General features: G+C 41.3%; 2 protein-coding genes and 1 non-coding gene across 6 annotated transcripts in view; 2 read left to right on the plus strand and 1 right to left on the minus strand.

The window, feature by feature from the left end:
• The first annotated feature begins 6,701 nt into the window (after positions 1-6,701).
• On the plus strand, positions 6,702-35,560 carry LOC147612651 (polyadenylate-binding protein-interacting protein 8-like). Of its 4 annotated transcripts, none has more exons than XM_086783228.1 (10): positions 6,702-7,477; positions 8,176-8,283; positions 8,481-8,525; positions 8,623-8,695; positions 8,817-8,929; positions 9,025-9,084; positions 9,189-9,236; positions 9,326-9,394; positions 34,582-34,643; positions 34,915-35,560. In XM_086783228.1, the coding sequence occupies exons 1-10, from the start codon at positions 7,031-7,033 to the stop codon at positions 34,970-34,972; spliced, it is 1,083 nt and encodes a 360-aa protein (XP_086639354.1). In that variant the 5' UTR covers positions 6,702-7,030; the 3' UTR covers positions 34,973-35,560. The 4 variants fall into 4 exon arrangements, with proteins under 4 accessions (XP_086639354.1, XP_086639353.1, XP_086639355.1 ...); XM_086783227.1 differs by having other exon boundaries at positions 6,722-7,477; positions 8,173-8,283; XM_086783229.1 differs by lacking the exon at positions 9,189-9,236 and having other exon boundaries at positions 6,775-7,477; positions 8,173-8,283; positions 34,915-35,111.
• A 34,413-nt stretch (positions 35,561-69,973) lies between these two features.
• LOC147612652 (small nucleolar RNA SNORA17) lies at positions 69,974-70,092 on the minus strand. Its single transcript, XR_015263562.1, has one exon. It is a non-coding gene; the product is annotated as a small nucleolar RNA SNORA17 (small nucleolar RNA).
• Positions 70,093-70,272: 180 nt separating this feature from the next.
• The window catches only part of LOC147612653 (germin-like protein subfamily 1 member 7), a 2,335-nt gene continuing 518 nt past the window's right edge, over positions 70,273-72,089 (plus strand). The window contains exons 1-3 of the mRNA XM_086782822.1: positions 70,273-70,720; positions 70,965-71,101; positions 71,283-71,419. Of these exons, the coding sequence (XP_086638948.1) occupies positions 70,503-70,720; positions 70,965-71,101; positions 71,283-71,419 (492 nt within the window). The 5' untranslated portion in view covers positions 70,273-70,502. The remainder of the gene's footprint in view (positions 70,721-70,964; positions 71,102-71,282; positions 71,420-72,089) is intronic.

Here is a 72,089-nt window from a genome sequence, read left to right on the forward strand (position 1 = left end):
CTCCAATCTCCACCTCCATGCTGTCACAACGGAGTCGCTCGCACCACAATACAAGGCAATCTACCTCTCACTCCTCCTTTTGAAAAGTAGTAAGGAGGAGGATTAGGTGAGCTGGAGAGGAGGCAATGAAAGTAGCCGCACAACATCGACTTTCTTCTTTATTGGCTACTTGGGTCCAAGTAGGGATGGAAAGACTTCAAGTGGTTTATCCAAGAGCAATGTGATTAAAGAGGATCACATTAATGAGCTCAAGAAAAAAGTTTTATATTTCAAGTGTTGGGAGAAATAGACTAAGGATTTCTATAAATCATGTAAGGCTAAGAAGTTATCTTTGAACATGATTCTAATGAAACAAGATAATGAAGGACTTGAGGATGATGCTAAAAATTTCATGGACTACAATGAGAATGAAGATGATAATCATGATCATAAGGTTAGTGGGGAGTTTCCTTTTGATCTAAGTGGAATTCATGATGGGAATTATGGTGATAGATTACCCCCACTAGCATATATGTTATAGATTTATCAAGGCATGATGCTCCCTAGTGTTCACTCTCTTATAATGGATATGGAGGGATGCAAAGGTACAAATACCTTGAGACCTAAAGCTTTGATAAATGAAAGAGTGACACATGTATTGGTGGATAGTGGTAGCATGCCTAGTTTCGTGAAAACCAGAAGTCATTGTACAACCTCAAGCTGCATCCTATGGATTTGTGTTCTTTGTATATGGTTCAAGTAGAGAATTGGGAAAAGGAGGAGTGTACAATGGTTTGCAAAATGATGTGGATATCATGCCCTCTAATTATTACACATGAAAAGTTGATTTACTAGTGTTGGACATGGGACCAATAGACATTCTGCTAGGCTACAATTGGTTGTCCACACTTGGGACCTTCAACTTAAATTTGCAGCAAGCTTTCATAAGCTTTATGCATAAACAAGGGCGTGTTACATTGAGGAGATCTTGCTTGTCTACTCCTGAAAATGGAGTGTGTTTATGAATTACATCTTTGCAAACATGAGGTTATAAATGGTGATAAGGAAGTAAAGCATGAGGGCATATAGGATGGATTGAACTAAGTCAACCTCACCATTTTCTTCTGGTACTCTTGATGAAGAAGAAGATGGGACATTCTGTCTGTGCATTGAATATCGTGAGCTCAACAAGATCACCATTAAGAATAGATTCCCAATACATTGTATGGATGGCATTCTTGATGAAATTAAGGATACCAAGTACTTCTCTAAGATTAATTTGAGGTCAAGGTACCATTAAATTAGAATGAAGGTGATGAGTTCGAAATAGTTTTTAAAACAGAAAAAGGGCTATTTCATTCCATGGTGATGCCATTTGGGTTATGAAATGTGTCGACTACTTTCCAAGCATTGATGAACAAAGTATTATAGCCCTTCCTCTTCAAAATTGTATTGGTGTTCTTTGATCATATTCTCATCTATAGTAGCAAGAGTGGGGGTAAGCATTTGATGCAAGTTAGAGAAGTGCTTGAGGTGTTGAGGAACAACCACTTATATGCAAAAGAGAGCAAATGTACTTTTATGGCTCAAGAAGTGGAGTATCTTGGTCACATTGTGAGCTAAGAAGGAATCAATGTGGATCCCAAGAAGGTTGAATGTGTGAAGAACCCACTAATGTGACTCAGCTAAGGGAATTTTTGGGTTTATCTTCTTTCTACAGAAGGTTCATTGAGGGTATGTAGAAATTACAGCCCCTCTTACTAACAAGCTTAAGAAGGGTGCCTTCTTTTGGGATGCAGTAGCAACAAAATCTTCGAGGAGCTTAAAAGGATGCTCATTAGCTTGGTTTACCTGGACTTCTCTAAGCCCTTCACTATGTGTATGTGGGAAAAGAATTGGGGCAATTTTATACCAAGATCATGGTGTGTGATTGTGAGAGCCATAAGCTGAATGAGCAGGAAATGCAAATACATGTGTATGATCAAGATATGGTTGCTATCTTACATACTATCAAGAAGTGGCATCATTACCTTTATAGGAGTCACTTTTAAGTGACCATAGGGTGTTGCAATATTTTAATTCTGAACCAAATTTATCTCCTAAGCAAAGGCGGTGGTTGGAAACCTTACAAAATTATGATTTTGAGATCACCTACACAAAGGGCCATGATAGATAATGTGGTGGGCCAATACTCTATCACGAATGTGGGCATGTTCTCTCTACCAGCTATCTTTGAAGTACACAAATATGGCCCATGGACATTCAAGAGGAATATCTAGTGGATCACAAATGGTGCAAAAGTTTAAGCTGCATGGTTTTCATGAAGAGTTGCCCCATTTCACACTAAAAAATGGTCTCATTTACTACAAAGATAGAGTTTGCCTACATCAAACTATAAGCAAAGGGTGATGGGAGAAATGCATTGTTTACCAATGGTGGGGTACTTGACATTTGACAAGATAAGGAAGAGTTTTTATTAGAATGGAAATCGATGTGGAAGGACATACATGATATTGCCACAAGATGTATGCCTTGTCAACTTAATAAGGACCCAACACCCACTGCAAGGTTGTCATGGCTTATGAGGAGGAAGGTGGGGGGCTAGCCCTTAGGTCTCTCACCTTCGCTTCTCGAAAGTGCCAGTCCCAGCCCCACTCCTGGTTTGAGCCAGAGATGGGAGATTTGTAGCAGCATTGCTGCATGGCATATCTAGAGAGCTCGATGTAGCAAAGCCATCGAAGGCACCTACACTTTACTTGCGTAGTCCATCGAGAGAATCTGGTTCGACATCATTCATACCCTACGGAGAGTGGGGGAAGCTTCAGGGTGGAAAGCGTCAGGAAACCTTCATGAGGCTCTGGCAATGACCTCGTCCTTTTATCACAAACAGTGGTGTGGTGAGCCTTGGGGGTTCACTATAAGTAAACCCTCTATATCACGTGCGTTCAATGCCTATTTTAAAAATCCCTTATCTGTGAATTTTTCATGAATAAAACATACCCTTTTTCTATTCAATTTGTGAATACCTCCTTTAAATGGTACCCTTTTGTATGTAAAAAATGTATAAAAAAGGGACTTCTGTTGAATCCACGTGCTATGCTTAGATATTTATGAGTGACCCCCCCCCCACCCGAGTGGTGAGCCCACTTGGCACTACAGATCACGTGTGTGGTTATTCCCTCCTCCACCCCTTATATAAAATAGCCTTCTCCTCATAGAGCGGCTAGCTAGAGGAGAAGTACATCCTCCCCCCTTTTTTTTCTTTGATTCTCACTCCGTACATGGAGGCAAGTCTATATCTAGCCTTTAGAGGCTATTTTTGTTAACTAATAGAGGATCTTGTTTTCGAAAAACCAAGGGACCCAACGCATAAGCTCGATGGGTTACTTCAACCTTTGCCTATTCCCAAGTGGAAGTGGACTCTATATTTCTATGGATTTCATTATAAGTCTTTCACACACAAAGAAAGGATGGGACATCTTACATGTGGTTGCAATGAGAAAGAGATTTAATGTGTTCTTTAAAAACTTTGAGAGTTATAACACTTGATCTATTAAAACCATTAATTTGAGAGTTATAACACGATCTATGGAAACCATCAATTTTTTGGTTTTTGAGCGATCTAATTTAGGTCAAGTACGCTTGAGCATAGTGAGAACACCAGAGTGAAGGTTTGCAACTACACATTGAATATAAAGAATTGAACAACATTACCTAAATTACCATCTAAAAGTGGGTTAATCTCAACTTTTTGGACATTTATAGTGAGGGGTCGTTTCTGGCCTATGATGATGTTTCTAGAGGCTATATCAACGGATCTTCATGTAGATTTTATGTGGTGGTGGTGTTCATGTGAAGGACACAAGAGTATATTGATGCATGATTCTTCTTTTTTCATATTGTATTATATAGCATGTATCTCATAGGATTTCATCATTGGCATATCCCTCACATACTCGTGGGTTCGAGTCTTGGATTAGAAAATGTGACCCACCACGCATGTTGCTGCCCATTTGTGTGCGCCCAACTTATGGCCACTCTACATGTGAATACACCTTTATATTGCACCCCTTTACATCCCGCCTCTCCATCTTCTTATGCATGAAGCACAAAGATATGACTACTTCTCATGTAATCAGAGAATCAAGCAATGGAAATTTGAGTAATTATGCTCTCTCTCTCTCTCTCTCTCTCTCTCATGTTGGTGGATTAACCATAACTCGTGTCGCACGACCACCTCATGAACGACCATCACACGATCTTCTCCTCTCCATCTCCATGTGAACTCCCGTCTAGTCACCTATTGATCATGGCTACAAGAACTCTTAAATACAAGTCTTAACTTCATCACTCAAAATGTTGAAAAAACTTTTAAGATGTTGGATGCCAAAATCAAAACTTAAGAGGCATGTCATTGATTGTGAGGGGGAGAGAAGTCCATAAATTTGTTCTCACATGTTTGCAAGATATGATTCTACCCAAAAGACATTTTAGGAAATATGATGGATGAAAAAGTATGGGAGATGAGATTTCATGAGCCATGCTATTGATGGTGAGGGAGAGCAAATCGAAGTGGTCCACGTACATGGAATGTGTGGAAGATTCTTATCATAGGCATCTATATGCAAAGCTAAATAAGATGGTCTTAGACAATGCCTCACACTCAAAAAAGTAATGTGACTCATCCGTCATTCTCTTTTTCACCCTCACACTTCAAAAGTTATCTCACACTGCATGGTGCAGGTCATCAATTTGGTTTGTCACTTTAGGCATGTGGAAAACTTACCTTGATTACTACTCTAACCTTCCATTATCACAATGTTGATTATTAATTTAGAGAAGAAATTGAAACCTTCTAATCGATTGCCCCATTGAGAAGTAATGAAATATACTGAAGAGAATTAAGGATTTACACTCCTTAACATTGTACAAGATATTGAAACCTTGTAATTGTTCGCCCCATTAAGATGTAATGAAAGATATTGGAGATTATTAAGGATTTGTGAGTAGCTCACAAATTTTCTTTCCCCATCTAAAGTTGAAAACCAAAAGCATGCTAAGCATTAATAATCTATGTTCCTTAACATTGTGAGTAGCTCATAAGTTTTCTTTCCCCATCTAAAGTTGTAAACCAAAAGCATGCTAAAAAAGATTGGGAACTTACAAAATCATGGCCTTTGCCATGGTCACGTGTATAGTAAAAATAAATTGTTTTGTTAGTATATAATTTTTTCTTACCGCTCATGGTTCATCTTTTTTAATTTTTATTGCAACTCATGGTTCATCTCTTTTAATTTTACTCACAAAGTCTTTTATATCTCTAGATTTCAAGCTTTTGAATTGGCCACAATAAAAGAACCTAACTTGCCCCGCAAAAGAAAGAACCTCTTTGCATAATGTTAAAAGTTTTAGCAATACTAGTTTGAGCATTTACACACTTATGCAGTTTTGTGCACTTGACAAATAAAACACATAAACATTGTGCGAGAATGGAGGCTAGAAAATCCATTTGGAAAGTCCTCAGTGTATGAATGAGGAGTTTTAGACCTACTTAGACTGTTTAGCTTGTGTAAGCTCAAGGAAGTGTTTTAGATTCCAAATGCATCCTTTATTAATGTTCAACCTTTATGAATGCCCCCATGATGTTTGAAACTACCCCACAAATTTGTGCCTCAATGGCTTGCGAGATGCATTAGGTGGCTTTGGTAATGAGAGGTTGATGTTAATTGAGAGCAAGATGGAGGCTTGTGCCTCCAAACCAATGAGACATTGATGTTACTTGGGAGCAAGATGGAGGTTTGCCAAACCATTGCCGCTAACCACAACTAAGCAAGTGGAGTAGTGAAATTCCAAACACACTCCATTGGGTGCATACTATTTGTGTTTTTATGAGTTATGTACATGTATATTTAGTTATAGTGCACACTATTGGCAGAGGTTGGGGAGGGTTTCAAACTCTAGTCCTTGTTTTGGGAGCCCCATCCATCACCACCAAGCAATGTCTCCCAAAGCTATGTTTTGGGAGCCCCATCCATCCCCCATCCATCACCACCGGTCTAGTAAATCAATGTCGTCCCTTGGTTTTTGAAAAGCTATGATTGATTGAAATTGCAATATATTTGGCTGTCCCTTGGTTTTTGAAAAGCTATGATTGATTGAAATTGCAATATATTTGGCTGTCCATATGTGGGAGAAGCTAGAGACGTGCCATTTGAGTAGTCATAGAAAACACCCACCTACCCATTGATGTTACCATGTGTGATGCTATGGTTCAAGGGGCCATGATGTGCCTCCACTCTTTTTAAATATACACTCATTAAGAATTTGTTAGAAATCCAACAATGTGTGGGGGCTAATTGGCTTGTATGTGCAATCGTGCTAGCCCACCATTAAGAGTTTAGCTCGTTGAAATCCATCTCTGGAAACAACAAGTTATAGGGCTTGTTCTGGTAACCTCGGCCCCATCGTTCGGTGGCAAGCATGGACACTGATGCCTATAATGTGATTCGCACGTGCTGTAAGAGCATTTTGATGTAAGCAGTGAGCATGGACACTCGTGTGAGGTGTCTATAGTGTGATTCATGCTGGTGCAACTAAGCATCAGGATTTAGCATTGTACTTGTATGATGAAGTCACACGTGCGTGATCCATTCTCCATTTTTAAATGTTTTTGGGGAAAAAAGAAATTGCCGTCTTCCACCCCTTTTTCAGCACTTTTTTTCATGGCTCTCTCTCCTCTCTCCTCTCTCCTCTCTCTAGATTCTTCTCTCCCGTCTTCCTCCTTGCCATTTCGCCATATTAGCTCAGAGAAGAAGCCCCATCGCCATAGCCGACCTCCTCTGTTTTCTTCGTATCACAATTTCTCTCCCCGTGCCTTCCTTTTCTCTGCTTCTCTCGCCATAGCCAGGTCTACAAGCTCACATCGCCATAGCCACCTCCTCTCTGTCTGTTTCTTACCTTCTGCTACTGGCATTTTCATCTGCTCCCTTCTCTTACTCGTTTTTTCCGCCATAGTTATATCCTCCTCTGATCAGAGAAGAGCTGCTTCGCCATGGCCGTCCTCGAGTCTACTTCCTCCATAGCCAACGGGGTCTTTCCTGCCCGCGATCTAGAGCACGATCAGCACCGATCACACTTGCTGCAGCAGATGTTGACTTCGCCGTCTGCTAGGGTTCCGTCTTCTCCGCCTCTACTGCAGCAGCAGAAGGTCGATCGGAACCCTAATTTCGAGAATGGGAACCCTAGTTTGGAGGATGGAAACCCCGATTGCGAGAATGGGAACGGGAACCCTAATTTTGCGAGCGGGAGCTCTACGGCTGGGTCTACTTCTTCGAATGGGGGGCAGGAGAACGGGTTTCATCGCGACAGCATGCGGGAGCTTGATGATTTCTTCTCGAAGCTCAACCCTTACGCCAGGGAGTTTGTGCCTCCTTCCCACAGCGATGGCGCCTCCGACATCTCCTCTGTAAACGGCACCAAAGCCAACGGCAATCGCAAGGTTAGTCCCCTCCTCCCCCCAAACCAATGCCCTCTCTTTCGCCACATGAGAACTAATCTTCTTTTTTTGATTAATTGATAATCCTCATCTATCTGTGATGATTTGCCTTAGTAAAAAATGGTTTTGATTATCAGTCCGCATTCCTTTCTTGGAAAGATCATGATTTCCCTTAATCAAAATGGTCTCAATCATGTTTTGCACCAAACCTGCATCCCATGTATGCAAAAGATTTGCCTTTTTAAATGACAAAATTTTCACAGATTTTTGGATCACTTTTTCCCCAATTTGTTCCCCAATTTTTCTCATTAATCTGAAGTATATCGTGGTTTGCCTTTTCAAAACGATTTAACCCCAAAAATCATCGTTTTACCACAATTATTCTTCAATTGCAATAATTCTGATGGTCAAAACTTGCATCTAGGCAAAAAGCTCGATAATTTGCATTGATCAAGGTCTAGAACTGCAAAAAAGTACATGCAGGTCCATGTTGTCCCAAACAGTGCTTCAAGTTGAAGGCTGTGAAAAGGCATCATTATAGCCCATGCCCATGCTTGCATTGTGCTATCAGTAGATATCAAAATCAGTGTTGCGTTAATCTAAGCATTTCCTTTTTCTTCTATTTATTTTTCATTCATTTTTAATTATTATGGTGCATTACCGTTTAACGTAAGCAATTCTTGGTGCTTCTGATATAGAAGAAAAACGGCTATCCTAACAGCAAGCGACGCACTAACAGCAGATTACTCAGAGCACAGTGGGATGACAGTATTCGAAGGACAGTTTATGTTTCCGATATTGATCAACAGGTGAGAGGTAGTTGTAAAGACACTTAAATGACTCCAAAAAAAACCCTGCAAAATTGCCATTGATGGGCTTGAATTACAAAGGGCATCTTGGCAAATAGTGGCCTTTTCTTATAAGCAATTCTGGGGTTTCAACTAATTTTTTAAAATAATTACAACATATTTTCGAGGAATTGATCTCGGGCTCTTCGAGCTTGCAGGTCACAGAAGAGCAGCTTGCAGCTCTCTTTCTCACCTGTGGGCAGGTAATCTTGCCAGTTATCCCTTTGCCCCACTTTAATAGTTATGGAAATGTAATTGGACCTTTTTGAAGCTAATACAACTTAATTCCGTGTGTTACAGGTCGTGGATTGCCGTGTTTGTGGAGACCCCAATTCTGTTCTTCGATTTGCATTTGTGGAGTTTACAGATGAGGGTAAGCATTGCTTGTTATTTTGCGTCTTTGGGTGTGGGTTGACTAAAAGCAGCTGAAATCACATTCAGCTTGTGCAATCAAATGCATGCAAGCTTGCTAAATTGGTGGTAGTTTTTTTCAGAGGGGGCTCGTAGAGCACTCAGTCTTGCTGGGACGATGTTGGGGTTTTACCCTGTGAGAGTGTTACCCTCTAAAACAGCAATAGTACCAGTGAATCCAACTTTTTTACCCCAGGTATGTATTGAGCACTAGCCAATCACAAGCCTCACATCTATGTCTATCTCATGGTTTTTGTGACTGGCCCTGAAGTTGGCATGCTTTTAATGCAGTCTGAGGATGAGCGTGAGATGTGTGCACGAACAATTTATTGTACAAATATTGATAAGAAGGTGAAAATATACTTGCGAAGTCCATACATCCCATAGCTACTTTGAATTTAGTCATGGATTCATATGTTCTTGATTTTTAGACCCAAAGAAACTTCTTGTTACAGGTATCTCAGGCAGAAGTTAAGCTATTCTTTGAATCTTTATGTGGCGAGGTACCTGCCTCGACTTTAATTAATGCTCATAACTGAGGGGAGGTTATCATTACGCACCTGCTTCTATAATGCTTTCACTTTTGATTTAGGTTGCACGACTGAGGCTGCTCGGAGAGTACCGCCATTCAACGCGCATCGCTTTTGTTGAATTTATCATGGTAATTATCCAAGACACTAGTTCATCTAACAAGGACAAGGTGGCTTGATGTGTTTTATACAAGGCTATCCATAGCAGGCATACTAAATGTAAGTTGAAGGCTGGAACCAGAGCTGAAACGGGACCCATTCCACCACAAACCACACACTAGCAACTGTTCTTGGACAAGGCCTCACAAAGTGCTTGGTATCTGGCCTTAGGTTTGCACCTTTACAATCATGTCCATGTGGCATCCAAGCGTGGGATGCATGTGACATGTCTTGCTACTGTTGTTCCTGCATGGCTTGGAGGCAGGCCTCCAAGGATTGAGACGGGTCTCTTTGGCCCATTGGGTCATACTGACAATTGGCTTAGAGGTGAGCCAACAAGGTTTCCACCTCCATGTTTTGCTTCTTCACGGGTTTGAATAGTGTGTTGCATTAGAATTTGCACTATAGCCATGAGAGGATCCATGATAGGAAAATTGGGTGAGGCTTGACGTGAGATTCTTGAGCTAGAAACTTGGGGGTTGTGGGATTCCTCTTCCGTAGGGGGCTCTTCCGAGCTACGCATAGTGGGAGGCTCATATATTCTACCGGAGCACATTAAGCTCAATAAAACATTTTTTCAGCACTGCCTTTGGTCAAAGCCTAAGCTATGATACCAATTTTACACGAGTGGTAGCAAAAACACTGTAATGACGGTTAAGACATGTTTAATTACTGATTTGGAAGAGAGACAAGAGGTATAGAGTTTTGCACGGTACAGAGTATGGGGTTCCAATTACAGTTAAAAGGTCCCTGCCGTCGCCAATGTATTTGGTTGTATTACTGCAAGAGAATGAAGTACAAAGATGGGCTGAATTTTCCCTAACCAGAAGCTGACCTGAATTGGTGTGATTTCCCACGGAGAAACACCCCTCTTGAGTTGGAAACAGCTGTGACGCAGAAGTGTAGAGAGAGAGAGAAGCTGTATAAACTCTGCTATATACACTAGATCCGGTACAATGAATGGTGTGGGGGCAAGGGTGGTATTTATACCACCCTGGGCTGTTGGTCGGCCAGCCTAAGACAGGCCGACAGCAGCAACATTGCCCACGACTGGAAAAAGGTCCAGTCAGCCAGCAAAGACAAAAGTTGGCTAGCACAAAAATGGGGCACACCTGGGGGTGTTTATGATGAGTGAGTCTTGTAAATGAATACTCTCATGGTTGGGTGGGTTGAAGGATAGGTGAAAGGGGGTTGCAATCTCCTCCATCCTTAAAAGAAAAGATGGTGCAACACTAGGACTTCTCTAGAGGTCACCCATCTGAGTATTGTTTTGGCCCAAACACACTTAACTGTAGAGTTCTAATGGGATCAGTGTATTAGCATTGGTGTGACCACACCACACTCACAAGGCATGATCATACCTATACATGGCACAATCATAAGGCATTGCCACATCCCATGTGACCACCAGCTCAATCCTAACACGAGGAAATCCCACATCCTAAGTCCCTCATTCATGGTAAACCACACTGGTTAACATTAATTTTAAGCATGGTTATGCTTCTTGTGTAACTCATTATTATGTAACTGCGCTAAGAGATTCACACAAATAATGAATGGGATGACCGAGCTTATGACATGTGCAATGCCAGCCATAAGAGTAAGCCTAGGTGTACATAGAGAGCTAGGGCCAGCACTACTACAGCCGACAGCAGAAAGAGAACACACCCCACAGCCATAAAAAACAGGGAGAAATGGACGTTGAGGAAAAATGGGGAGAACACCTATCCGGGCGGGCACACCTACAACGGAGGCGCTCACTCCCTACGGTCCAGACAGGAGATGACTGCTAACACCCCCTCTCGGCTCCTGGATGTGGAACCAACCCCAGTGAGCTGCAGTGTTGACGGAGCATCCTCTAAGGTAGAGGCTTTGTGAAGAGGTCCGCCGCATTGTCCTCCGTCGAACAATAGATAAGCAAGATGTCACCAGCCAAAATGTTCTCACGAATAAAGTGATATTGTATCTCTATATGCTTGGTCCGGGCATGGAAGACTGGGCTCCGAGCAAGTAGCTATACAGCTTTGGTTATCGCACTGGATGACCGTGGGTTCCTTTTGTAGAAACCCAAAATCGCCAAGTAACCTCTGCAGCCACACAACCTCGCAAGCAGCACCACAAGCAGTCCGGTACTCTGCCTCTGTAGAAGACGAGGCAATAGTTGGCTGCCTCTTGCTGCTCTAAGAAATAGCTTCTGAGCCAAGGGTAAATTCGTAGCTTGATGTAGATCTCCTCCCCAATTTGAGTCACTCCAACCTCGGAGTGTGACTCGGTCCTTCATTTCCCCTCTAGTGTCATAGAAGAGTGCACGATCCTTTGTACCCTGCAGATACCACAAGATCTGCAATCCTGCGTCCCAATGAGTCTTCAAAGGCGTCTGCATGAATGAGCTCAACATCCCCACTGGAAAACTCAAGTCCAATCTCATGTTGAGCAACCAAATCAATGAACCAATGAGCTTCCAATACAAGGAGGCATCAACTTGCTCACAAGGATCATGTACTGTCAGTTTGGTATTCGGGTCCATCGGTGAAGAAATAAGGTTGTAGTTCTCCATCCCAAAGGCCTCCAGCAACTCATGAGCATATCGTTGCTGAGAAACAAAGAACCCTCTCTGGGTTTGCCAAATCTCCAATCCCAAAAAGAAATGGAGTAAGCCTAAATCCGTCATCTCAAATTTCTTTGACAAGGCAGCCTTCGTCACAGTTATGTGTTCCACGTATACTTGGTCTTGTAGACCCACTTGACACCAATGACTGATCGTTTTGACGGCCTTGGAACCAACTCCCAAGTGTTATTCTTCTCTATGGCTTCAAGTTCCACTTGCATGGCTTTCCTCCAAGTCTCCTGGGAAAGAGCTTCCTTACCAGAAGTGGGCTCTTTGTCCCGAATGATACAAGACATCAAAGCATAGTTCACTTGTAAGAGCTCCTCTGATTGACTTTTATCACGAAATTTGTGTAATCTTCGAGGTCCATCCTCATTGGTCCACTCGGAGGGATACTCCGTAACACCCGACTCCCGAGTGGTGTCCAACAACCACTTTGGTACTCAAACAGAACGCAAAGCCTCCTGCTATTGCTGGGGCTCATCTCCAACCTCGGGCTCAACCTCTACAACTGACTGAGACTGGCTAGCTGGAACAATAGCTTGGGAATCATCCTTATACTCATCTGGTTCTCCAAGAAGTGGTGGCTCCTGAACAGCGGAAGCTGGAACATGCTCATCAAAGACATCATCTCTACTGACAACCACCTCGTTCCGCTCTAGGTCATATAACCTGTAGCCTTTGCAAGGTTGTTAGAGGCGTCAGAGGTGTTTGTTACGAGGCGGGTATGGTACGTGCCTCAAAAGACTCGTATTTTTTAGAGACGTTAGAGGCGTGTTAGAGGCGTCTGTTTATATATATATATATATATATATATATATATATATATATATATATATATATATATATATATATATATATATATATAGTGATAGATAGATATAATATATATAGTGAAAGTTGAGAGAGAGAGAGAGAGAGACTAGAGTGTGTATGTATGAGCCTTGAGGGAGGGAGAGAGAGTGTATGAGAGGGAGAGAGAGTGTGTGTGTGAAAGAAAGAAAGCTGTATTAAATGTCTGCAAAAGGCCAAAATGACCTATGAGACCAAAATAGTCCATCATCATCATCTGGATACATCATCAAGATTCAAGGGTACAAAGTAAAATGAAATGAACTGAAATGAACCGGTAGAGTATAGAGAGAGCTCCAAAAGTGGGTATAAAGAACATCATCATCCTAGTGTGTTTGAAGTTTGAACTTTGAACTTTGGGTCTTGAGAAAGGCTTAAGGGAGGGAGGGAGAGAATGAGGGAGAGAGAGAGTGTGTTTGTGAGGGGCTGCTTTGGGCCCTTAAAGCCCCCGTCTAAAGACTCAAACCAACATTTCTTTTTTGTTTTTTGTTTTTTTTGTTGTGTGTACGCCTCGATCAGGCAGTCGTACGCCTCGAACACTAGGCGCGTCTCGTAACAACTATGAGCCTTTGGAAAGAGAGTTATATCCCACAAAGACAAGCTTCTGGGATTTCGAGTTAAGCTTCCCCCTTTGCTTCTTTGGAATGTGCACATAGGCATCGCTCCCAAAAACATGGAAATGGAGATGTCTGGTTTCCTTTCAAAATAAGCCTCATTTGGAGTCATCTTTGGTACTGAAGTCGTCGGAGATTCACAGCCTCTGCCCAATGTGGACGAGGAAGATCACGATGCTCTAGCATCGTCCTCCCCATCTCCACCAAGGTGGTAAGGTACGTTGTGTACGGTACGCTATCAGTACGTACGGAACGTACTTCTGTACGGAATAAATTTTAAGGTACGTAAACAGTACGTACCATTTGTAAACAGTCCTAGAAACCTGAATATTTTGTAGACATAGCAACCAAAATACTTAAAATAAAGAGACTGAACCTCATTACTTAAAGTTTAAATCAATTATCAGTTACCAAGCCCATTACACAATACCTCATGTTAACAGTCATAGTGATATAAGCAAGAACCATGAAAGTCATAGATAATAAAAGAGAGTACAAATATCATGTCTACAGCTGCCAGCACATGTCCTGGTCCACAAGTGCAAAAAGCAAAACAATGAAACACTACACAGTTGTCTAGGCTCTAGAGTCTAGACGCAAGAGTCTCAAATCTCATCATCAGATGAAGATGATGAGTCTTCTGAAGAGAGCATGCCTCCATCATTGATACCATTGCCCTCTTCATCGAACTCTGGCTCAGCAGCAACAAGCTCCAGTGCATCCTCATCATGTGCCTCGGGAATCTGAGTGTGAATGAGTTCGACAGCCTCATTTGCACGCCTCTGCTGGGTGCGACGAACTGGAAGCTTTCCCCTGCGAATGCTCTCTCGTCTCGCAGAGCCTGGATTTGGAGCTGCCGGGCGTAGAGGAATGCTGAGAGATCGTGCACGTGAGCGGGTCACACAACGATCCACGCTCTCAAGCTCTCTATGTAAAGCTCTCAAAATCTCCTCTTGCTTATCTCTAATCTGCCGATCCACAAGCTCCGGGCTGGGTTCATCTACCATTTTGAGTAGTGTCCTCCCCAACCTCAAGGATAGCCTGTCGAATGTGGCCATAAATGAACTCCCCTGTGATCCTGTCGCCTGCTCTCCCTGCATCCACGGCACGCAAGAAATAGGTGCCCAAGCAAGATGACACAAGGATATTGATTATGTGCCTCTTGCGAATGTCTGCCCACCCATCTGAAATAATAGTGCATCCAAACTCCTGCCAACCTGCTTTCACAGGTGTGAGCGCCTTGTCTATCAAGGCCTTCTGCTCATCCAACATGGATGTACGCATCTTCGTATACTGAAGACCTGTCCATGTCTCAGTAGGCCCTACCTGCGCAATTGCTTTCACCATTCTTTTCCATTGGTCTGTCCTTAACACATTGAAGGATATATTACACTCAATAAGAGTGCGACAAATCTCCATTTCTGCCACCCTTTGCCGCTCCTTTACCCAAGCTTGTGATGAGATACAAGAACGCAGAGTGGATTGCTTTGATGCCTCCCCTGTACCTCTCGCATCTTGTGGCAGGAGGTCCTCATCATCAGCAATACGTGCCCTCTTCCTGCCTGTGGTGGATTGGGCTGAAGCCGAAAGACTTTCACCCTCATCTACTGTACCTGAACCTGTAACATCTCCAATAAAAGCATCATGGAGAGCATCTTGCGTACTTTCACCACCTCTAACACTGCTTGCACCACCCATTGCAGGACAATTCTCCGCAATCAATTGGTCCCTCACAGCTTGTGGTATTTTATCACATGGACCACATTGATTGGTGCACCCGATACCTGTCATGTGCTTGATGGCGCGAGTTATGGTGCTAGTGTACTGCTCCCCGCAATACTTGCATGCCCATAGCCGAGTACCTGACCCTTGCTGAGAAGGGGTGTTAACAACCCTCAGGACATTGGTGTGGATTGCCCAGTTCGAGTTAGTCTTGCGCGGCATGATGAAGCCTGGGTGTGCGAGAGAGCGAAGAAGAGCGAAGAAGTTACTCTGCAGAGTTTTGCAGGTACACACGATTGTGCAAGTATTCACAAATGCCCAAAATTTGGTCGCTTAATGCCCAAAATCTGGTCGCTTATCCGCAAGCGCATGGTCGCCACACACGTTTCGCCACGCCACGCCATTTATTAAATTTTTTTAAAAAATTCGTACGGATCCGTACAGTACGGTACTGTACCGTACCGTACGGCTGTACCGTACTGTACGGATCCGTACGTACGTATGGAATCAACCTTGATCTCCACCACAGTCTGGTTCTTACGTTCAACTACATTCTCTGAAGGCGATCCTGTATTGGCAACCTCTCGCTTGATGCCGTGTTCCGCACAAAAATGCACAAAAGCATTAGAAGAAAAATCCCCTCCTTTGTTAGCCCAAAGAGTCTTCACTTGCACTCCAGACTCCTTTTTCACCATAACATGCCACTCCTGGAACCGAGCAAAAGCTTGGTCCTAGGAAAGCCCATGTAAACGTGCTATAATCATCCACAAGCAGCATAAAGTACAAGGAACCTCCCAAAGATGGGGTCTGCATAGGTCCACACAAGTCAGTGTGTACCAACTCCAAAGGTTTCGAAGCCCGCCTAGTAGCCTGCTTCGGAAAAGACTCCCTGTGCTGCTTACCATGAATGAAAGAACTACGGTGTCCCTGCTTGCTGCCAACATCTGGCAAGCCATCCACCATCTGGTCTTGGAAAGTCTGCCGCAGCACATCCACATTCAAGTGGCCAAAACGGAAATGCCACAAATCACCGAGCTGATTACTTGTCAGAGAAGAGAGTGTTGAGAGTTTGTAGATCCCATTCTCCACTCCGCCTTCGTAAACAACCTGGCTCATTCCTTTGTCTCGGAGAGCAACAAAATGCTCATCAAACTCCACCCGTATGCTAGTATTGCAAACCTCGTGCATTGACGAAAGATGAAAACCAAGAGATGGGACATAAAGAACCCGGAAGGAATGCTTCTCCCCTTTGCGATTGGGAACAATCTCCAACCTGCCCTCACTGTGAATCGGGATAGTGGACTTGTCACCAATGAAGATGTGACCTTTCTGTCGTCGAAGATCCTGTAATAACTCTCGGGAAGGAGTCATGTGCCTGGAAACACCATTGTCGAGAATCCACTCTCGAGTATCCCTGGCGGTGAGACCAACTACCTTCTTGCTCGAAGAAGATGAAGCATCTGTGTCCATAATCTCCAAGTGCATAAAAGCTGGAGTCTTTGTAGCTGCAGTTCAGGAATTAGCACTTTTCTCGGTATTCCGCTGAGGACACTTTCTCCAATAGTGACCTTTCTGGCCACAATGGTTACATGTCCGCTCGGCCTTGAAAGCATCACGCTTTGAGTCGGGCTTCTTCTCAGAAGACTTCATCGTCGAAGACTTCCCTTTGCCCTTGTTGTTGTTGTTGTGGCCTTTCGATTGCTGGCCAATCAGAGTCTCAGAACCTCCGCCTTGTGGAGGGTTCGTAAACCGTTGTTCCTAATCAAAAACCATCGGCACAAGCTCCTTCCATGTGATGGCGTTGAGCCTCCCACTGGTGATCAAAGAAGAATAGAAAGCTGAATACTGAGGGGTGAGATGAGACACCAAAGTGATGGCCATATCCTTTGAAGATACCGCCTGCTGAAGAGCCTGGAGTTTGTTGATGTGCTGTCGCATTGTTGAAGACTTTGCAGGAATCATCACTCGCATCTACATTTCCAAGGCAATCCGCTTCATGGGTGATACCTTGTTATACAAAGAAGCCAAGTGCTACCAAATCCCTCGGGCCAGCGTCATGTGTTTGATGTGATTGATCACTTGGGGTGTGCAATTAAGGAAGGTGAAAGAACGCACATGGACATTGGCACGATCCCACAAGTGCACCTAAGCCTCTCGCTCTTTCCTAGTAGAAGGTAAACGCTCAACCTCCTCTAACTCTGGCCATGGAACTCCAACCACAATGAAATCAGCCAAATCATAAGACTCTAGGACAGACTCCATCATTACCTTCCAAATGCCATAATTGGTCCCATCCAGATGCCGGTCCACTGAGAATGTTGGGAGTGTTGACCATCTGGCCCTACGGGAAGTTCTAGTGTGAATAGACCTACTCATGGGCATTTTTTTCCCTATGATTGGACATAGGTTTTTTTCCCGTATGAACACACTTATGTGTGTTGGGCACTTAGCCCTATTGCACATCTCATTATTTATTATCAAGTACACACTTTCGAGCACCTCTCTCTCTCTCTCTCTCTCTCTCTCTCTCTCTCTCTCTCCTGTGTTTCTATCGTACTCACAAGGGACGGAAGGGACGGCAGCTTGGGACGTTGGGCCGCTGTCCCGAGACACGTCAGAAACGGGGACGGAAGGGGATGGTCGGACGCCTCCCCTGGAGGCGTCCCTCACAAGGGACGGGGGACGGGAACGGACCTGTGGGGGGACGGCAGAGAGCCATTGCACCCTGCAACGGTCGTTTTTTGCCTTGTTTTTTGGCCGTTTGGGGATGCCTTCCCCTCTCTCTTGCCCTGGCCTTTGAGGCTTGGCCCTTGCCTCTCTCTTGCCTATCTATATAAGAACAAGGCTACAAGGTTACAAGCACACAGACACACCTTCAAGCAAACTCTCTCTCTCTACTATCTAGTCTCTTGAGTCTTGAGTCTTTGGCACTTTGCTTATTGCTCAAGCTTCAAGCGGCAAGCCACACTCTGAGTGTATCTACTCTCTGTAGTCTCGCTCCCTCATGCTTCTTCCAACTTCCAAGTTCCAAACCTCTCACACAAGGCTCTACTCTCTAGACTCTCTCTCTCTTTCTCTCACCTCTCCCTCAAGCCTCTTGAGTCTTCCAACTTCCAAGCCTCTAGGCTCTCACACAAGCACTAGTCTCATAGGTCATTTTGGCCTTTTGAAGACGTTAATATATCATTTCATTTCATTTCTCCCTCAAGCCTCTCTCTCTCTCTCTCTCTCTCTCTCTCTCTCTCTCTCTCGGCAAATTCACTTACTTGTGGATAGCAGATAGAGGATCAATACCCGAGATATTTGTCTGTGTGCAGCTATTAGTGGAGGATACCAAGGATGTAGCCGCCTGACTGTAAGAATTCACACACAGTCGCCTGGCTGTAGATGAACATCTTGGCTACAAATAGAAGATGGAGGCGGTGTAGTCACTTGCAGCCTGCTGGACAGAAGGAGCAGCCACTTACAGTCGCCTGCTGCTGGAGATGGCGTAGAGGAGCAGCTGACTGTGGAAGAACAGAGGCGTGGTCTATTTGTAGAAGTCGTCTGCAGCCTGTGTTGCTTGTAATGCAGAAAATTCAGCCACTTATATAGACCCCAGCCTGGTTGTGTGCAGTCATAAACAGCCGCCTGAGATAACTGGCGCAGAGAGGGCAGCCTGCTGGGTGTGCAGTTCAGCTACGCCTGGCTGCAACCTGCGCAGCCCACCTGTAGGAGAGGAGATGGGGTAGGCGCCTGAGAGCATTAGCACAGCCTGTTATGAAGGGGAAACACACGCACAGCTGCCTGCAAGAGGAGGCAGCGCAGCCTGTTATGAAGGGACAGACACGCCTGGCTGCAGCCACCTGAGAAGAGGGAAGCATGCGCAGCCGTTCAATCGGAGATGGCAGCCGTCTGTCAGCAAGCAAAACGCAGAGATGGTCGCCGGTTCTTGATCTTCGCGAAGATGGTGGAAGCGGGTGATGGAGGCGCACAAAAATAATCGTGTCTTTCAAAGGTGGTCGCCGGCTTCTTTTATTATGGTTGGAAGAGGAGTAAACAAACTGTTTTGGCTGGCCCCCCCACGCTTGCATGTGGGTGGCCAGTTCCAAAGAGGTGTGGTAGGTGACCATGCCCACTCCCACACTCACTTAAGTGGGGCTCCCCACCTTGGCCCCTAAGTGGGTGCCCAAAGGGGGTGCCCACTTTTAAATGAATGTGAACATTTATTCTTATAAAACAAAAGGTTAGAAATGAAGTATTAAAACAACATGTGCGATATACTTACCACCTGTTCACATGCACCAAAACTCGTCAGAAGACAGAGCAGACTTCATGACTCACTGGCAGGCGTCCTCGCTCAGTAAGTAACACGTCAAGCAGGCAAACACAAAAATACATGTCATGCGAAAACAGTTTCAAACATGCAAATCATGTGTGCATGTGCAAATAGTATCATGGACATATCTCCCGTTCATGGAACAAGTACAAAATATCTGTTGACACAAAAACTGGCACGACGTAAAACATAAAAACCTGGTCTTCCTATGGAGTGACAGTCCCATAGGTAAGACAGTTCCAGGCACGAGCCTCCCTATGGTGTGACAGACTCATAGGCAAAACACGTCACGAATACTGGCTCTTCCATGGCGTGACAATCCCATGGGTTGAACACAGTCCAGGTCATACACGGGTGGCACCAGTCTGGCTCCCGTCCATACGACACCATCTTGCTAACACACGGGTGGCACTAGCTTGGCTCCCGTCCATGTCAGCAAAATACTGGCCTCTTCACATGAGACACCGGCCTCGCCTCAAGTGAACGAGACGCAAGAACTGGAGATGGACCAAATGGTCGGCCAATTGGTGACATCAACTCACACTATTGATGATTGACTCGTTGAAAGGTCGTGGACGTAAGTCGAATTAGTCTATCACTTGGAATAACGATTTGGATACGGCCTTCAGACTTTTGAAAGATAAAGTCAAGGAAGCACCTACCTTAGCACTACCCGCTCTTAGTCGGTCTTATGTTCTTGAGATCGACGCGAGTGACTATGCGATCGGGGCTGCTCTATTCCAAGATGGTAGACCTGTTGCTTTTGAGAGTCGAAAGCTGGATGACACTCAATCTCGTTGGTCAACTCTTGAGAAGGAGCTTTATGTTGTCATTTACGCTCTCAAGGTTGGGGCATTATTTATATGGCTCCAAGTTTGTGGTCTTGACTGATCATCAATCAATCAAGTATGTGTGTGATGCGGATGATTTGAGAGGACGAAAGGCTAGATGGGCATAGTTAATGTAAGATTTTGATTTTGAGATACGCTATCGCAAGGGGTCCGTGAACAGTGTAGCGGATGCGCATAGTCGGATCAGAGAGGTGAATACTATGTCGTTCACCTAGATTTCCACCGGCTTATTTTAGTCATTGAGAGGGCTTTGCAGGACTAATAGTTATTTTGGTCCATGTTGGCAGAGGATCTAAGATGGGAGCTCATTGATTGACCAAGGCTCGGTGACTAAGCAACCTACGGTTCAGGCTACGGGAGGTCAGTGTATGATTCGGAATGGTTTACTGTTCCGTAATGACAAAATTTGTGTACCGTAGGTCCCGGACATTAGGTCTAAGATTCTTAAGAAGTCTCACGACGCCCATTTTGCTGGACACCCCCGGGGTACACAGGACATTAGCTTTAGTGAGACACTTTTTATTGGTCAAAGATGAAAGGGTATGTAGAAGATTATGTCCTCAAGTGTCAGATTTGTCAAGCGAATAAAGCTGAACGCTTTAGACAGGCTGGGATGTTGCATCCCTTCCAAATCTTAGGTAATAAGGGGGAAAGTATTTCCATGGATTCAAGAACACGTGAAGGCCATGATTCTATAAGGGTTGTGGTGACTGCTTCACAAAGGTGGCTAGATTTTTACCTACATGAAAGATTGTTTCAGCTACGCAATTAGCAAGGTAGTTTATCGAGCAATTGTTTATACTGTACGGTTTACCGCAAGACATAGTCAGTGATAGGGACTCTAAGTTTACAAGTGACTTTTGGAGGCTTGTTTTTGAGAAGTTGGAAACAACTTTGAATCTGAGTTCCTTAGATCATCCTGAATCTAATGGCCAGAGTGAAAGGGTGAATGATGAATCAGACTTTGGAGGACATGCTTTGTGCATATGTCTCCAAACGACAGGGTTCATGGGAGGATTATCTTCCTATGTTAGAATTTACATACAACAATACTAAGCATATGAGAACCGGTTTTTGTCCTTTTATGCTTATGTACGGGTTTCAACCGAGATCACGTGTTACCGTGGGATTTTCAGGACTTCAGCATGATGCAGCACGTACCTTTTTGCAAGACATGCAAGAAATGTTACAAGTTGCGAAGGAATCTATTAGAAGCATTCAAGAAAGAGATAGATTTAGCGGTGCATTTGTCCTATTAACTACTTATTTGCTGTACTAATTCTTTCTATTTGCTACATCCCTTAGTGCTAGGCTTCATTGTGGCTGAGTTTGTCCTGCATCTCCGGAGGTTTGACAGAAACTTGGTACGAAGGGCTTTGTGTGAATATATGCTCTTATGTGTGTGTGTGTGTGTGGAGTGTGCGTGTGAGAGTATATCTTGATACAAAGTTCTACACCCACTATTGGGCACTGATGATGTCAGTGGGGATGTCGTGGTATCTAGTCCATACTATGCATAATGGAGTTGATAGTTACATAGTCTTATGGGTTGACTACCATGAGTATATAATGTGCACGTTCCTAAAAGGTGAATTTGGGCATGTTCTTGGATTCATCTAGGTATATATAGATTTGATTCTAATAGACATCGTTCATTGAGAGAGTTCTCTGAAGGAACGATGGTGTATTTGCGAGTTTCGAAAGATTCCGAGACTTTACGGACACGCCGATCTCCGAAATTAATCCCTAGATACTGCGGACTATTTCGAGTTAAATGCTGGATCGGTTCAGTTGCATATGAACTGGACTTGCCTTCTAATGTGAAAGTTCATCCTGTATTTCATGTTAGTAGACTTAAGGAAGTACCGGGTGGAGTAGACCAGTTAGTTACTACTCAAGAAATCATAGATGTCAAGGATATGACATTTGTGCCACACGAACCGGAAAAGATTCTTGGATTTCATGAAAGATGATTGCGGCATACAAAATCAAGTGGAAGGATTGTGTTGCGGAGGACGCTACATGGGAGACATTGACTACCCTTCAGAGGGATTACCCCGAGTTTTTACTGAGCTCAAGAGTGAGCTCTTAGAGCAAGGGTAGTATGTCATGTGCACAGAGTGTATCTACCGTGTGTAGCATACACACAAGACTAGCTTCGAGGCTTGGGGTAGCTTGGAGCTACGTAGGCAGATTGGCGAGCTGGGCTAGGAGATGGAAAAGGGTGGCTAGGGTCAGTCAGTTAGTCAGAGTCTTGCGAGGCTAAGTCCTAAGGGCTATTTGAGCCTAGATTAGGTAATACTTACCACCTGTTCACATGCCACACAACCATGTCAGCAGACACACGCACGGTTCACGGGCGGGCGTCCCCTTACCCGGAACTACACATTGGTCAAGCAAGCATGAAAACAGCATGCAATTTCAATTGCAAGCAAGCACATAAAGATGCTATGCAATGCAGCATTGGCATGAGCAATTTTCGTTCATGAAACCATATAAGACCAGGCGTTTCCAGGCAAGTATATGCGATACCAGACCCAGTGGAAAGCCAATCCTCCAGGCATTTCCGGGCATGTACACAAAGGCACAAGTCCCAGCGGAAAGCCAAGTCCTCTAGATATTTCGGGCATGATAACGTCAAGTCCCAGCGGAATATCATTTCCAACTATAGAGCATGACACGTGTCAATCACATGCATAGGCACATTCCGTAAGCCATGGACTCCAATCCAATATGTACATAGTGTAAAAGCAAGAGTGAACCCATTCGGGTGGCCAAATGGTGACATTCCCTTCCGCTTCTAAACAGTTGTCCGCAACTGAAATGCATCCAGTATGTCTGAAGCACATGCGGGCAATCTTTGAAGAACTCTTCATCTACCCATTTAGCATCAATGGGAAGATAGTTCTTAAACTTCACAAGGTAACGCCTCACAACTTTGCCTGCAGCAAGCTTGCGTTCCTTGTGATACACAATCTGCTCTGGCTGCAAGATCTCCTCAAGCTCATCCACTTTTGGTGGATCCTCAATGACCATTTCACTGGGCTCCGGCCCTACATACTTGCGAAGGAGACTCACATGAAAAGCATTGTGTATGTGTCAATGACTAGGTAATGCCAATTTGAAAGCCACTTCATTGATCTTCTCGATCACTCGAAAAGGCCCATAGTACCTGGTTGCAAGCTTAGGATATGCACCCTCTTTGCCAGGCCTTTTTGCAAAACCACCTTACCATAAACAATCTCAAACGGGGCCTTTCCCGTAGATGCATGCACTGTGTTGTTGTATGCAAATTCCACAAGCTGTAAGTACTTCTCCCAAGAAGACTTGTGATCCGCCACATAACATTTCAAGAGATCCAACACGGCTGAATTTGCAGCCTCACTTTGTCCATCCGTTTGAGGGTGATAAGCTGATGAGAAGTCCAATTTGGTGCCCATATTATCAAATAAGGCCCGCCAAAAGAGACTTGTAGTCCTGGGATTTCTTTTACCCACAATGGACTTCGGCATTCCATGATGTTTGAACACTTGTGCAAGATATATTTTAACCATATGCTCAGCTTTGATGGTCTTTTTGATCGGCAAGAAATGAGCTTGCTTGCTAAACCTGTCCACAATTGTCCAAATTGCATCATTACCCTGTTGGTTATGTGGCGAGTGCATAATGAAATCCATTGTAATACTTTCCCATGGCTGTGTGGGAATAGGCAATGGCTGAAGCAAACCTGGTGCCTTTTGCCTATTAAATTTAACCTTTTGATAGGTGATACATGCACGTACATGTGCCTCTATGTCCTTTCGCATACCTGGCCAAAAGAAATACCGCTCAATCATGTGTGTAGTAGGCATTATGCTTCTATGACCAGCATATGGAGGAGCATGGCACTCATCCAAAACCTTTTGCCTCATGTCAGACACCACACATAGGCAATTATCTTTCATGAGATAACCCTCTTTGATCACATATGAGGCATGTGCATGACCAGCCATCAAATCAGCCCCAATAGTGGCAAAATCAGCATCCGTATGTTATAAATCATGCATGGTAGACAAGTCCCCATGAGAGGCAACCGAGATAGCTACTACATACGGCTTTCGTGACAATGCATCGGCCACTACATTCTTCTTTCCCGGGGTGTGCAAGATCTGAAAATGAAACATAGAGAGGAAATTGGCCATCCTCATATGCTTCTCTGATAACTTAGTTTGAGTGAGAAAATATCTCAAACTCTGGTGATCTGTCTTCACAGTGAAATCAGCCCCAAGAAGATAGTGTTTCCATATAGTAAGTGCATGAATTACAGCCAAGAGCTCTTTCTCATATATGCCAAGAGATAGCTCTGCATCATGCAACCTACGGCTGTCATAAGCCACGGCGTATCCCTCTTGATTAAGGACAGCTCCTAAGCAATTTCCAGATGCATCACATTTCATACAAAAAGGCTTTTGCAAATCTGGAACGATCAACACTGGACCATGAGTAGTTGCATCTTTCAATTTGAGGAATGCATCTCTCTCTACATTAGTCCATTTGAACATGGCCTTCTTCTTTGTCAAATCATGCAAAGGAGAAGCAATCCATGCAAAGTGCTGAATGAACCTGCGGTAGTAAGAGCATAATCCAAGAAAACTACGGATCTCATGCACCGAACTCAATTCTTCGGGCCAATTCCGAATTGCATCAATCTTTGCAGGATCCATCCGCACTCCATCTCTGGACACAATATGTCCAAGATAATGTATCTCTGACAAGAAGAACTCACTCTTCTTTGCATTTATGAAGAGTTTATGCTTATGGAGCTCTTCAAAAACAATAGCCAAATGAGCTTTATGCTCTTCTTCGGTCTTCGAGAAGACTAGGATGTCATCAAAGAAGACACGTGTAAATTTCCTGTACCCACGGAATATGCGATCCATCATTCTATTGAATGTAGCGGGGTCATTTGTAAGACCAAAAGGCATAACAAGATACTCATAAAGCCCAAATGCTGTCCTGAAAGCAGTTTTGTGTACATCCTCAGGCACTACACGCACTTGATGATATCCACTCTTGAGATCAATTCGGCTAAAGCATGCCGATCCATCCAACTTGTCAAGGATGTTGTCTATGCGTGGAATCGGAAACCGATTCTTGATGGTAAGCTTATTGAAAGCTCTATAATCCACACACATACGAAAGGATCCATCCTTCTTTTGAAACAAGAGGACGGGTGAACAATATGGGGAAGAGCTTGGCTGAACCAAACCCTTCTCAAGAAGCTCATTTACTTGCTTCATGATCTCCTCTTTTTGGGATGCACTTACACGATAGGCTGGCCTATTAGGTGGTGAGCTACCCGGCACAAGATCAATGCGATGATCTTCCGGTCGTACAGGTGGTAACTCATCAGCAAAACAATCATTGTGCTCTTGCAAAAATTTCAGCCTATCATTACAAAGAGTGTTTACATGTACATTATTTTCCTCAACAGGATCTCGTACAAAAATCAAGTACGCAAAAATACTCTTTTTCATTACTTTTTGTACATGAGATACAAGGAGAATGGTATCACCCTCTTCACCAGCATCAATTACATGTTCTCGGCCTTTATGCATGAAGGTGATCGTGTTAGTCTTGTAAGCCTTGCACGGATCAATACGTGTATGCCAAGGCTTTCCAAGCAATACATCACAGCCATTCAAAGGCGCCACAAGAAAATCCTCATGATCCACATAGCCTTGAATGTGTATGCGCGACTTGCCAAAAATAGGCATGACCTGCACTTCTCTACCAACAAAGGCAGCCCCTGCTTCAATTTGAGGACCCATGTCCTCCACTTCAATACCCAAAGCAGCTGCCATCTGAGTGGATATGAAATTCTCCTTTGCACAATCATCAAACATAAACAAAGCGGGCTGATTCTTGAGTTGTCCCCAAGCTTTGCATACAATCCTATCTTTGCTATCATGTGAAGTGTTGCCCTGCACATCCGGAACCATATGCACATTAGGCTTCGGTACATTAGCATTTTCAGCTTTGTTCTTCTTATTTGGGCATGCTCTTGCCATGTGCTCAGTGCTGCCACAAGTAAAGCATTTGCCTTCACGCATATATTGCTCCTCCTTCTTAGCACTAAGACCAAAGTTTGCCGGCTTATAAGGGCGCTTTTTAGCAAACTTATTTTCAGCTTTTGGACCTGATTTGGCTTGGTTTTGGTCCCTTTTAGGTGGCTGTCCATCATTTTGCAGGTTTTGGACAGCCCTCTCTTTGCCTTGAAATGAGGGTTTAGCCTTATTGGATCGACTCAATTTGAGTTCCAATTGCTCGGTGGCGGTGGCGGATGCGATTAATTGGTGTAAGGTATGACCAGGATACATTTGTAATCCCGCTTTGTACACGGGTTGCAATCCCAATTGAAACCTTCTCTTCCTTTCCGCCACGGTGACATGCATAAATTGTCACGTGCACACCATTCAGGTGTACAGTGACATGGCATCATTTTGGCATCATCTACATCATCAGGATTTATCAGGCATTATTCAGGCATTTAAATGAATGTTTTCAGCATGTACCACATGGTATGAGTTGGATTTAGCATTGTAGCATCATATTAATCATCTAGACAAGCATTGGGACATGGTGGAGGCAGCCGACAGTATGTTTACTTCAGCCGACTAGCATTATATACCATTTATGGTATTTTATGGGAGTTATGAGCATTTCAGTACTGGCCGACTGCAGCCAAGCTGGCCGACCAGCACCCCTCACCCATATATATACAGGCGCCTCTCCATTCAGCACTCCAAGTCCATTTTCAGCATTCAGCCAAGTGTCCCTCAGCGTTTCTACTCCAGAAGGGCTGAGAGCAGCAGCGCATCCATCATCATCAGCATTCAGTCCATCAACGCATCCAGTTCAGCAAATGCATCCCTCTCCTCAGCGTTTCCTTCACAGGTAACAGGAGAACATCTGCGTTTTCAGCATCACTTCAGCATTGCATCAGTCCCAAAGCCATCCCTTCAGCGTTTCCTTCCCAGGAGACAAGGGAAAGATAGTGGGACAGCAGTACATTCAGCATATCAGTACATTCAGCATATAGGCAGCATATTCAGTATCATAGATCTATTCAGATCTCATTGTAACCGCATTCATCATCTAATATTGCTGCATTGCATTGACACATATTTGTCTATCTCTTAAACATCATTAAGTGCAGTTTAGTTAGACTAAGGTTGTGATTACTACGGTCATAACCTCTCACATGTCACATTGGTATCAGAGCGTTACAGGGTAACCAGCCTTAGAGCATGTTCATTTCATCAGTCATTCAGTCAGACATCATGTTAATTGCTTCCGCACAGTTAAACCCAGTTCTCAAAATTTTGCAAGCCACCCTTAGGGATTTTCCCTTAGGTATGCATCAGTAACCCATCCATCTGCATTCTTGCACAGCATATAGGGTTGCACATGGCTTGCATAGCAGACATCTTAGCAGTCAGTCTTGCATACATGTTGCCCATGAACTCTCAGGGAAGAAGGACATCCATCATCAAAGGAGGACATAAGTTGGGCTTCAACTGGCAGCAGCAGGGGGTTTCTCTTCCACAGAAGACGGAAGTTTACTCCAACATCGCCTCAGGAGGTTCAGAGCTTCAGGTACGACGGAGATGGTAGGTGAAAGGTTTCCAGAGGCAGGTCAGGGGTGACTCAGGTATTTGCCATTTAGTTCCCGCAGTACATGGAGTCTTGGCTCAAAGGATTTCACTCCTGCAGACGGCCTTAGTCCCAGCAGAAGACAGAAGGGGGCAGTGGTTCGGAGGAGAAGGATCACAGAGGAGTCGAAGGTTGCCAGGTATACCACCCAGCAACAGTTTAGCAGCGGGGAATGTCACGTGCACACCATTCAGGTGTACAGTGACATGGCATCATTTTGGCATCATCTACATCATCAGGATTTATCAGGCATTATTCAGGCATTTAAATGAATGTTTTCAGCATGTACCACATGGTATGAGTTGGATTCAGCATTGTAGCATCATATTAATCATCTAGACAAGCATTGGGACATGGTGGAGGCAGCCGACAGCATGTTTACTTCAGCCGACTAGCATTATATACCATTTATGGTATTTTATGGGAGTTATGAGCATTTCAGTACTGGCCGACTGCAGCCAAGCTGGCCGACCAGCACCCCTCACCCATATATATACAGGCGCCTCTCCATTCAGCACTCCAAGTCCATTTTCAGCATTCAGCCAAGTGTCCCTCAGCGTTTCTACTCCAGAAGGGCTGAGAGCAGCAGCGCATCCATCATCATCAGCATTCAGTCCATCAACGCATCCAGTTCAGCAAACGCATCCCTCTCCTCAGCGTTTCCTTCACAGGTAACAGGAGAACATCTGCGTTTTCAGCATCACTTCAGCATTGCATCAGTCCCAAAGCCATCCCTTCAGCGTTTCCTTCCCAGGAGACAAGGGAAAGACAGTGGGACAGCAGTACATTCAGCATATCAGTACATTCAGCATATAGGCAGCATATTCAGTATCATAGATCTATTCAGATCTCATTGTAACCGCATTCATCATCTAATATAGCTGCATTGCATTGACACATATTTGTCTATCTCTTAAACATCATTAAGTGCAGTTTAGTTAGACTAAGGTTGTGATTACTACGGTCATAACCTCTCACATGTCACATAAATGGAGACACCTCCAAGAGCACTTTCCAAAACTTTTGTACATATGCATTTACCGATTCCCCCTCATTTTGCTTTACCCAATCCCACTTCATTGTTATCTCATTCAATGCATTGGGAGGCAAGAATTGAGCATAGAACCTCTCCTTGAACTCTTCCCATGATCTAACGGGATTCAGTGAGAGCTTCTCCGTGAGCCACCAATGGGCAGCAGTGCCTTTCATGAATATGCTTACATGCCGGATCATGGATTTCTGAGTGAAATCCTCATCACTGAAAGCAATATCAAACTGGGCAATAAAAGCAAGTGCCTTTGATGCATCATATTCCCCATGATATGTGTCAAACTTCACAGATTTGTCTCCGGCTTTGAAGTCACGAGACTTTGATGCATGTATGTATCTCAACATGTTTTTTCCCATGTTTGTCCATTGGGACAGCCCCTGTGACTGGCATCATTTTAGGACCAAAAGGTGATGCATAAGGCATAGATACATGTGCCCTGTAAGCATGAGGCATGGCTGGCCCCTCAACATGCATTGATACATTTTCAGCCATAACTTCTCCCTCACGAGCACACTCGAAGGCATGAGTGGCATGAGAGATACGCGGAATACCTGCACCAACAGAAAATTGCAGCCCATGTTGAATGTGTTGTGCATGTACATTTTCAGCCAGTAATGGCATTTGACATACATTTTGACCACTGCCATAAACATTGTATCCTTCACGGGCTACATAAGGTATTCCTGCATGGCGTGAAGTCACTGATTGTTCCTCTCCCATAGCATGGAGATTTATCCTCTTAGATATAAGTTCTTGTTCGGGCACCAGTGGGGATTCCAAGACATGTGGGATGGTTGCTTTTTCTGCATAGGAGCCAAGTATGCACGTGCTGCATCCCTCGGTTGCATGTGCAACTCTTGAGCAATCATTGCCATTGTATGATCCATATAAGATTCAGCTTTCTTGGCCTTCAAACGATCATGTACCAGTGGATCCTCGCGGCGATAGAGATTCAATTCTTCTTGTTGTGCATGGAGTAGAGCCTGCATACGAGTAAGTTCAGCCCTCAAGACTATGGACTCTTCTTCTTGCATCTTCTCTTTGCCACGGGACGGCTGTCCCACATATTCATGTTCCCTATTGTGCACCACATGAGTTTGCTCATCTTGTAAAGCATTGGAGGCATGCATTTCATTGTCCCTGCCTCTTGTATTAGCATCTCCAACATTCATTGTATGGCTGTCCATAATGTTTTAAGTGTAGAGATAGCTAGTGTTCACGGTGATCGTCTCTCACGATAGAAGTGAAAGAGAACCGTATGCTTTGATACCAATGTAACTTGGTTGAACACAATGCTAATCAATACACTTAAATACACTAAGATTTGAAGGACACTTGCTCAAATACAAGAAGTAAATTGCTGAATTGACAAGAGACACACAATGAGCCGGAACGGCCGACCCCTCCCTTGAGTAAATTGTATTACTATTGGAGAAATTCAATACATAGCTTCACGGGCATCCATTGCCAAATCCTCCATGCCAATGCATATGAAATTCAGCATTTAGAAAACAATGGTATGTCGATGTAGATCACCAAGGAGCTGCCTTGATGCCCGGCCCGACTTCAGTGCCCATATTCTCTACCATTGGCTCTATGTTCTACCAAGCAAGGTAGCAACATCTTCAAGAGCACATAAGACAAGAGAAATACTACACAGGGCGGCTAAACAAGGAGTCCTGCCCTTCTACTGAATAAGTAATGACAACACATTGTCCAATTAGCTTACCAGTCTTCATAGAAGTTGTTGCAAGCGGAAGTCTTCGCGTTGGAAGCTTTAGAAGTGTTGATATCTTCGATTTGCCGCAATCCTTTGCGACAAAAGTCTTCAAGAGGATGAAGGGAACCTTGGGAAAGCTTCCCCTATGGTTCAATTTGAGAAAGGAAGGCTGAAATTAGGGTTTTCAGCAAAAAGACTAGAAATTACAGCAAAAAAGAGAGCTGTTTTGCTGAATTTCAGTCATTGGGAGTGAGTAGGAGAGTGATTAGCACTTGGAAACACTCTTGGAAGCTTGGAAAACACCCTAGCAAGTTGGGTATCGCTATGGAGAGCTTGGAAAATGGAGAGAAATGGTGGAAAAGCAGAGTTTTTAGCCTCCAAAAATCCTCATGAAGAGAAAACACGAATTTTCTCTTAATAAGTAAGTGAATTGGGGTCCAATCAAGTGAAGGGACATGGGGAGATGCCCATTTATGAGTAAAAAGGGAGGATCAGGTCCTGGACATTGAGTCTTGTCCGCCTCGGGACTTCAGTGAGTGTGAACTTGGAAGCGGTCATAATTTATAAGTGACTTTTGGGCGCCCAAACTTTAATGAAGTGGGAACGCACTCACTTATAAATATTGGCTAAGTCCCAAGGGCTATTTGAGCCTAGATTGGGTAATACTTACCACCTGTTCACATGCCACACAACCATGTCAGCAGACAATTTCACACGCACAGTTCACGGGCGGGCGTCCCCTTACCCGGAACTACACATTGGTCAAGCAAGCATGAAAACAGCATGCAATTTCAATTGCAAGCAAGCACATAAAGATGCTATGCAATGCAGCATTGGCATGAGCAATTTTCGTTCATGAAACCATATAAGACCAGGCGTTTCCAGGCAAGTATATGCGATACCAGACCCAGTGGAAAGCCAATCCTCCAGGCGTTTCCGGGCATGTACACAAAGGCACAAGTCCTAGCGAAAAGCCAAGTCCTCCAGATATTCCGGACATGATAACGTCAAGTCCCAGCGGAATATCATTTCCAACTATAGAGCATGACACGTGTCAATCACATGCATAGGCACATTCCATAAGCCATGGACACCAATCCAATATGTACATAGTGTGAAAGCAAGAGTGAACCATTCGGGTGGCTAAATGGTGACATCAGGAGCCTGGATCTAGTGCTGTAGATGTGCACCTGCTTCATGCAGCCGAGGCTGGCAGCAGTCTCGAGGCCCGTGAAGGTAGCTCCATGGCAGTATGGGAATCATGGGGTAGAGATTGGTTGGTACGTCTAGCTAATTAGTTGAGCTCGTGGTCGGTGGGGACAACCAGGTCTTGTGGGCTTTGCCCATGGCCGTCATGGTTGGGTGGTGAGTCAGGCCTACACCCCCTTCACGGGTTATGGCTCTTTTTTGGTAGGTTTGGAGTCTTGTTGCAGGTTTGCCCTATGAGGAGACCTTGGGGTTTTGACATTTATGGACAAAAAATACCCTTTTAATAGCATCAAATGCTGTGCAGGATTCCCTTGCTGCACCTTATGCTTGGCTGACTGGCAGGTGCTGGCCGACTTCCTGCTGATGGATTGGATGATGGCCGACTGCTGCATGAAAGCTCATTGCAATGTGGAGGCTGTTAATGCTTTCCATGCTTGTTTAGTTGATGGTCCATGTGCTGAGTAGGACAGCTATGATGGCTGACCTGCTCATGTGGGTTGGCATAGGGTTCTTAGACCCTTATGCAAGGGAGTCCCCATGATGGGGTGCTGGCCCATGTGCATATGCCCTACATGCTTACTGATGCAAGACCTAAGCTATGGTTGACTACTATATGCACTTATCTGATGAATTCTTCAAGTAGGTAAGAGGACCGACACATGCAGACTCTCTATGACTGTGGATATTGACTTACATAGCTCATGCTTGACATGTCTTGGACTGGGGCTCACAATGGGGTCACGGCATATGACAAATATTCCTAAAAAGATAAATCCTATTGTATGAATGCTGCATTGATGTAGAGCCAGTTTGTCACATAGCACTCCAATGCAGGGTGCATGTGACAGAAGTTATCTATTGCAAAGTTGTGCTACCTCCCATCCTTTGCACAAAGGATGAGATATTTGTGGCAGATGATATGTACAAGACTTGGGTACTACCTATGTTCAGGTGTGCACAGACATCCAGAGGTCTTAATAGAGACATAGGAAAGCTGCGGATAAGCATACGAAACAAATGGAAGTTAAGGATTGGGTATTGCTGAATTTTGAAAATGCTCGCCTTAGAAAGAGGCCTCAGGCAAGAAGGTAAGTATCCTAAACTCTCAAACATGTACTATGGTTCCTTCAAAGGACCAAGAAGAACAATAATGTGTCATTCAGACTTGCATTGCGTGATCATTGGAAGGCTCATAATGCTTTTCATGTTGAAGCCATATGTGGGAACCCCTCCAATTGATCAAATCTTGGAAGATCCACCAGAAGCAGATGAACTTGAGGAGGTGCTCCAACTAGAACATATAGTATTTCACAAAGAGCGGAAGGCTCGTGGAGGCAGTATAACTTGCCAGTACCTTGTCAAATTCAAGAACTACCTTGCTTTGGATTCTAAATGGATGAACGAGGATTATTTCAAGGATTATCTTGATCTCTTGAAACACTACTTTGAAGCTTTTCAATTGCGGACAACTGATTAGGAGGGGGGTGGTGGTGTGTCACAAACCCGTGAACCCTTGGAATGATTTATTTAAATCTTGTGTATGATCATGGCCATGGGTGAAATGTCACTTGACATGTGTCCATGACAAGCCAGGTGTCCTGTTGACACGTGTACATATAGATCCTCACGAGCCCGATGACATGGCAGGCTATGTATTCAAGTACAATTAGACCCCTTGGGCCCGAATAATTTCATGTGTGTGTGTGTGTGTGTGACTTTATTTTAGTTGTGTGAAATTGTTTTTGGATGTCTGGACATTGCTTGGATTTAATGGCATGTGATGTCCAAAATGATGGGGATGCCCTAATGGACTTGTGTGATGCATCCTTGTTTGGGACTAACAGATGGGTTTTCTAGATGGTAAGGATCTAATGAGTCGATGGTCCCATCGTGACCACCATATCTCAATGAGGCAAGGGAGTCAACTCCTAAAATCTAGGGGAGTTGCTATTCTTGGCAAGAATCTAAATGGAAATTCCATTCGTGTCATTGCCTTCGTAAGCAAAGCAAATAGGGGTATGCCTCAAAGAACTTCGCCATAAAGTCTACGAATTAAGATCTTTTTAGAGTCGAAGGTAGGGCAAGATCAAGTAATAAGATTGAGACATGTGGTGCACAGCCAAACTTCCAGCCCGGCCCTTATGAGCCTCAGGTGTGCCTGCCTTGCCCGGAACTTACACTGTCAAGTTCCAACCTGCAGTGTGTCCTGATTTGGTCCTAGACGTGTCCACTGTGTTTGATGCCCAGTTTTTGGCTTAATAAACTATCCACATTAAAAGCAGAGATCTGTATATCCAGCCAACTGGATCTAGCATCGCCTGTGTGTACCACTGCCGTTTTGTTTTGTATTACAATGTATTGCTCTTAATCATGGTTCCCTGTAAAACTCTGAAGTTCTCCGTGCTCATTGATTTCAAATATGATATTTTAGATGCTAGCTAGATTAATATTTGAGTAAAGGCTTTCTATTCGATGCACAGATCGGAGCTACATTTCATTATGTCACTGCTTTTCTGCAGGCTGAGAGTGCAATAGCTGCTTTGAACTGCAGTGGTGCTATTTTGGGTTCCCTTCCAATCAGGTACATCTGGTACTGTAGACTCCTTCATTTTTAGTTTGTGTATGTAATCAAGAGACAGTAAGATGGAATCCATTTTCGACATTCAAAGCTGTTGAGGTTCTTTAGAGACAGATGCTCCCCCCCCGGAGAAAAGTGGAGACCTCACCGGCTCTGCCCGTTGGGCGGATGAATCTGTCTGTAAAGACCCTGATCCTACAGAAAAATTTGGTTGGTTTTAAGAAAACATTTTGATTTTGTTGGGGCATTGATGTACTGAATGCTTTTCCTACAGAGTTAGCCCATCTAAAACTCCAGTGAGACCCTGCATGACAAGACCATTTTTGATGTGACTACAAGAAAAGCAAACTGAATCATTCTGGCACCAACAAGTTAAGGCAGGTAGCCATGAAGGACATCTCTTAGGTGCCAGACTTTCACGACTCTTCTGAGTTCGTTCTGCCAAGTCATGTTGCGGACTAGCTGTACTGTAGTTGCTTTGAGATTACAGAGAGAGGCAAGACATGCAAAAGTAACCAAAAATTACACAGGACTTAGCAAGATTGCCATCTCCTTCTGTTGAGTAAAGTTATGGATTTGCCTATTCATTTTACGACCGAAGAGCTTACCTCACCCAGGGTATCGCCTCAAACGTGTTCTTTCGGAAATTTTCTTCTGCAAATTTAGTGCTTTTTGGTCTCAGCGACCGTCTTTCTAGGCAGTGTTCCGGGAGGTTTGAGAAAAGCACTAGCTGCCACAACTACGGGATTTTTATGCACATCTTGTCCTTATGAAAAGCAGAAAGAGCTCTGGTTTGTGATCATTGACAATAATGGTATGTTGCCTAAGGGCACCTTTGTTTTTTTCTCACCACTGTCGATACCAAAGTGTGGCAGGGAGTTTTGTTTATTATGGAATAATCTTTGCCCTTTGAGAGATTATGTAGAATGTGTACTCTCTCTCTCTCTCTCTCTCTCTCACACACACACACACACACACACACACACACATTCATGCATATGCACTAGCGTTTCAAATTTCTAGCATGCTGTGTTATGACCGTGTGTTTTGGGATGCAATTTTCAGAAGCTTTCCTTTTGGTCCACTTTTTGTGCTTGTACAAATCTCTGAGGTTCCACTTTTTATTGGTCATATAGGCCCTGCTCCTTGGGTACATATGTGCTGGTCATGTGTTCACTATGCATCTGATACACATTTCATTCTGTCTGGTTTCCCCTTTTTGGGACTCAAAAAAAAAAAAAGAGGGCCAATGTAAGGTGGACCTTGAATAAGATATGGAAGGCCCTACTCACTATTTTGCTATGGGCTAATAGGTTTGATTAAATCTTACAAGTGCCTCTTGAATATAAGTGATTTTTGTGCGAGAAGGTGTTTTGAGATCTCCCTTACGATAACAAGAAAAAATCTGTAAGTGGATGTGCCCTAAGGATAGAGATGTTTTTTCATGCTTTTTTTTTGTTTTTGTTTTTGTTTTGTTTTGTTTTGTTTTTTTGGGGACCTGTCTAACCATTTAAACCTACTTGAGTGGGACTTAGAGATGTGCATAAGCTATATTCCATGATAAAATCTCTTGGTTTAACTAGATCTTTGGGAAATACTTGGGAACATCTTAGAAGGCATACCTGCATCGACTGCTGAAGTTGGCTACAGTTTTGTGTTAGGTGAGGGTTTGATTGGCTGCTTAGTTTATCTAGACAGCTGTAAGTTTTTGGGCTCTCCATGACCAAACAATTGCATTAGCCGTTTTCCACACTCGTGTATCTACCTTGTTCTCTATCCAAAATTCCTTCGAACAATCAATGTTTTCAATATAGAGTTTAACATTTACAAAAAAGAGTCTAAATTGTATTACCTTAGTATGATTTTGTTTTTTGAAACAATATACTAAAAAAATCTTGAATTTTTCACGAAGATCTATAATGGCACTTTTATAAGTCTAGTGTGAAAGACGTACAAACCTAGCTCCCAAAGTAATGAAACCTCTTTTCAATATGTGTATATAGATGTAGCATGGTCATAGTAGCGAATAGATAACGACACTCCCACCTAGTCATGCTTCAATGGAACCAATCACAAGCACCACTTCCCCACCTAATTGTGCACCTAGTTGTGTGGCGAATAAAAAATGCCACGTAGAGATGAGACTTGCAAAATTAAGGAGAATTTAATAGTAAATTCAAACTAATAATTGAGCATTTAGTCACAAAAATATGGATTTGGATAGTCATAATGTTAAACCATATGGTTTTTTTAAAGAATTAATGTAAGTATTACTATATATTGAAAAACTCATTTAAAATGCTTTACTCACAAATGCTACTATTGAATTTTTGGGCATGAGTGAGCCATAACAACCTTAAAGCATTATTGCTAGAAAGTGTTAATCTAGAGGTCTACATGAGGAGGGGCATTTCTTATCTTCTCAAGAAATTTCTTATATCCTCAAGAAGTTGTATGTAAGCAAAGAAGGGATTTTAAGGGTTTGAATGAGTAAAATCTATTGAGTGATGAGATATAGAAAAATCGAGCTACTACTAGCTACAAGGGTTATTTATCCAATCACTCTTCTTTAATGGCTAAACGAAAAGATTCCCAACAATTTCCCCAATAGAAGGGTGAGGTTCATCCACTTGATACTAGAGGGAGGTTAAACAACAAAAGAAGTGTCAGCCAACTCTTGGAGTGTTGGGGATCAACCACTTACCTAAGCTACAGAAAGTGGTGGTATGGAGTGTGATAACAAGATTGCGGGTGAAAAGAAAAGTGCACGAGTCGAAAGGGGCTTGAATTAGCTAGCAAAAGTTCGTAATACAAATGATCTCAAGGTTGTGAACAATCCATATAAATTAGGTAAATAATCAATAGGAAAGTTATAGTGGCAACTCTTGTTAGCCCCAAAATGGGTTAACCTTCCCCCTTCCTAATGGTGATTGCATCCTCGTGGTTGAGTAGAAGACTTTGTTGTGAGGAAAATTGGGAAGCTTTTTCGTTGATGCTTATGATGTCGCATGAATGTCCAATGGTTATTGTTCCTTCAAAAGGAATTGGGAAGGCCAGTTAGTAAATGATGAAGTTAGTAAACAGGGTCGGGATTGATGCGAGGATTACATTTTTATCTCTTTTTTGTTTTCTCACTTTTTTTTGGCAATCATAAGTAGGTTTACATTTATTATATAAGTTAGCAGTGATTCTAAGACTTGTTAGCAATGGTGGAGAGGAGTTGGGGGGTCCGGCAAAAAGTGGCTATCCCTATGTTCTTTATATCATTTACTTTTTATCTTTTTAAGTATAAATATCTTTTGTGTAAGTTACTAGTAGATATACAATAAAGTGCATTAAAGTGGGTCAAGTAGACTCTTGATGTAGTTGCTTTGTTGAAGTCAAAATCATTGGAGAGGCATAAAAGAATTTTGTTGACTTGTAGGTTAATTGCAAAGTTCTTCACCTTCTTGAGAGAAGTGTGGGGCTTTATGGTGAAGACTTTACTGTTGAAGGTGCTTCGTTTTGATGGCAAAGTTTGAATGGGTGTAATTGAGGACAATCTATTATACATACACCTTTTAAGGGAAACCTAGGTGGGGTTGTACCATTCACCATGCCTTTTTTCACCATAGCCCCCCCATCTAGAGATGTAACTAGAATAATGTTAATGATAAGGTTATGTTGCATACAAATTTACATTTGTTTTTTCACTAGTGGGTGAATAATTATGTTCACGCATTGAGCAAGTGCTACATTAGTTAACCAATTGAAGGAGGATGGTAAGCCAATGAGCTTACCCATTGATGTGATTGCTTATTGATGACAATACATGCTTTTGTATTTTTTTCTCTCTAAAAAAATTTATCCCTCCTTTTTTGGTATAGTTAATATTGATTGTTTAGTTATATTAACAAGTGTTAATGTGCAGTAAAGTGATCTGTAGGCTTATGTAGTGATTTGGAAGGGTTCCATATGGTGCGAAAAACTTGACCTATTTTTGACATCATATCTTGAGATATCCACGTTGAACAAATGTCGTCATCTTGAGGCACAGTTATGATAGAATGGTCCACTGATGCAAAAAATGATATGATCAATGTGAAAGGTGTCATTCTTAAATTGTTTTTCTAACATCGTGAAAAACTAGAGGTAGGGATGTGGGTGTTAAAGAACATCAAAGGTACCAGTAGATATGGCATCACTTACAAATTGGACAATTCCTTGACTAGATTTTGTGACTCAGATTGGGAAAGAATTCTATTTCTTGTTACTTTTATTAGGTTTGGAATTACATAATGAATTAGAAAAAGAAGCACCCTACAATGGCACTTTATTCTACAAAGGTTAAGTATAAGGCAGCTTGCTTTGCTTCATGTGAAGCAGTTGGGTTGAGAAGAATCTTAGAAGAGATGGGTGTTGCTCAAAAGGGAGTGACAATGTTGCTATTACCAAGTGTCACGGAGCGGTGATCTCGGGTCGTGTTCTGGGCACGAGTTCCCACTCGGGACTAGAAAATCCAGTACAAAAGTGAAAACAGAGAGTACTTGCTGAATGTTTCACACTGAGACCTATAGCTCGTCTCGAAGAGGACGACGAGCCTCGTTTTGAGTACTAGAACTTCAAAATCGGACTCTGTATGAAGGAGATATGACCAAAAACGTACAAACGGCAATGGAAAACGGTGTCACCCAAATGCGGGCTTCCAACCCAAAACTTGTATTGATAAAATGCCGACACGCGACGAGATTACAATGGGATCACAAGAGTGATGAGAGAAAATGACTTGCGGGTATCCGAGGCGCGGGATCCCTTGCCCGCAAGCCGTCTTGTATCTAAACGAAGGTAGGAGAGGTCAGGCTAGGCCACATTACTCCACCTCAAGGTACTCCCATATAGATGCAAAGAATTCGGGGCGTCCATGCATACCTTGAGAGCACCATGTGAGGCCGGATAGAAATCCTAATCAAGCCATTATTCTGGATGTACATCATCCTCAACGGGCACTATGTTGTAAAACTGCAGAACCAACGAACGTGCCATTTGAATCATTTTCCCTTCTGGCACACCCATCTGCAATCTGTCATGGGGCGATGTTTCCATTTCACATAGAATTTTGGCGTTCCCCACCGGAACTGTGATTTCAATATCAGTTTTGGTTCAAAAGGCGTAACGGTGGGTGTTGCACCATCTGCAAGCATCGGTACATACGACCAAACCTGATATCGAGGAGACAAACCTCTTGAGTAGGCTTATATGAAATGCATTATGTATGTGTACTGTTGCGGGCATATCTATTTTGTAGGTGACTCTATTGTAAGATTTGAGCACTTTGTATGGGCCATAGAAGCGATGGTTGAATTTTGGTGTGAGGTTGGCAGGTAGTGCAATGTTTTGGGCACTAACCAAGGACCAAGTCTCCCTCATGAAATTCGTCATCACGTCTCTTCTTGTTGGCATGTTTGACATATCTGACTTTGCTTTGTTCTAGATTATGCTGTGCAACCGGCATTCTCTTCTGCCATTTCTGCAAAAAGTCCTCTGCATCTGCATCTTCGGCATGCACATCTCCTGTGGCAATGGCGAGAGGTGTAATGACCTCTTTACCGGTGGCCAACTCAAACGGCGTGTACCCGGTAGCACTGTGCACGGAGTTGTAATGGAATTCTAAAATTTCTAGGTAGTTCGCCCAATCCTTCTGATCAGCATGAATGTAATTGCAAATGTAGTCTTCTCTGCCTTGATTGATTCTCTCCGTTGTTTGACCATCTGTTTGTGGGTGATATGCTGAAGGCATGCGCAACTGTGTGTCCATTAACTTGAATAGTTCTCTCCACATGTTGCTCATGAATCTGCTGTCCTTGTCTGACACAATAGCCGTTGGCAGTCCATAGTATTTGAACACCTGACTAAAATAGAGCTTTGCAGTCTGATACGCCGTGAGAGGTGGTTTTGATGGAATGAAGTGTGCCTGCTTCGAAAAATAATCCACTACCACAAATATGGTGTTGTATCCATGGGACTCCGGGAGATCCACAATAAAGTCCGTATACTGATAATGTCCCACGGCCTTGTCGGGACGGCCATGGTTTGCAGTAAACCAGCCGGTTTGACTCGCTGTGCCTTCACGAGTTGACAAGTTGGGCATGTACAAACATATTCGATGACATCCTCAGTCATGTGTGGCCAAAAGAAATGACGTCGAAGCTGCTCGAGCGAGCGCTTCTCCACCATGCCCGGCTAGCTTACAGTCATGGGTTTCCCAAAGTAGCATGGCGCATAGAATATTCCATCTTTGAATTCAAATAAACCCACAGCTGAGGTACCATTGTGCAACTCTGTGGCCATGCGAATGATTGCTGCATCTAACTTCTGAGCATCTCTGATATTGTCTAACAGTGCCCCATTTGCAACACTCACTGCATTTAACTGCGGCATACGGCTTAGAGCATCTAGCATCAAGTTCTGTTTCCTCAGCTTGTGAATAATGTCTATGTCAAATTTTGCGATGAAATCCTCCATCTGCCTTGTTTTGGTGACAACTTGGGTTGCGTCTGAAAGTACTTGAGAGATATGTTATCTATAAGGACTTTCGTGTGCTTGTCTTGCACATAATGACGCCACTTCTTCCTAAGGTAATGAACCACTGCTTGCATTTCCTTTTTATGTGTGGTCCATCGGCGTTCTACATCGTTGAACTTGCGAGACTTATATGTGACAGGGTGCCCATCTTGTAATAAAACTCCTCTAGGGGCCCCGTGCGATGCGTCCGTGTGGATCTCAAACTCCTTGTTGAACTCTGGAAGCTTAAGCACCGGGGTACTGCACATTGTGACTTTCATCTTTTCAAAAGCGCTCTTTTCTATATCTGTCCACTTAAAAGGCTTGATGCCTTTAGTTATATCAGTGAGTGGGGTGGCGATTTTGCTAAAATCTTTGATAAACTTTCGACAAAATTGTGTGAAACCTACAAACTCGCGAACTTCACGCACAGTTTGGGGTGCATTCCATTTCACCACTGCCTCGATCTTCTTGGGGTCTACTTGTACCCCTTTTTGATTGACCACGAAGCCCAGAAACTCCACTTCAGTGACTGCAAATTCACATTTCTCTGGCTTGGCATACAGTGTGTGATGCCATAACATTTGGAAGACCTTTCTTAAGTGTTCTTTATGCTCACTCAAAGTCTTGCTGTATATGAGCAGATCATCTATATATATGATAAAAAACTCATCTAGAAAGATATCATTCATCATAATTTGTGCAAAAGGTGGCCGGGGCGTTGGTTAGCCCAAACGGCAACACCAGCCATTCGTAGCTTCCATACCTTGTGCGAAACGCCGTTTTCTCAACGTCGTCTTATGCGATTCGTATCTCATGATATCCGGATCGTAAGTCGATCCGACTGAAGTACTTCGCTTCCGCCAGTTGGTCCAAGAGTTCCTCCATTACTGGTACGGGGTAGCAGTTCTTGATGGTGATTTTATTGAGGGCTCTATAATCGGTGCATAACCTAGCTGACCCGTCCTTCTTTGTGACAAACAACACAAGTGCAACATACGACGACTTGCTGGAGCACACCATTCCATTTTCGGCCAGTTAGTTCAACTGTACCTTGAGCTCCTTGAGCTTTGTAGCATCCATCCTATATGGAGCTTTAGTCGGAGGACTATGCCCTGGCAAGAGTTTGATTTTGTGATCCACTAATCGTTTTGGCAGTAACCTAGTTGGCAATTCTTCGGGCAAGACATCTTGGAACTCATGTAGCACTTCGTGTATTTCTGCTTCACCAATTTTGCACTTCGTCTGATGTGCATCCTTGACCTTCATTACACATAAATGTATTTGGCAGCCCTGCTTAGCTGCCCTCTCTGCCTGCTTGGCACTCCATCGTTCCGACATCTTGCCGCATCAATTATGGGTCCCCAAGATATGATACCCAAGATATTATGCAAGGATATGACAAGGATTCTATGAAGGTAGTGAAAATGTATGGATTCTAAAGAAATCCATAAGATTCCTTCAACTTACATAAATGGAAAAAATTTCGACAACAAAGGCACGACAAACTAGTCTTGGATGAGGTAAGAAAGTAGAGATATTTTTCTACTAAAAAATATTATATTATTCCCACTCTATCTTGCCCTTGGTAATTCCTTGGTATAATATTGAGGAAATGTGTTATAGAGTAGGATTTAAGTTGTTTTGTGTGTGATTGTGTGTGTCATTGGTGTGATTAAGAGTGGATTGGTGTTACTAAAGGAGGCTTAACCTTAGCCTTTTTTGTGCGTGTTGCTTAAATTGATCTATTCTTTGTCTCATTGGAGTGGTGGAATGAAGAGAAAGCTCTTTCAGGTGCGATTAAGGTATGTTATCTCTCCTCTTGGTTGATTTCATCTCATGAATATGAGCATTAGACTTAGATTAATTAGGACATTAGTGTACAAGGGTGGTTGCTATTGAAATATACAAGTGAATAGGGTGTGTGTGGGAACAAGCTCTTGGATAGAGGCTGTAAAAGAGGAGATGTAATTGTGAAAGAACCTGTGAAAAGGTTAGAAGAATCTACTGGGAGAGAATAATGGGTAGCATGAGGGAATTTAGGAGTGTGGAGATATTCTGGGAGATATTCAGGGAAAAGAGAAGAGGTGGAGAGAATCAGGCAAAAGGTGGAGATATTCTGGGAGTGAATCATGGAGAAATTAATGGGATTTGATGCTTGATGTAAACTCTATAAATTGAGGCATAGCCCTAATGAGAATTTGCTAGTTTTTGAGTATCCATGCCTACATTAATCTATGTGCTAATTATTCACTAATTACGTCTTAATCACTTACTAATCACTTTGTTAATCATGTTGATTCTAGTGTATGATCCACCATAGCTCATCATTATGCTCAAATTTCAACATGGTATCAAAGCCATGCCTAGAATCAACCAGATTTATGAGCCCATTAGTTAATTAATGAGAATTAGTAAGATAATTAGCAAAAAATCAAATTTTTAGTGAGTTTTTCATTTCCCCCTTCACCCCCAGTCAGTGGAGGACTCCATTCTCCATGCACAGTCAACATTAGGCCTTTCCCTTCTAACACAAGCCAGTCAACATCCCTAGCTACAAGCTCATCAAACGGCGCAGCAAAACGCGAAAGCGTTGAGGAGAAATCGACGTTTTTTTCAACGCTGATTTTTCTGAGTAAATTGCAGATCTCCACTTCATCAATTCAAATTGATTCAATTCCTCCTAGCCCAAGGTGTAATCAAGCATGCTCTACAAACTGGTGAAGACAGAATTGAGTTTCATCAAGTCTACATTGAGATCCAAGCTCTTCATCAAATCTGCAGGTGACTTTGGTAAAACAGAGATTAAGCTTTCATTATTTGGTCAAATCTTGTGTTTCTTGGCTTAATACTCTACTAGACTCATTGCTATTGATGCCTTTGAAAGCATTTGAGCTCATTTGAAGTGGAAGGCACCAGATCTGGACTCCCCGCATACTCTGTTTTCTGCACACAAAACAGAGCATTAATTTGCTAATCAGTGATTAATCAGTGCTAATCACTGTATTTTGGTGCAATTGAGGGTTCAAATTAACCATTAGGTATCTGATACAGATCCCTATAACTTCAGATTTCAAATCGGAGTTGGTTTGATACTCCAACCATCCCGTACAAATTGGTTACCCTTGATTTAATGTAATTTCTGGGAAAATTGTGCTGATAAATTTGTGAAAATCATCATTTTGTATTTAACCCTTGGTTAATGCCTATAAATCTCACTCAAATTCAAGATTATTCACAGCCAGAGTTGCATTTGGAATGTGCATGAGAATGAATGCTATACGCATTATGTATTTGGCACATTGCATCAGTGTAAAAATGGGATCAGACACTGCCCTTGTCCAGATTAAGGCAAGAGGTAAGACCTCCCGCATAAATTTGGGTTTGCATTGCATAATGATACAAAATAAACATAAAAAGCCCAAAGGAACTGTCAGCAAAACATTGAAACATGTTGCTCACATGGAGCAAAATGACCTGATGGACGAGCTCATGGCTCCAGCCATGAAAGAAGAAGAATGTCTCTTTCCAAGAAGAGGATCCACACCGAGAAGAAGATCTGAAGGAAGACATGGACACGAGAAGAAAAGCTGCCACAAGAAGAGAAGCTGCCCCGAGAAGACTGAAAGAAGAGACGGACGCGTGGAGAGATGCTGCCACGAGAAGAAGACTGAAGAAAAGAGAAGATGTGAGGCTCCAAAGAGAGAGGAGCCATGTGAAAATCTCTGAGAGAGAGAGAGAGAGAGACCCCACAACCCAATGTAACCTGCCCCAATAAAGTAAAACCACCTCTGAGCCACTGATGATGTAGGTCAAGTGGTAGATGTATGTGTGAGCACTTTAGTCAAGGTCGCGGGCACTTATAGTAGCCTTGGACACATAGAGAGAGAGAGAGTGTCAAGGACTATGAAGTTTAGGGACTTGAGGCACTGGTCGCGGACTGTCAAGTAAGAAAGAAACTTGATACAGGGTCCAGGTGTGCTGAGATAACTTGAGGGGAGGAGTAGACACTGGTCGCGGACTGCCAAGTAAGGGGAGGCAAACTTGGTATAGGGTCTAGGTGTGCTAGGATTATTCACTTGAGGGGAGGTGTTGAAATATACAAGTGAATAGGGTGTGTGTGGGAACAAGCTCTTGGATAGAGGCTGTAAAAGAGGAGATGTAATTGTGAAAGAACCTGTGAAAAGGTTAGAAGAATCTACTGGGAGAGAATAATGGGTAGCATGAGGGAATTTAGGAGTGTGGAGATATTCTGGGAGATATTCAGGGAAAAGAGAAGAGGTGGAGAGAATCAGGCAAAAGGTGGAGATATTCTGGGAGTGAATCATGGAGAAATCAATGGGATTTGATGCTTGATGTAAACTCTATAAATTGAGGCATAGCCCTAATGAGAATTTGCTGGTTTTTGAGTATCCATGCCTACATTAATCTATGTGCTAATTATTCACTAATTACGTCTTAATCACTTACTAATCACTTTGTTAATCATGTTGATTCTAGTGTATGATCCACCATAGCTCATCATTATGCTCAAATTTCAACAGTTGCAAGATGAGGATGAGAAACTTTTGGTAGTTTTTCAATGTGACACCTCATCCATCGTGGTGGTTGAGGTTCCCGAACCACAAAAGAGAAACACATGTTCATCCATCAAACACATACCTCAATCAAGGTATATGTCTATACCACATTAATGCCAACCCAAACCTTGAATGAGGTCATTGGACACATCGACACAACACATAATACACCACATAGATACCTCGATCGAGTTATCTTTACACATTGATAGTTGACATCATCATATGCCATGTAGATACCTTGACCAAGGTTTTACACTAAGTCACATGTCACACAAAAATATCCATATCAAGCTTCCATGCTAGGTCACATGCCACACAAAAATATCAATATTAATTACCAAACAAAAATATTCAAAAGCTGGATGGCCAAGATGTATCAAAAACCTTGATCGTGATTGGTATTGCACCTAGACCATTAATAACTAAGGCTGAGGAAGAAATGGCCTTGATTGCATCAAGGATCTCAATAGAGGTCAATGATGCAAGTGGCCACCATCACAATAGATGGCCTAGATGGCATCTCAAACCTTGATTAAGATCGATAATGCATTGTGGCCATCATAATAGATGGCCTAGATGGCATCTCAGACATTGATCAAGGTCCATAATGCATCATGGCCATGGAGAAGAATGGTCCTAATTGCATCACGACATCGATCGTGCTTACGCATGGAATCTAGACTGTCCATTGAGGTATTTGAGATCTTGGCCAATATTTTTGTGCTTCAACGGTGGATGAGATGACCTACCTCCAAGACCTTGATAAGATATAAAAATTATTGTGTGGACTTTTAAGGGTCTCACCTTGGTGGTTTAAGGGAGTGTTCAAATGCTTGTTTGTCTTGGGTTCACAACTATTCTTTGTGAACAAAAGGTCACACCATTGCCATTGTAGTCCTCAATTATATAAAGGACATATCCCACTATGTGTGTGTGAAGTCTTTGTGATTGTGTGAGAATTATACTAACCTTTATAAAAAACCCTTCATATTATAAAGGGTTTCCCTCATTGCATGTTTCATGTGTTAGTCACAATGCCTAAAATTTTATACACTAAAACCAAAGCTCAAGTAGCATTAGTAAAAGGTTCAAAGATAAAGTTCAAGACCAAAGAAAAGCCAGATTACCTAGGGTGGTCATAGTTTCTATGCACTCATCTTCATTTTTTTGGTGAAGGGATTCTTGAGTGAAGTTCCTTGTTGTGACAACTAGCTCCACTGTAAAGTCCTAAAGCTATAAAGGACTTCCCTATTTATGCAATTGGGGGACACTGTGTGTGTGTGTGTGTGTGTAAAGGTTGAGTACCATGGCAAATATGGTGTGTGCTAAGTCAGTTAAGTTTGATGGATCCAAGTACCATGGTGCATCAAGATGCAATTGTGTCTTATAGAAAAAACATGTGGGGAGTGGTCAATGACACTGAAAAGAGGCCAAATAGAGATCCAGATCTTATTACCAAATGGACCAATCTAGACTCCAAGGCTTTGTCCCTCATCATTTGTGGACTGGATAATAGCCAAATTCATCAAGTGAGTTCAACAAAGACTTCTAATGAAGCAAAGCTTAGGTTCAAATCCATTTTTGGGCAAACCAATGTTACTACCAGGTTCTTCTTAAGGAATAAACTTTACAGGATGGAAAAGGATGCCAAAACTAGTATTTCTTCCCATGTCAATGATATTAGATGTATGATTGATTAACTAAGTGGTGTAGGCGTTATCATACCATTGATGATGAGGAGGTAATCTATGTGTTACTTTCTAGCATGTCTCCTTTGTTATGAAAAATGTGTTTCAATGATAGAAAATCAAACAAATCATACTCTTACCTCAGTGACTTCTGCCCTCATTCTAGAGGAAACCCAAATGGAGTGTTCCAAGGCTTTAATATCTTCAGCACAAGTTCCAATAGAGCATGCCTATATAGACACAGTCAAGGACAAAGAGAAGAAGACCAAGGCTCCTCGTTCTTACTACTATTGAAAAAAGAGGGACACATCATCAAGGATTACTTCAAAAGGAAAAAGGATGAAGAGGAGAAAGAGAAGGGCAAGACAAAGCGACGGTTCCCATAGAAGGAAGTGCATTGCAGATATCATCGGCAGCTATAAACGTATGTCAAGCAAGAGATATTGATGTCCACTTAGGAAGTCTCTCTCTTTATAATTAAATTATTTTCAATTAGGGTCTAAATGTATAAATTTCTTAAGTTGTATATAATTAAGACCATATTAGGGACTTTGGATTGCTTTGGGAATTTTCTTTTCAATATACTTTTTGTTGGTAATGTGGATTTAGGACCTACTCTTCAAGAGCTTTTCGACAATATGTCAGATGAGCTAGATTTTTGATATAAGCTTAAAAGGACTCATCGTGCCCCCATTTCTTTTATCTTGCAAAATGGGAATTGAGTTTTTTCCAAAATTACTAATATGGTCTTAACTAGAGAGAATAATAAAATTTTTACGTGCTTTACATAATTTCAATAGAGGCTAGGAGAGACAGAGAGTGCTAGATTTGAGGCAAAGGAGCACATGATTATGGAGAGGATTGCCTAGCATAAGGTGGAGTAGTTGACCTTGCATGTTTGAGGGTTTCACAGGTCCTTTGATGTGACAATGTCTTACCTACCTTTATTATCAACATGGGTAAGACCGAGATTTTTCAAGGCCTCTCGAGCATTGAGAGACTTGAAACATACACCCATCAGATGATGTTTGCGTACTCAATATGTCATATTTGATGAGTTGGCTACTTGGTACAAAGAAAGTGAGAATGTGGCAGTGGTTTATGACATTAATGGGGATGTGGGTGTGCAATTTCCATTAGAGCTTTTGGTGCTAGTATGTTTGGGTCACATGAGACTTCTAGTAGTGGGAATGTGATGGAAGATTGAGGCATGACATGGTGAGCACTCTAAGAGTAGCGCATTGGACAATGGAAATAGAAAGTTGAAGGTGTTGGCATTAAAAATGTAGGTTATGAGTCTTCTAGGTTATGAGTCTTCTAGTTCAGAAAGTCTTGATGTGATGAGTTGGAAATTCTCATGTTAAAGACTCCACGTGTGAAGCAAGAGAAGTATGCACCACCACATGCAAGAGTTTAAAGAGTGTGGACATCACAAAGAGTGAGATATCTGGTATATAGAGGGTGACATATAGAGGATATGGTATGCATTATGCATGTATGACATCGATGGTGAGATATGTGGAGCCTAAATTGTTTTGGTAAGGCCATTAGAAAAGAAGTTTGGGACAAAGCTAAACATTAGGAGGCATTTGAACATATTTTGGGCCTTTTGCTAATGAAAGTAATTAGGAACAGACCAATAGGAATAGAGGATTGTGCACATTTGGTCTCCTTTGAATATAGGGAGGGAGACTAGGATGTAGGGAGGGGGACTAGGCTTTCAGTACTAATAATTATACTTGTCCCTCTAAAAAAGTAGGGGGTTTAGGGTAGGTATGGTCCTACCATTTTTCGTGGCTCAAAAAATCCTTAAAATTTTGAAATTCTTGAGATTCCCACAAAACTCACTTTTCCCCCAAAAAACCCATCTCAAATTTCACTATAGTCAAAAATTTCATTTTCAAGTCCGCTTTCCCTCTTGAAAGTCGAAATTAAACTCTTCCTCCCTTTCTCTTCCATCGCTATCGCCCAACCCTAATGAAACTATCAAGCCCGAAACCCTAATCTGCATAGCATCTTCGCGTTTTCTTTCTCTATCTCATTTGCCTTACCCTAATCTTACTACTACTATAGCTTCACAATTGATATGGCTGCACCATGAAGAAGACTAAAAGATGAGATTGAGGGATCTCACTGTACAATGAGATTGAGGAGATCTCACTGTACAATAAGAGGGACGATGATGCTGCTTGGGTGAGAGGGGCATTTCGCAAGGGTGCTTGGGTTTTCCTAGAACCTACTGCTATTGGTCCGTTCGACGACGAGATGTGATGGAGCTTCATTGGAAGGGTCATTTAGAGGGATTCAAAAAATCGAGCAATGGAGACTTGGTGGCCATTGTACAACATGTGTACATGGCACGAGACATACAACTTTGTAAACAAACTCGATTCCCATGCAACTGTAAGTATCATAGGGAAGGAAGGAGGTTTGTGATATTACAATAGCTACATATTTCATGTTTAATGATCTTATTTTTGGGTTGTAGGTATTTTTCCTTCCAACTTGATAGAGGAGTAACCATTACGAAGCCTTACCAGAACATTTCAAGAACTCTATGCAGACATTGGTGAGGCATTGTTTTCTTGTAAAACTAGTGCAGACCTTAAGGAAAAGATCTTCTTTTATCTGCATTCCTATGTGGTGCCAATGCATGACGGTGGGTTTGGTAAGGTAGAGATCATCACATCTCCTCTCCTCTCTTCTGTTTAATGGCCAACTCCTGATGCTTGGATGGTTATGGTTATGAAATCAAAGATGCTTTGTGACATACAAGGATCTTTGAAATTTACAAAGCCATCTCGATCCATGGGTCTCAGTTGGGTATGTCCAATTCATCTTTTTGTTAAGATTTTCAATCAAATTACTTTATTACAAACACTTACCATGTTTGTGTTCAAGAAAGTACTAGGTGATGACATGGTTGCCTTGCTTGGAGAGTAGCGGGACATTGTAGAGAGGCATCATAAGGATGATACATTCAAGTGCAAAATAGTAGAGTCCAATGTTACATTTTGGTATGTTAAAGCTCGTGCTACCTTATACATTCGCTTTTATTACGAACGGTGGATGAAGAAAAATAGTAGTTGGGTCCCATCGCAAGAAGCAGATGTACAAGTTGTTTTTCCTCTTGACATATGTGATAGGTTGCCCAATGGTGTGGTGGAAATTGTAAGTGCAAGCAGGCATTGGAGCCTACTAAATATTAGGGAGGAGCACCTCAATATCGTGGGAAGTGAAGATATAAGTGGGGCATAGTTCAAGGTGAAGAATAGAAAGATTCGAATGCGAATGGAGTCGAAGACCTTGGTAGATGCTGATTGGGAATATGATTGTATAAGCATGACTTAATAAGAAAGCTTTGGAGTTTTTTATGAAGTCTATTTACTCTTTGGATTTTGTAAATTTACATATGTAATTCATCAATGAAAAGTTTTGTCTTGTAATTGTTGTGTCTTTGTAAAATTTTAGGTGGTTGTTTTAGAATTACAATATTCAGACCTCTTTTTATGAATCTCTTTCTAATATTTTCCTTTTAGAGATGTACTCGAGTCACGAGATGACAATTATGGCACAATATCTCAAAACCATTACTACAAACTCAAGTACAAATGTGTTTTGAGTAAAAAACATCACATGAGAAGAGAATTTACATGCAAGATTATAAAATTAGAAGAAAATTTATAACTATTTACAATGATAAATAGGGAGGAGAATGAAGCTTTCTATTTTGTCTCCATCTCCTTTGGTTTTGTCTCCATGTCCCCCTTTGTCTTCTCTAGTTTTGTAGCCTCCTTTGTCTCCATGTCCCCCTTTGTCTTCTCTGGTTTTGTGGCCTCCTTTTGTAAACTTGAACTTGAGTTTCTTCTTAGCTTTCTTGCCAACACCCTTCTTGGCACCTACTTGAGGACCACTTTTCTTTGAGGTATTTCCTGTTTTAGTACCTTTGGTTTCTTTATATGTGCCTTGTTGAGGAGCACCCTTGGTTTCTTTTTGTACAGTTTCTTGCTTAAACATAAAATGATTTATAGGTGAATGTAAAGGCATTTTCTTCTTCTTCTTAGATGGAGAGGCTTGCCTTGGGAGTGGTGGAGAATCTGGATCATTTGGGGTAATTGAATTATTCAAAACTATATTGCTCCACATCCAAAACTCGTGAGATCCAAGAGTCTGGCAAATTAAAAAAACTTTTCAGATTTAAGAACCAAGAACTATAGAAAATAAATTCAAAAATTAAGAAAAAATTGACTGCAAAAATAGTGGGTTTTTAATTTAACCTACACTGCTATCAATCTCGGTATATTTAGATAAAAGATATTTCCACACATTGGCAATAACATGCCATCCACATGAGGTAGAATCTTTTTGAAAAGCCATTGGCTGATTCAAAAACTTATGCTCTGCCTCCTTCTTATAATTTGGATATTCATCTTCAATAGCTCTCTTACATGCCCTATTAAAAACCAAATTTGAATATAAGAAAAAATAAAGAATAAAGATCAATATTCAAGATATCAAGGAGAACTACTTACAATTTGAATATAAGGAAAAATAGAGAATAAAGCTCAATATTCAAGTTATTAAGGAGAACTTATAATTTAATCTGCCCATGCATGCCAGTTAGACTGTTCATGAAAATAACAGTCCTTCTCTCAGAAGATTAATGACACAAGCACTCCAATGTGCATTGGAGAAAAGAAAAAGATATAAGAAAACGAATATCGTATGTTAAATATTTACAAAACACAAAGGAATCATTAGTCAGAGACGAACCTCTCTACATATGGCAAAACAACAAAACAAATGTTCTTATTTCTCATTGGCCTGAAATAGGATGCCAGCTTGGAAGTCTTCTTCTTCATATAAATCAATGCAAGCGACACTAAGGGATCACAAATAAATATTTCGTTGACTTGATTTGGAAGCAATTCCTTTGTAAGTGCCCTACAAGAGTTTATGAAGGAATGAACAAAATATGAGAAAATATTAACATACGAGAAAATAAACATATAAGAAAATATACATATGTGAAATGCAATACCTTATACACAAGAAAACAACACTGTCATTGATCTCCCTATCCTTCTCTACAAGCATGTAGAGGTCCCTAGGTGCAATATAGAGATAGTCTTCCTCCAATGTCCCAACATTGCAGATTAGTTGCCTTGGTACTTGGGCAAGCCTTTGAGTATTGGCCTTCTCCAACTGCACAAGGGTCTCTAAGCTATCACACACATGTGAGACCTTTTCAATCACCTCCTCCTCCTTTTCCTTCACTTCCTCTTCCTCCTCCTCCTCTCCTCAGAACTCTTATCATCTGGCTTAGATTTCTTAACCAACTTTCTTTTCTTTTTCTTCTTGGGAGGGGAAGTAACTTCTTCAACTTTAATATCATCTACCTTTGATTTCCTTTTCAATGCTGGGGAAATTGCAAGGATCTCAAAGGCTCTCCTATCCCTGATTTGGTAAGGGATGAAGAAATTTATCAAACCTATACCTCAAGTGTCATGTCTTTGTCCATCAAAGTGACACTTCTTGCATGGGCAACACATATGAAGCTATCATTCATGAAGTCTATATGAAAGTCTTCACAAGCTTCTTGGAGACATGCGAGTGCACTGCTCTACCATCTATAATGTCTTTGCCCTTTGATTTTGTCATCACTAACTGTTCTTACAGTTCTAAGGAATGGTTCCCTAGGGATGAGCAAATGTGTAGCCTCCTGTGCTTGCCTAATCTCAGCAAACAATTTCTTTTGTCTCTGGAGGAAAGTTCTTGCCTTGGATAAATTGGTTCTGCCCTTTACTTGTTTCTTCTCTAATGGTTGCTTTGAAGTGGTTGCCTCTGGCTCCTGCTCTGGCTCTTTCTTTGGCACTGAATCTTTAGGAAGAGAGGGATCTGGGTAAACCATCCTCACAGTCTGCTTTGTACGAGCCATATTGTGAGGAAGCCACAGTGCGATAGGAGAGATTAGATCATGCTGGATGTGTCCACTCGTGCCGTGGGAGGAGGGCGAGAAGGCGTTGAGGTTGAGAGGCTAGCCATCCACGGTGCAATAGAAGGTTCTGGAGCCTACCGGATGTGTCTACTCGTGCTGTGGGAGGAGGTTGATTTTTCGAGGGAGGACACGGTCCACGCTGCAAAATGCGTAATTAGAACCTACCGGGCAAAGCTATTCGCGCCGTCGCGAGGAAGGATGCTGTCCACGGTGCGAAAAGCGTGCTGAGTGCTTGACAGATGGTAGTATTTGCACTGTAGATGGAGATTACGAAATGGTACCCGATAAAACTTTCGCGCACGCTGACAAAAAAAAATAATATTTTACTAATTTTATAGAATGCGATGTCATCATTGCAAGTGTGACATAAGCTCTACAATGTGTCACTCTGTGATGATGTCATCCCTACACGTGTCACTCCAATGATGATGTCAGCCCTACATGTGGCACTCTTGTGATGATGTTAACCCTACATGTGGCACAATGGCACAATTTGTTGACGTCAGCCCTACACTTTCGTCGTACATGTATGATGTAAGCCCTAATAAGATCTATATATATTCGTGCCTTGTTTAATTTTTTTTTAAAATTTTATCCTTTGCCCCTTCCACACGCACTTTATAGTTATGTTCGCCATGCGATAAGAGGGTTTGTTTTATAGTTGTTTCTTCATCCTCGCACTGTGGATTGACTTCCCTCGTGTCTGTAGCTCATCGTGCGATAGACAATTCTGCTTCTTATTACTAGTTATTTGTCATCGTGTCGTGCTAACATGAAGTAGGTGGTTCAAGTGGTTCACTCCTATGATCCTTTGGAAGATGTAGAGGCACTTGAAGAGGTAAAAGATGAGCCTAGTGCCAATGAGAACCTATTTGATTTATTAAGGAGAGGTGGGCACAATGAGCGTCTTCCAGATGTTGAGCCTATATTTAATGTGCCCTTTAATTTAGAACAAATATTTAAGGACATGGCAAGCTCCATGTTAGAGAAAGAGAGAGGCATATAGTAAATTTGTTAGTACAGATATTATAAATGAGGGATCATCACAATATGTTCACGTGTCTAGCTTTGCCCTATCCTCATCTAAAAAGAAGAGCATGTCAGGTAGGTGGGATGCCTATTCAAAAGATAAGAGGATAAAGATATGTCTTGAACACTGCCCTCTTCACAAGAAAAAGTGCAAAGTTCTTGACTACTACTTTGGATTTGTGGCTTATCTTTTTCTTCATGTAGACAAAGAGGACTACAAAAAGGATGAACTGAGGGTCAAAAGGTCGCACAAGCTTCATTTGTCACAGAGATTGAATTTGATGATGAAGTTATGGACCTAGTTTCTGGTGATGAGGAGAAGCTTCTAAGCACAGGTTTTGATTTGGCAGATTTTAAGGCATCCACTGTTATTGATGAGGGATCATCTGTGCATGGAGAACACTTGAAATCAAACTTTATCCTCCTTGGGTTGCCCTCCTTTCTAATTAATGGGCAAGAATTTTATTCTTCTCTCCCACATACAAAAGCTTTATAATTTAAGGGAGGATTATTGCCTTGCAATTAGCAGATGGTTGTGAAGCTGCCAGGGGTTTACTGGATGTGAAAAATGAACATAAAGAGGAGTTTCTGAAATTGGACATTGAAGTGACAGAGAACTTCATTGAAGCCCCTAGAGCCATGTCATTGTGCTTTGAAAAAGCCAAGGAAACTGAATCTTCTCTTCCCACCCACAGAGCTAGAATTTCAAAATCTTCAAGAGGAGTTAGGAATTATTGAAATAGGAAGAGAGCCCTTGCCCACCCTTGATTAAGGAAATGGCTCCATCAACCTTTGGGATGTATCGAAGTTGGAAGAGAATGAGAACCAGAAGGTAATTTATCTGTTCTTGAGTGAATTTATGTTTTGGTAATTTATGTAAAAGATTATTCTTTGTTTATTGCAGATTGAGCTTGATGATGCCAATGGTTTCCTTGGATGATGTGGAGGTGCTGCCCATGCAAGAGTTGGCCAAGATACTGCTCTTGCACACTACATCCCATCTATTGACAAAGAAATATTTATTGTCTACCACAGCAAATATTCTAGTGATGCTGAAATTCCACTTCTCACACTCAAGGCACTATCAAGATATATGGGCTATTCCTTTATCCTATTCCTTTATCCCTTACAATACACATAAGGTCATGCTAATAGAGAAGTGTGCTGCTATTCATATCTTTGGATACGGTATAGGATTTTGGCCTTCCAGAACTGGATACTTCCTCTGTTATGCTAGCTATGCTCTAGGTGCTAGACTAGAAGATGTAAATGCACTGAAGGGTTATAGTCGCAAGAAGTTTTTGTGTTATAGAGGAAAAATTCCTAGTGAATAGGAAGAGCAAGTACAGAAGAGACTCAAGAGCAGTTAATTATCTTGTCATTGTAAAATTTTTGTTATATCTTTTATGTAATGAAATGATATGAATAAGTTTTAATTACAAGTCTATATTAAGCAAAAATGTTTACAACACTCCAAAATGTTATAAATTTTGTATACAAAATTTCGATACACTAAATCCAAATTCTTTCTTCTCGTCTTCTTTTGTTGATGATCTCCATGCCGCACATGACGTGTTGGTCCTGTTCTAGCTTTCCACTTCAGTGATCTCCTCATTTGGGCTTGATTTCGTGCTGCCTTTGCTAAATCACTCGTACGAGCCTTTCCAATTGATAGTTTTTGCCCAAAAGTATATCTGTAGAACCAATTGAACATTTCTTTGAGGTGATTTGTACGAGTCTTTCCTCCTCCATGTTGGGTGTTTTTGAAATATACTCCTCTAGCTCAGTAGTGAGATTTTTCCATTCCTTGGTTGGGTGCTCCACATGTCAAGAGAACCATATTCATTTATGAAGTATGCACCATGTGTATACAAAATGTGCTGCAAAAGAAAACACGACCAATTTAGAAGCTATACTTTATTCCTTATAATCATTTCAAATTGATGAGTAGAAAGAAACTTGTTTACCACGTAATGCGTAATGTTGATATCACCCCATGTATTGACCATGGCTTTTGTAAAATTTTGAAGCTCTTCTTGAAATTTTTGGCGCTCCTCTACAGCCATCCTACTTTTGCTTAGTAATTTAACCATCTTATTGAAGTCTGACAAAACTCTCATGTAGAACTACAAGGCTTGGTTTGGGGCAGTCCAATGTTACATTTACACAAATCCTTCCACAAGTCCCAGGACTTTGAGTTCTTTACTTTTTATGGCCTCTCTAGAAAATGTCTTGCCTTATAGACACCTGTTGGGCCACTTCGTGAGTGATTAATGCCAGAGGTCTTCTTGTTAACAGTACTCTCCACATTGCCGCCATGGCATCCAATTGAGTTCAGTAGTTCCTCTACTTTTTGAAGAGCTTTATGTTGTCTTTCCTTGCCTTGCATAGTAAATGCATAATCAATGTGACACTTGAGTAGGCGATCAAACACATGCATGAATGCATGTAAAGTACGAAAGTGGACATTCTTGAGTTTGAATGGAATTATAGGATTCCATTCGGGGTCTAAAATGCATGTTTGGCTCAGCCAGCATGTTAGCAGACAAGACACCACCAACCCAATTGCCACTGTGTCATTCACATCATCTTGATTCTCTAGCTTCCTCTTCCTTCCTGCCTTCTATTCTCTCACCATTCTCATGCACCATGGATAAGGATTTGGGGTGTAAGCACCTTGTGGACACCTAAGAAGGCAGATAAGTTTTAGTACTTGAAAGATTTTTTTTTAGTTTGCAAAGAATGTAAAAAATTACTTACATTATTTAGGCAGTCCATAGAATAAGATCATAGCTCTCTGAAGACGTAGATCAACAAATATGTTGTTGAACTCATTGTAGGGATACATAATCTTACCATTTGTGCTTCCTTTTTTTCCCCAAGCTCTAATGGTTAATGTATCATTGATGCAATAGTACTCTCCAATTTTGCATTTCACATCATCATTGCATGTACTCTTTGTTAATCTTATCTTTCTGGGGATAGGAAAAATATTCCTTGTGGTGCCTTGTTTGCAGAGTGTATCTTTTAGCAATTGATGGAGGGCTTGATATCCTTTTGTGCTAATGCCTATTAAGAGACTAAGGTTTTGTAAAAGGGGAGGAGAAGGGTGTGTGTGTGAATGGACTTATGGTCCACTAGCTCACCTATTTAAAGGTGGAGCTAGAAGGCATTTTTATATAGAGCAAGAAGCCTAGTTGTATTTTGAGCAACTTAATAAGCAAGATATTATCTTGTATTTTGTGAGTCTCTCTCCTCCACATCTTTGATCTAGCATGAGCACCACGAAATTCTAACATGGTATCAGAGCCTTGGTTGCTTAGGTCACTTTTGTGGTGTAGAATAGGTCAACACTATTATTTTTTTCTTTGTGGAGCTGAACCTCCTACCAGTGGAGCAGCTCCAGCAACTCGTGGAGGCAACAACTCGGGGAGCTCTCAACTAAGAACTTGAAGAGGATGTCTAGGCGCTCAGGGTCGTACTGCTCATCAGACGAATTAACCTTTCTCTGTCATGGCATTGCTGTCTGAGTAGGCCGGCACCGTTTTCTGCACTGCTGGATGTCGTACAGCAATACGCCGTGTGTAGGCAATTGCAGGAGGCTGTGTGGGCTTAGGGCTTTTGAGGCCCATAGCCTCAAGAGTCTACAGTTCAAATCTTATCCCTAATGGCTGCTCCAAGTGCTCACAATAAGAGAAAAACTAGGTTGCTCTCCTATCAAGCCATTGAAGCTTCCATTAAAGCTTCAAAATCAAGCTTCTTTTTGCTCTAATCCTCTCCTCTTTGCTCTAATCACTAAAGTGCTCTTGTAAGGGCTTGTTGCAGATCCCATTTTTGAGTTTGAAGTGGTGGGCATACACCATGAGGTATTCATGAGCCTCATTCTCATCATCAAGCTCGATTAACAACATCTTCAAGTGCACAAAGCTCTTTCAAAGTGTGCTTATAAGCACTAATAGTGTTGATTAACACTAATGAGGCTTCTAATCCAGCAAAGGGGAGTCATTCCAAAGTGTTTCTAAACACTAAGAGTGTTCTTAAACACTAATGGTGAATCTAACCACCAATGCAAGTGTCATTAGATGCTAGAAATGTGCTCTTAAGCACTAATCGTATTTTTAACACTAATGGTGATCTTAATCACCAAACAAAGTGTTCTTTGACACTAATGAAGGTAATCTCCATTAGAATTAGTGGTTGGGCACAAATCCTAAAAACCATAAAATTTACCATCTTAATCTCCTTTTTATGCAACATCCTTGGCTTGATTAAGGGTTGTTGCACTCTCATAAGCCTTTCTCTTTCTACTTAAGCCAAAATATCAAAAATTTTTGGTTTTTTCTTCTTCATAAATCAGCCCATTACTCTCTAGTAATCTCCTTCAATACCCAATGTCAAAGGACAACACCCAAATTAAGAAGTTCTCAGGCGAGGGCTTCCACACTTGGCAAGTCCTTGTCAAGTACAAGATGATGTCCAAAGGTTTTTGGCCATTCATCTCCGGCACTAAGGTTATTGATCGAACTAAGGCTGAAGATATTGAAGATGATGAGATGGCACAAGCCATCATCATGATTCATCTTGATGAGGCTCTCATTCACCATGTGGACTAGCTTTTGACCGCAAAGGAGAAATGGGATGAGCTTGATAAGCTCTATGGAGCTCGTGGTAAGAATTCCAAGATCTCACTTAAAATTGAAATTTTCAGCTTGGAACTCAAAGAGGGAGACGGCATTGGAGCCTTCATCTCTCACTTGAAGGGCCTTATGGCTCAACTTGCATCAGTGAATACGAGAATGGATGAAGATGATGCAGTGGCTGTTTTGCTAAAAGCAGTCAAGAAGGTGTACCACCCCACCTTAGTCACCACCCTGAAGAACATACCTAATCCCACCCTTGAAGGAGTCATTCAATCTTGTCTTGATGAAGAAAAAAGGCCAAAGGGAGGAGCTGAATCTTCAAATGCAACAACTTCATCGAATATCGAACAAGCTTTGTCACATCAAGTGATCAAAGTAAGATGTGTCCATTGCAAAAAGGTGGGTCATTGGGCAAATAATTGTTGGATCAAATATCCCAAAAAAATGAAATGTAACAAGTGTAAACAAACAGGACATATCACTTCTAAATGTCCTAAACAAAGAGTCAGAGGCTAACTTTGTATCAGCCTCTATCTCCACTGAGAAATTGTTTTAAATCTCAATGTAACCACACTTATATTCCTAACCTTGTACGCCTAATGTTATAAAGGCAACCTATGTCCAATACCACCTATTTTCTTTCATAGTTGGTATTGAGGGGGGGTATTAAGAGACTAAGGTTTTGTAAAAGGGGAGGAGAAGGGTGTGTGTGTGAATGGACTTATGGTCCACTAGCTTACCTATTTAAAGGTGGAGCTAGAAGGCATTTTTATATAGAGCAAGAAGCCTAGTTGTATTTTGAGCAACTTAATAGCAAGATATTTTCTTGTATTTTGTGAGTCTCTCTCTCCCCTCCACATCTTTGATCTAGCATGAGCACCACAAAATTCTAACAATGCCCACCTCATCGCATGCATTTTGAACCTCCTCAATGCTTAGAAGATTGGGAATGCCATCCATTATCTCCTTTGTGAGTACCTAACGTATCTTCTTGTGGCATGGGTCTCGAATAATGGAAAGAATGTCACGCCTCCTCACACAACTACGTAATATTTGTCCAAAATCTTGAGGACCATTATCACCACATGCTTCTTTAAAAAAGTTTCCTATCACAAACCAATAAAGATTACCAAAAAAAAACTTAATCTATTACTTATATAACAACCACAACAACCCAAAATTTCTTAATCAAAAAATAAAAAAATAAATCTTGCTGCATGGATTCTTTGCTTACGAGCACCACCACCAACTACGAGTTTTTGAATGTTATTAATTGTCCTCTTTTGCTCTCTTGCTCCCACGGGGGTGCTCTTCATGTGAGAGATTGTATCTTATAGCTTCATAATGCGAGCCTCTTTCTCTTTGTCTCTTTTCTCTAGCTCTACAATATTATTTTGTGTATCTTGTAGTGCATGTTGTGTACTACTCAAAGTGCTTTGTAAGCTTTGTGTTTGTGAGTGGAGGAATTGGACTCTCCATGTATCGCTCATGCTTAACCTTCTATAATATCCAAGCACCAATTCTCACTCTCTCCAACAAACCGAATAAATGAATCGAGATCAGTGAAGGGTGGAGGACAATGCGAAGAAGGATCATTAGGATATAAATATCCATCAATCCAAAGATCCACATTAGTCCGACCCTGTTGTCTTCTTACATGCTTCTCATGTGCATTCAGATGCTCTTTCTTGATTGGTGCATATTCATTCAATATGTGAATATGCAAGTCCACCTTCCGCACTCTTGTTGAATCGGGAATTTCTGTCATAACCAAAATGGAAGAGACTAATCTGAAGTGACTCAAGGCTGTCCTATTGTATTCACAATAGGGATATTCTATTGTGAAGAGGGAGAGAGATAAAGAGAGAGAGAGAGGGAGATAGACTCAGGGCTGTCTTATTGTATTCACAATAGAAGAAGAGAGCTTGGAAAAGAGAGAGAGAGAGAGAGAGAGAGAGAGAGAGAGAGAGAGAATCTTATTGCAGAGGTTGGTAGGAAACATGATTAATAATAGTAATGTTTGAAAGAAACGGAATATGAGGGGAATTTCAAATATGACTATTAAAATGTTTGAAAGAAACGGAATATGAGGGGAATTTCAAATATGACTATTAAAATGGAGTAAATAAGAATGAAAGCGTGGGTATCAGTGATCTTAGTAGGGGGTTTTAATAGCTAGAAAGAGAAACCTAGAGAGAATCCTAGTTCAAGATTTAGAGAGATCAGGCTTCATTATGAGCTTTGTCTCCTTAACCCTCAATAAAATTAGTCTTAATTTCTTAAAATTAGGGATCCTTACAGGGCCCTTTTTATGCTCAAATGCCCCCTAATGAGATAAAGAGGTGGATGCACTGGCACATAATGATACACTGTATTTTGGTTGAGTTACCAAATGGCAAGAATGTTATTCGCTATAAATGGGTTTATAAGATCAAATATAAGTCAAATGGTTCCGTGGAAAGACATAAAGCAAGGCTAGTTGTCATCAAGGGTTATGCACAAACTCATGATGAGAGATTTATTATAGTGGCTAAGATGACTATTGTGAGGTCTGTAATTTCATTGGCTACATCTAAAGGTTAGGAGTTATGACAAATAATGGATGTGAAGAATGAATTCTTGAGAAGAGGTGTTTATGGAGTAGCCACAAGGATATGTACATCTACAATTTTCCACACATGTATGTAGATTGAAGAAGGCATTGAATGGTTTGAAGTAAGCACCATGAGCTTTGACAAGATTAGCAACAAGTATCTCATAAGCATTGGATTTCATGAATTTAGATTCTTCATGACTCTTGAGTAGAGATCGACGATCAAGATTAAGGTCGGCGGTTGAGATTCAAGATTGTTGAATCCAAAAGTGCATTTATGATGGTAGTTGGCCTCCATTTTTATATACTTTTCAAGTACTACAGGGGTCTTTACTCAACTTTATACCCTCTTATAAAAGATTATTTGATTGGTATCTTGATAACCCCCATTATTTATGCTCAAGTGTGTGATAATGAAGATCATTTACCACATACAATCCCTTATTAATGATTTTTGAGGCTGTAGTCACAATGATATGGATGCAAATTTGACAATCTATGTTCTAGATCCTGGGTGACAATCCAAGGTTTGTAGAGAATAGAAAACATAGTTTTTTTACAACAATTTTTTGATTTTTAAATGGGTTTTTTTTAATGTTTTTCGACATGATAAGATTGATTAGTAACACTCCAATATCATGATTTTCAACTCAATTTAACATAAGCAATAACTTTAAATATTTATTAAGGTAATCAACTCAATTTAACATAAGCAATAACTTTAAATCTTTATTAGTTAATCTTGGTAAAAAATATTAAAAATAATAATGTACACTAATGTCCTAATTAATTTAAGGCAAATCCTGATAGATATGATGAAATAAACCAATAGGAGAGATAACCTACCTTAATCACGCTTGAGAGAGCTTGCTCTTTATTCCAGCACTCTCATGAGATAAAAAATAGATCTATTTAAGCAACATAAAACATAACAGAGATTAAGGCTAGAAGCAAAGCCTTCTCTAATCACACCAATCCATTCCTAATCAGAATAATAGAACACACAATCCCACAAAACAACTCGAATCCTAGTCTACAACACATTTCCTCAATATTCTACGAAGGATTTTTATCCAAGGGTAAGATAGAGTGGGAATAATAGAAGATTTTTTAGTAAAAAAATAGCTCTACTTCCTTATCTCATCTGATACTAGGTTGATCCCTGGTAGTGATGCCATTTATTGATGTTAAGAATCTTCTTACTCTCTAGCAAGAAGGAACCATAGTGCTAGTGGTTAGCACTTTGTCTTGGATCATGGAAGTCTCTATGTGAGAGGCTAAAGTGGCCAAGAGGTGTGTCAATCCCTCATATTTAGGCTCTTCTTGTGCTCTCTAATCAACTAAGTAATCTTTTCTAAAAGGTAATGGTTAAGCTAGGAAGCTTGAACCATCTTCTCTAATCACTATAGTACAATGACAATATAGCAACGTACTACAAAACTTGGAAAATGTTGGGGTCATTTTGCTGCTATATTCGCTACAATGGGAGTGCTGCTCAGTAGCACTCCCACTGCATTATTAGCAGCAACATTTTACTACTTAGCAATGAAATAACACTATTGGATAGCGTTATTTCACTGTTACAAATGCTTCTCAACAACAAAAATAAACCTGCAAAAAAGTTGGGGCAAACAAAGACGTTCTCACAAAACTCCTCAATCTGCCCTAGCTTTTAAAAAAGTCTATTTGTCCCAGTTTTACAAAATAAAGAAATAGTAGAAAGAACTGGACAAAAACATTAACAAAAACATATATTCGCTGAGTTCAAATGGTTACAAAATATTGATAAGACCCTTAGCCATATATAAATAAAGCTAAAGGGATGACCCTCGTCTGCTATAGTTACCTCATCTCATAAGAAAAAGACTTATGCATTACTTACCTCATTAGCTGTAGTTTCCAAAACGGGCTCATTCAAGGGAACACCTCATATGTATATTCATGCCCACAATTGCATTCGGGGGACTGTATATCCATAATTAGATTATTCCTTTATATACGGAGATGATTGTTATGTACACATTATATGTGCATATCTAGGAGGCTAACCCCTGCTCCACTAGAGCTTGTTCCCATGCTCCCATGCTCACAAGCCTAATGTGGGTTAGCCTCCTAGTATATGCACATATAATGTGTACATAACAATGATGTGGGGGACTTAGTAGAGCTTCTCCCAGAGCAAAAGCATACTGCTCCCCCACCGCTACTATGTCAAGGAGACCCCCCACTAGACTCCCTACATCATGGTGGTGAAGATGGATGTGAGGAAGCATGTGTCAGTTTAGCAGATTCATGCATACAGCTTCATGAGCTTTATGCATGAAGGCTTCATTCATGAAGGCATAATGCATAAGGCATAGAACCTCTGTGCATAGAGTCTCATGCAAAGAGCCTCTATTAATAGAGCTTCATGAGCTTCATGAAGATTTATGCAAAGAGGCTTCATGTGATGAAGCTACAAAATAAGTAATTTAAAAAAAACTCCCATGCACCTGGGGGTGCACCCTAAGAATGAAAAACATTAAGAGAGGTGTAAGTGTTGAGCTCTTACTTTCAAGAGGCTTGTTTGTGTTGACTTGAAGATGTAGAAGAAGAGCCTATAAAAGCAAACCAAAATCAATCAATTAGTAATTAACATTTTATTAGTTCTCTACACAAACAAAGTTATAAGTAAATTACATTCTATTATATGAGAAAGGAAGAGGAGTGGAAGAAAAGAAGAGGTAGCATCGTAATGGAAACTCCTGGTGCATGCTAGTAGCTAGGTAGCACCCGACATGCATTCGGAGATCTCGGTGCATGTCAGTAGCTCTACCGACATGCCTAGGTAGCTATTGGCATGTAGTGGGTAACACCCGACATGTTTATGAGATCTCTTGGTGCATGCTGGTAGCTACCTAGGTATGTCGGTAGCTACTGGCATGCTTAGATAGCACCCGACATGTAATGGGAGCTCCCGGTGCATGTCGGTAGCTATATCGATGCAGGTCGGTAGCTACCAGCATGCCTAGGTAGCACTCCACTAATGCATAAGCCTTATGCATAAGGCTCATGCATATTATGCATAGGCCAAGCCTTATGCAGAAGGTTCATGCATATTATGCATAGGCATCATGCATACTATGCGTAAGGCTTATGCATAGCATTCAAAGCCTGCACAAGGCTATGTGTAAGGTTATGCATTCATAGCCTGCATAAGACTATACATAAGCATCATGCATAAACCTTATGCATAATCTGCTGCATATATGTGGCTTATATATTAGCCATATGCATAAGCCTAATACATAAGCCTCATGTATGTAAGCCTCATGTATGCGGCTTATCCATAAGGTTTATGCATGAGCTTATACATAAGCCTCATGTATGCGGCTTATGCATAAGCCTCATGTATGCGGCTTATGCATAAGCCTCATGCATGAGGCTTATGCTGCATAAAGCCTCATACATAAAGCTTATACACCCGACTTATGCATTAGCCATATGCATAAGCATTATACAAGAGGCTTATACATATGGCTTTACACATGAGGTTATGCATAAGCCTTATGCATAAGCTGCATACATGACGCTTATGCATATGACTAATGTATAGGGCTCATGCATGAGGCTTATGAACTTGTCTCATGCATGAGGCTTATTCATATGGCTAATGCATAATATTTATGCCTTCATAAGCTTTAGGCATTAGACGAGTCATATAAATGTAAATACATGAGGCATATGGCCACCTCTTGAGAAATGCATAGCTCTCTAAAGGCTATGTATAGAGACTTATGGATAATGTGTAGAGGCTTATGGCTAATGCATAAGCTTTATACATGAGGCTTTAAGCACAAGTCTTATGCATGTGGCTTATTCATAATCCTCATGCATGAGGCTTATGCATATGGCTAATGCATGTCTCATGCATGAGGCTTATGCACTAGCCTTATGTATGAGGCTTATGCATATGGCTAATGCATAAGCTTTATGCAATAGCCTAATGCATGAGTCTAGGGCATATGGCCACCTCTTGAGAGAAGCATAGCTCTCAAAAGGCTATCCATAATGGGGAGAAAAAATAACAAACCCTATCTTAAAAACCCTAAAACTTACAAATCCTACAACATGTAAAAGCATAAGAGAGAGGAAACATAAAAGAGAGAGATCTCTTACCTTACGAGGCTTTTATGTATGGATCACCTACAAAATCAAACCAAATAAAGAAAAAACAGTATTAGTAACCCTAATCCTAACCCTAATAGAAAGCATATACAAATCTTGATAGAAATCTTAATGAAAGCTTTTGCATAGCATAGAAAACATATTGAATATTTTTTTTCCCTTCTCATTGAAGCTTAACCCTAACCCTAGCTTCTACATGGAAACCCCTATAGAGAGACTTAATGGAGAGCTCTCCATCAAAGCTCTTTATTAAAATTTCTATATAGAAGCTACGGTTAGGATTAAGCTTCAATGAGGATTCAATGAGAAGGGAAAAAGAAGAAAAGAAAAACATAAAAGAGAGGGAAGAGAAGGGAAATACTCACAAGAAAGCTTGTTTGCATAGGAGATGAAGGAAAAGAGAAGACATACCTTGCTCGAGTTTAGGGTAGGAGAAGTAGAAATGATAGATCAGACATAAACCTACATAAAAATCCAAGGTATCAAGGTTACAACATTTAAATAATAAAATCGATGTGATGACAAAAGAAGCGTGAGTACTTTTTTACGCTATACTACTGAGTAGGATTTTGTTTTTTTGAAAAGTAGGGTCACTGCTAGAAGCATTACTAAGCAACAAAAAAGCGATGCTCAGTAGGGTCTTTTTGCCGTTGAGTAGCTTTTCTACTAGCAAAAAAATGTTGCTAAGTAGCGTTTTTTTGCTACTCAGTAGCGTTAAAAGCCTCGACATTACCCCTTCCAAAAACACTACTGAAATGCTGCTAAAAAACATTGCTATGTCCTCGATGTGTTATAGTGAATCATGCTTAACCATAATGTGAATACATCCTAGGTTAGAGGCAATGATCTTAGATGTATGGAAAAGACTCTTAATGCTAATACAAAACTAACACATTATACTTAGGTTTAAAGGTATACTATACATAGAGGATCTAAAAGAAGAATGTATGTTCGTGATAATGCTTCATGCGTGGTTGGGGTTTCATGTGCAAAAGCAAATAACAATGATTAAGCACTACATACATAGAGTTATAGTAATGATTAGAAAAGTTACTATAAATAGTAACGATTAGTTACTATAAATAACAATGATTAGGAACTATAAATAGTAATGATTAGTCGCTATAAATAACAATGATTAGGTGCTACATACATAGAACTATAGTTCACAACCACCACTACACACATTGTTACAAAACATTCATACAATCTTACTAATAATGTGTATACAATTCTAATTACCATCACTATAAAATGTAGCTACAATGTAACTAGCACTAGTGTACTATGGTATATAGCTAGAGTAGCACCATGGCATAGCCATGGAATTTATATTGAATAATTGTTATATACCATTTCTAAAACTAGCACTAGTGTACTATGGTAAATATCTGGCGTGGCACCACGGCATAGATAGCTACAACTAAAGCATTGGTAAGTGTAGCATGTTGACCAGCACTAGTATACTATGGTAAATAGTACACTAGTGTACTATGGTAAATAGCTAGGGTAGAACCATGGCATAGCTATGGTATAGATAACTACCACTACAGAACTAGTAAGATGTATTGAATATATGTTGTACCATTACTAACCGACACAATGTATTATAGTAAATAGCGAGGGTAGATAGCGAGGGTAGCACTTGTTGAGAATGAAAACTCATTGACAGTTGGTGGATAGTATTAGATGTGTGGACAGCAGTCTAGAAATGTGTGGATAATAATGGCCGTGCCTAATTGGCCAAGTGTGTGTGGACATTAGTACTAGGTTCTGTTATGTGTGAACTTTTCACTTGTAGAATAGTGTGTTGATTTTGGTAAAGGAGAATGAATCTAGCTATGGAGCTTCTCCACATTGTGTGAGATGGATTAATGAGAGAAATTAGGGCTTATGTATGTCTCCTCTGGTCTTCTCTATTCTCGAGTTTGGTGCTCCCATTCTAGCGTTTGGTGAGTGTATATGAGTGAATGAAGAAGAAGCTATGAAGAGCTCTACATTGAAGATGTGAAGAGAAGCTAGATGCTCTAGAGCACACACACCTTGTAGATATGCAAGATTGGCCCAATTGGTGAGTTACTCTAGCTCTCTCTTACAGATTGCAGGTACTTTTAGTGAGATTGAAGCCAAGAGGTGGCTTCCCCAAGCAAAGGGAAAACAGACATGTGAAGCTTTCCATTAAAGCTTGATAGTTGATGTATTGCAAAATTGACATGTATTTGATGTACTTGGAGGCATTCATATGCATTTGGAACAAAGTCTAAGCAAGAAGAGTTCACCAAATGCTAAAAAAGTTAGAGGTTTATCTTAATGTAGTAGAAATAAAATCTATGATTTAACAAGATAAGGAAGAAGGAGTGGCAATTTGACTGGTAGGGATCCTCATACTTATAGACGTGACAGATTGATAGCAAGGGCACAAGAAAGCAAGAGAAGAGAAAAAAAGCAAATTCACAAATGATACAACAAATCAATATGGCAAATATGAGGGTAACTACTTGGCTATTAGATTTTCTTTCTCTACATTTAGTGATAAGATAACTCTACCTGACTGAATGCTCGATCCTTGTGTTAATGACGGTGCATAAGCATTCATAACTTTAACATATGAGCATAGTAATAACAATAGAAGCACACAATGCTCCGATATACAAATAAAATCTACACTTTTTTCATTATAAACACATCAAAAAATAGTAGGAGATGCATGAATCACTCACATGCAGACATCAAATCCCATGTATTTTTCTCTAGCTTTTGACACACACTCAAATCAAAATGCACCCCTCACATACATGTTTGATAGGGGCATCAAGCTTTGGCAACTCTCACACTATCTTTTGACTTTTAAGGCAAATTCAAGTGACCAAAGTGGGTATGCCATGGCTCCGCATCACTCATAACACATATGGGAGTAACTAAACAAGCATTATGTGCTATCTCTCACACTTGTCCAACTTGTAAAGCTTATAATGGCTTAGAGTACTAGATTCCAGGGTGATCTTTCCATCACTCTGGCCATGAACTGTACACCTATCATCAACAAATATGCTTACTAAGTTTGGCCTAGTAATGGTAGAGATTTGGTAGCAAGTTCTTTTTAATCCTCCCTAACATAAACAAGAGTTTTGAGAGAGTGATCATTCCACCATTTGCAACAATGAAGACAACCTTCATTAACTCCTTTTATTGGATATGAGGAGTTATTTGCATATGTGATGGTGCCTCCTTAAGGAGTAGACTTAAGGGAGGAAAATAAACCACATTGAGAAGTAATGTGCTTGCTCTAGCACCACTATTAAAATACCAGATATGCTGATCTATCACACTGACATGCATACATCATGGATAGAAGGGTCAAAACTATAGTGCACAAATAAATGGCCAATCATCTCTTCTGCATAGTTCATTGCTGCTGTGGATAGTTCGCTGCTCCTTTTTAGCAATTGGTGCAGTCCATAGTCATGCCTAGCTCTTTTTTATTCTCCTTCTCTAGTCCTTTTTTGCATTTATTAATATAATTGATTGGATTTTGGTAGTAGTTGTATTTGACTTTCTTCTTAGGATTATCATTCCCCTTCTCGGCTTCCTTGCCAGAAGATTGGACTGATTCTTCCTTTGCATTATAGCCTAAGAAAAGGCTTTGTCTTCACCTTTTTAACTTGCAGGCAAATGCCTGATCTCCCACACACATACTAGTTTGATTTTTTCAAAATTGGTCTTCTTGCAAGAGCACTGCAACCAATTGATCAAATGGAAGGGCATTGGGTTTAATCTTCATCTTGAGCTGAAGTGTGGATGTTGAATCTTGTAAAGCTATGAGAATATTAGACACCAATGAACTATCTGAATAGGCCTCATCAATATATGCAAGCTGCTCCTCCCTCAGACCTTTAATCCTTTTGTGAGGAAATCATCTATTGGATCTTCCTCATTCATATGCTTGAACTTTAAGTACTTATGTAAGTAGCCACACACACACACACACACACACAAATACCTTTACATGCGTGCACATAAATACATGCACATATACATACATGTACATGTGCATGCGTACATAAATACATGCACATATACATACATGTACATACGTATGTGAGCATGCGTACGTGTATGTGCACGCGCACACACACACACACACTCTCTCTTTCTCTCACTCACTCACACACACACACAAAAGCACGCTCATGTGTGGGTGCTTGAGAGAGAGAGAGAGAGAGAGAGAGAGAGATCCATCACATCCTTTTTGTTTTAAAAATGATTTATGCCGTGGTCAATTGATCATAGCGATTCACATTGAAAGGATGGGAGGAGTAAGTTGAATGAGTACTTGCGCACTAGCTCTGTCCTACCACTCCATTTTTCATTATGATCTAAGGCATAGCACTTCCTAAAGTTGTCCTTTGGAATGAGAGTGCAGGGTGCAGGTTCCAGCTGAGCACACGCCTGCTTCGAGTTCTTTATGATGCTAACCTTTGCCTTCCTTCAACAATCGCGTTGCCATAACTGATAATAGTTAGCAGGCTTAATTACCCCTAGTCTTAGCGAGATTGACATTTCGTTTTCACGTGTTTGATTAACCAGCAGCTGGTATTATTGTTAATCTGGTACTTAATTATCTATGGGGAAGACGAGCCTTTCTGTTGTGGGTTACCTTGCTTTATCGATTGTCTGCCTTAATCATGTGTTAATCGAGGCCTCGGACCCAGATCCTGTGGGCGATTATGCGTCTGATGCTAAGTCTTTTGTTATCCGGGACATCTTTACAAACGGAGATATCCTCCATGGCACTGGCGGCATTCGTGCAGCGGTGACTACTGATAACTTTCCGGCAATCACGTAATTATGCGAGCTAATCTCTCTCATTAGCGCACTAGATTTTCTTGCATGCACTGGGTACCCATAATATAGAACAATTAGTGCTAATTCTCTTGCAGTAGACTAATTTCTTGCATGCACTGAGTACCCATAATATAGAAAGATTAGTGCTAATTATCTTGCAGTAGATTATCATGGCATGGACTGGGTACCCATAATGTAGAAGAATCAGTGCTGATTAGCTGATTTTGATTAATAATTACAGCACGCAGGGAATTACGTACGTGAGAGTGAGGGTTGTGCCCTGCGGCTGCACATTGGCGCATACTCATCCCAGAGCTAGCGAGATCATGACACTCATATCCGGGGGGCCTCTCCAAGTTGGGTTTATTGATACGAAAGGTATGATTACTGTTGATAATCTTCTTGATGCGGCTCTTTATTAGTAGATCGAAAATATAATCACGATCAATTTGAGGGATTATGATAGCTTAATTCAGTACTGTAAACCTAATAAGGTTAGGCGACGCGCGTAATAAAAGGTCAAAGCCAGTAACAATATTATAATGGCTTTCTCGGGCAGGCATTGCCCACGTAGAGATACTGTACCCGGGCGATGTCACGCTGTTTCCTCGAGGATTGCTGCACTTTGAGCTCAACGTAGGCGACGAGATTGCCGATTACCTGTCCGCCCTCAACAGCCAAGATCCTGGTACCCTGGTAAATTACTTTTTTTCCTCTAATTATATGCTCTAAAATGTGTTTTCAACTCGCTTGCTTTCAATATATGAATTACTATACTAGCTAATAATTATCTACCGCATGAATAATCGAGTATGTAATTTACTTTTTAAGTGATTTTGATTGCCTTCTCAAAATAACTAATGAGTGTTACATACATAGTGAAATTAGCTATTAGATTAGTTTAATGTATAACCCAGTCATAAAAAATATGTTTAATTTGTTTCATTAATACTTATTATATACATTATTTAACCAAAAAAGGCATGAAAATTTTAAGCCATTTGAGCATGCACTTGGCATTAGTTTCCTTTTTCATGTAAAAAAGAATACAATTAAGGAGAGGCATAGATAAAAGATTTTTTAAAAAAGAAAATAAAACATATCACTGTGTCATGTGGGTTTTTTTTTTCAAAAGGAAAAATGATACATTTCATTTTAAATACCCAAATGAAATACACCAATAATGAAGAAAAGACATACTTACTAGGAGAACCATGGTGTACATGCCACTCCTAGAGGTCCTCAAGAGAACACTGTGAAAACTGATCTTTGATTAACTGATTAGGAAGTATACTCCTAGTCTAGTCTAAGCAAATCTTGACCTTTGTTAGATAATTAGTCAAAAGCAACATCCTTTAGTGCATCC

This window comes from Cibotium barometz, chromosome 45 (genome assembly GCF_041138505.1).
Source record: "Cibotium barometz isolate CiBa-2024 chromosome 45, ASM4113850v1, whole genome shotgun sequence".
Lineage (NCBI taxonomy): Eukaryota > Viridiplantae > Streptophyta > Polypodiopsida > Cyatheales > Cibotiaceae > Cibotium > Cibotium barometz.

Coding starts and splice junctions, on each gene's coding strand:
- LOC147612651 (XM_086783227.1), top strand. CDS start 7,031: ATGGCCGTCCTCGAGTCTACTTCCTCCATAGCCAACGGGGTCTTTCCT. Junction 8,696..8,816: donor TGTGGAGTTTACAGATGAGG/GTAAGCATTGCT, acceptor AGTTTTTTTCAG/AGGGGGCTCGTAGAGCACTC. Junction 8,930..9,024: donor ATCCAACTTTTTTACCCCAG/GTATGTATTGAG, acceptor CTTTTAATGCAG/TCTGAGGATGAGCGTGAGAT.